Below are 69169 nucleotides of genomic sequence, written 5' to 3'. Positions count from 1 at the left end.
TGATACGAATGGGTATGGTTTGTCCGTACGAACATACATATAATAAAAGAAATACGAAAAATATTAACTTTTAAACATTAAGTCCTACTTATTTTATAATTAGATGCTTTTGTTTTACAAATGTTAAATAAAAAAACGCTGATAAAATATATTCTTATTATAATTATTAAATAATAATAATAATAATTAAATTAATAAAAAATATGAAAAATAGTATTTAAATTTATAAATAAAATCTGGAAATTAAAATATTAAACATAAAATTAAATAATAAATTATTTTTGATACTAAAAATTTTAAAATTGCGCTTGTTTCTACAAAATTAAATTGTAATAAAAAGCACGTTTCCCATTATTATTATTTTGTTTTTTTTTGTAGGAGAAACTGCAATGTAACATGCAGCAGTTAGACCCAAAATCGTGTTGACCGATACCATAACTGAATTTTAAATTTTTGGTTCCAACGAATACGTCTTTAATCCCAAAATAAAATATTGAAAATCTAATTAATAGCCAAATTTCTTAAATTAAAATATTCTGTTACTAAATAATATAATTTAGACATGGCGTTAAAATTGTCCGTATAATAAGTGACGTACTTCCTCGTCCTCCAACCATATGTGTACACATCCGTGCAAACATGTAAATAAATATCTAAATTAAGATACATATACATGCATATGTACATATGTATGTAAATACCTCCACTCGTATGTCTGCCATTTGTTATGGTGTATTTGTTCCTTACAATATGTCGAGAACGACAAACAAACAACAGGCAAATACAAAAGGATGGAAATGAGAAATATTTTGGCAACACTTCAAAAGCCGCAAACTAGTTACACATGTATGTGTGTGTGTGTAGTTGTATGCATATACATATAGTGCAAACGTGTATTGTTAAATGAAATTACGTACGCGTCGCTTTCTACCTTTCTTTGTAGTTTAAGCGGCTAATCGAAAACCGCCGTACATCCAACATTTTCATGAAACATCCTGCACGGCACGTGTTGAAGGGATCATCGCTAGTTGTTTTCGACTGGCGATTGGCATTGTTTACGCATGATTTCTTAAGTGTTTTCGGTCGCATTGCTTTCTGTGCTCACCTTCAAGGACATCGTAACAATATAAGAAACTATTTGTTGTTTACCGAGGTGTACCGAACCGCTTGTTTACTTTGTTAAATTTTGGAAAAACAAATAACAAATAACAAACGTTGAATTACTTTCAGTAAATACATATTACGTAAATTTAGTATATTTTCTTAACTCTTATGGTAACAAAATTAATTAATATGCAAATAAGCATTGGGCAAAATTGTTTAGGTTTTGCGGTTTTTACGTAATAAAGGAAAAGCGAAATTTTTACGTAAATTTATTAATAAATACTGTTGTGGCTTTGAACTTATACGATTATATAAGTGAATATATGTATAAGCTCAGATATGTCGATTCCATTGGTAAAATTCAAACATTTTCGCTAGTTGATAGGAAGATCTGGAAATAATTGAAACTGGCAGTTTTTTTTCGAGAAAACTCAGGCATAGAACTCCATTAAAAAAAAATGTTTAATCTTTCTTAGTAGACCAAAAAGCCTTTAAATATTGAAAAAAGTGAAAAAATTCCACATTAGGAAATGAAATATAAAATAATCAAAACTTAAAGGAAAACTAATTCAAGCGCAATCTGAAGCTGGGAACAGAAAGGGGAACGATATTGCATTTTTAAAGGTTAAGAACAGTATTTCTCGATTTCTGGCAGAACTACGAATGAACCTATAAAAAGCATTTTTCATATAGGAAAAAGGAAAAATAATTTAAGGGCAAGCAGGAGGCGGAAAGAGAAAAAGGAGGGAAGTAGTTGAATTTTTAAGAGTTAAAAATGGCTTACCTCGATTTTCGAAAGAAATTCGAATACAATACAAAAAAGTTATATAGCAAAGTTATTGGTAATGAAAGTATCTACAACATTTGTAGTAGCAACTTTTCAATATAACCTCAAAATTTTTGGATTTTTTATTTTTAACTGATGCAAAAAAAATCTTTCACGAAATTTAAACTTAACCTATCTTCTTAGGTATTTTTTATTTAAAATATTAAGAAGGAAACCTTTCTTCGACATAAAAATGAAAAAATCGATCATCTTCAATCAAAAATTCTCACGTCAAAACATAAATTTTTTAGTATTTTTTATTTACTGAAATCACTACTCTCTGATGACGTAAAAATATATACATAATTGGGGTACTCACAACGTGTCATAAAGCATCGTAAAATCATAAAATCATAAATTTTTATACCAGTTTAAAAAATTTGTTGTTGGATTGCATACGAAAATAAGTTTACGCTAATACAACTCTGAACGCTATGTTTTTGGATCGTTATAACTTATAACATTATGAGCCTATGCGAAACCCCCAAATATGTATTTATATTATATATGTACATTACATATTATATAAAAAAAAATGTACTATAGATTTTTGTTACTATGTTACGCCAACTAAGACTCTGGAGCTTATTCCTGACATCCTACCATGCCATATGAGGCAATGCTTACGAGCAGCCGACTCATGATCTTAGTTCATTGGAGTAAGAAAATAGTAAACACAACGTTTTCATACTCCTCTAGAGAAGAATGAACCAATAGTTTTCTGATCGACAGTTCCAACGGCAAAATCTACTTATTTATATATTCACTGATTGAACTAAAGGTGAAATAGTAATAGAAGCGGGCTTCTTCTTTTGCCGAGGGGTCACCAGATATGGCATCGCAATGTCCGAGTTTATAATATTTTTTCCCAAAAATTTCAGAATTTCTTTGCTAATAGTGTATGTTTGTAACAATAAAAAATTCTAATAAAATATTTATTTTTTTATATGAGAAAAAAATTGTTGAAATAAGCTGTTTTTTACCTGAGGAAACCCATGTAACCCCTTAAAAGAGAACCAAATGAACTATTTTCCTGGCTGGAGAAGTTTAATGAAATGAAAATGCAAGTACGTTTCAAAAAAGTGTTGAATTACGAACTTTGTTTATTACTGAGAAGTATTCACGCATTAAACATATAATTTCTTAACCGAAAATTCTAATATTTATGACTTTATTTTAAGTACCCATTATTCAATATATTTTCTAGGCTGAACAAAAATTCTTTCAAACATTTAATTTAATTTTTAATATAAAAAAAATCATCAATATAAGAATATACACATTTTTCACATAAATATCGTCTATTTGCGCGCATGTTAATTAAAAAATATAAAAATAAATTAACTAAAAAAAAAAATAAATGAAATAATGTGTAGGTATGTAAATAATAATCACTTGAGCATCAACAGATCTGACGATCTATATTCGACGATTTCACAAAATCAGCGCCAGCGTTATTCATTCACTCATTGAACTTAGCACGTCAAATGCTTATCAATATATTTTTAAACTAAATTTGTAGCAAACTGACAAAGGTCAAGTAATCCAAAAGCTCAATCTACACACACGTGCGATTGAGCACAAGAAAAGAAGAACTTAAGATGGCTGCCCTCAACAGCGTGCTTTTGCAACTATGTAGTAAGCGAATAGCATTTTATATGAGTTATAAAGTCTGCGCACTTAGTATTTCCAGCCACGCCTCATGCTTAAACTGTTCTTTAATAAGCTACAATATTTACATGCGAAGGCGGAAATTTCATTTCATGAGACCGAAAAAGTCATTTTCGCATAGACACAGCGAGCATTGAAATACTAGAAATAAAATCATGTCAATATAATGAAATATTGCATATCGTTTTATGTCGCCAGACAGATATTTTAGCATGCCAGTTTACAGATGTACATACATATATGTATAGTAAATATATATAATTTATAACTTTCGATTTTACGATTTTACGACTTTTCCACTTTTATGCATGTTTATATGAAAATATGGTTTTACGTAACTTGACCACTTGACATTTTTTCATGGCCCAGTGACGCCACCAATGAGCCTCTCAGACAAAGAGTAGAAACTTTTTACGACTTTTCACTAAGAAATTTCTAAAATTTTTACAATTGACTAGCAAGTGCACCCACATGATGCCAATACATCACTGTATGTGCAGTAGAAGTGTGTTTTCATACATACTCACATTAAATGCTACCGCATCCTTGCATACATTTTTCGCCTATAAACTATAAAAATTACTTTCTCACACTTTTTCACAGTTTTTGGTGACTTTTCGTTTAGCGCTTTGCCTACGCTTCGTCTTTTTCGGGTTTAAACTCGTGTTACGCTTGAATATCCTTGACGCAGCGGTCGCGCTGCCTGCCCACTGTTGGCGACTTGGAAACGTTGTATGTAATTCAATGCCTCATAATATTTTATGCGTTTTTGATGAGCGTAAGAATTTTACGAAATGGAAATGTTTCTATGTATGCAAAGGAATGCTAGACGAACGTGTGTACGAAGCGTTTTAACTATTTGGATATTTGTGTGTTTTCGATTTCCATAATTAATTTTCTGCTACTTAATGCTTAAAATGAAATTAAATGAATTTTCAACGATCTCATTTGTAGTGCGGAGGCATGTAATTTTGCTAATGGCTGCAGCAAATTTGAAACTAATTGCAGCAGTCAATTAATTATTTTGTTTCACACGCGCATTTATAGTTTATTTGCATGAAAATTTTAGCGAAAATACTCAACTCAACTTAAAATCTCAGGAATAATCCTACCGAAGAAATAAGATTTTGTTAATAATTTCCATTTTTTATGCCACGCTGAAGTGTAAGTTTTTCACATATAACGATTTTTTGTTTGAGAATAAGCGATTTTGTCAAAAACCAAAATTCTGACTACTCTTGCCATCCTTATGAACCAGCGTAGAAGCCTTTGAAAATGGTAAAAAGTGAAAGACATTCGTAATTGGTTGAAACCTACTGGAAATCAAAGATAATATATTAAGTGTTAAGGGAAAAATATTTTACGCGCGATCTGCGGTCGGGAAGAGAATGGGGAGGAACATGGTTGAATTGATAAGACGAAAAGCAGGTTTGCTTCGTTTTTCAGCTGTTCAGTGGGGTCTTTTTTCGCATTCTCTGAAAATACTTAACATATTAACGCATATATTTTTTATACCGACAAAAAGTAGAGATTACAACAAACATAAATTCCACTGACTTTTAAGAAGTTATATACTAACTGTATAATGTAGACCGATAAAAAGCGAATTTTCTAGAATTTTTTCTTAGAAAAGTTTTAATGTTATTGTTCCAAAACTTGTACACATACTGTGGTACCTTCTAACTGTATTTTAAGACTTAGTATTAGCAAAAGTATTTATTTGGAAAGGAGCTACAGCTGAACTCCTTTTAAAAAAGGCATTTTGCGGTGACCACTATATCTCTAAACTGGAACATTTGAAATTATAAAACCAAACAGATTTCGTTGAAGTAATGTTGAATCTAGTCATTAATCGAAGAAATTAGTAAAATAAATTTTTTTTACAAAATGGTGGTTTCTGAAATAAATCGATTTTTCGCCAAAATTTCGGCTTTAAATTTAAAAGAAAAAATATTTTTCCGTGAGAAACAATCTTCGATTAATTTCTAAAAAGTATATTTAAGAAGCTCGTGTTAAAATTTGAGACTAATTGGTTTAGCCGTTTCCGAGTAATGTTAGTCACCGACTCTGAAAACACCAGTTTGAGAAAATCGCGTTTAAAGTTTACAGTGCACTTCCCAGCACTCTGAAAAGCCTTTTCTAATTTGCGTGTAACTTTGAAAATATTCAACGGAACGTTTTTTACTTGATTTTAACTTATTATTAGGTGTCTTTTCGATTTTAAGTCGAAATAAGATTTCTTCCTGAATATTTTAAACCGAAAAATTCAGCATGTTTGGGATATAGGTACGTAAGTTTATTCAAAATTACATCAAAGAGAATTTTTTTGTACTCGACAAAAATAAAAAGCGCAAAAACTTGCATATTTGAATCTTTCACATTCATTTTCAGGTTATGTGGAAAAGATGTTAATACCAAAGTTGTAGATATTTTTATTACCAGCAACTTTCTCATATAACTTACTTCTATACGACACTTAATTTTGCCGGAAATTGAGTTTGACCGTTTTAACACTTAAAAATTCAAGCACAGTCCGCCCCTTCCTCTTCTCAATGAGTTTCATACCACTATGATGTACATCTTTGTCTACATCTACATCTACATCTTTATTAATAATTTTCTTTTGTTTCCGATTTCAAATAATTTTAATCAGAAACATCTTTCCCACCTCCAGGCAGTTTTTTCAGAAGTACTTCTGGAACAAGGGAATCCAAAAGTTTTAAAAATGCAAAAATACATAAAATACTGTAAATCCACATTTTTATTTAAGTATAAAATAAAATGACTTTTCAAAAAAATATCATTAAAAAAATTGTTTCTTACTTGCAATTTTATATGACTCCTTATGCATTCACCACATATGTATATACAAGTACATTTATATTCATATATAGTAAAATACCATACAAATCAACATTTTGCTTAACATATACGAAGCATATATCTCTTACATATTTACAGCTTTACTATAAACATATGTATGTAAATCCACTTGTCCTCTCCAAACAATAACTGTTTTCACTTCAAATGATTGAATGCGCGAGAAAATTGTTATCAAAAATCTTAAACCAGTAGAGTTAATTGGCTAATTTACTACTTGATAACGATGCTGATAATAGTATTTATGAATACTTACATTCAATCATCTCGGCTATTAGTGAGAAGGCGTCAAACCGCAGGCCCTTGAGCTACGACTAGTACTTAAATGCATATGGAAATAACGGCATAGTTGCAGCATATTAATGTTGAATGAAAAGGATTTCTGAGTGCTTGAAGTGTTGCCAAGCATACTTGAACGCGAATTGATAAGAAAATACAGAGAGACATAAATTTACTTACAGAAAGCAAGTCCATAATTATAAATTGAAACGATAACATACATACATACGTGTAAGTGTATTGTATGTACATTTATGCCACCAGACATAATCGGACATCTACATAAGTGGTTACATATATGACTCATTTCTTATCCTCTGTGTACAAAAAATATAATATCATATAAGATGAAAGACAGAAAGTCGAGTTTGCCTCCTTTTCGACTATCGCACCTAGTAGAAGAGTATGCCTCCGAGCAAGGTTGCGAATTTTCTAATTTTTTTCTTCAATGAAAAGGATTGAGAAAGATTTATATATTTCTCACTGGAGCGCTATAATTCATCGTGTGGGTCACGGCTTGGCAACTGGGCAAGTTTCTCGACCCTGTATCTGCTCAAAGAGGTGCGAACTTTCTCTTCCTGGTAATACTTTGCATACGATTCTGAGGAATTGGGATTTATATCTGTCATTGTTAATGAAACAGATAGAGTAGAAGCTCCCTGAAAATAAAACTAAATATGGAAGTAAACGATTTAAAAAAACGGACTGAAATATCAGTCCAAAATATAGCAGCCACTTCTCCCCCCTACGAACACAGTGAGCCTACTTTCTTTGTCACCATCGGTTATAACTCTAATGTGAAGGGAGCAATTTTCAGTGGTTATAGTGCTACTGCCAAACCCGCTTTACAACGTGGATGTGTCATGAGTGTGTCATGAGCAAATTAAATGCTAACACGATCGGGGGAATACCAAGAGTGCTGACTTGGCGAGTTCTATATACCATATATATACTATAGCTATACTAATACTAGGTTTAGACAAAACCCAGCAACGAGATGTTGAAGCTGAAAGCGAAAAATGTTTATGCGGCGTTCATAGTCCACGAAGGAAACGAAACGTAGGAAGAAGAGGAAAGGTTTACTATGCATGCAACTGCAACTCCTATCCACGGTTCCGCGATTCGCCCGGATGGAGCAGAGGATTGTGGTTAAAAGGCAGTTGTCCGCAAAAGTAAAATAGAGGGCCGCATAACCGATCGAAACGAAAGGAATACCGAGTTCGATGAAGAGAAACTCTTAATGTTTACGGCAACATCGGTGATCAACCGTTCTCAGGAGTCGAGTCAAACTAACCGGATCGGACCCGGATTGTTATCCACCTAAAGACGATGAACTCGGTACCATTCCTCGAAATTACTTCAAGAATATTTTCTGCCTCTACACCAACAGCAACAAATTAGCGACCAACGAGTAAGCCAAGAACCACCTAATCATCTTCAGTGCTCATTAATCGTAGCAGCAACTGGGCAGATCACACTGAAGTGGTAATCTGTAGAACTGAAGCCGCTGAAAGCAAAATTTGATTGAGACCCAGGCACCTATGCCAACATTCGATGTTGCTTTGGATAAAGAAAGCGGCTGAGGAGTTTCAGGACTTATGCAAGAGGGCTATCCTGAAGGGGACCGGCGCTGCATCTCAACAATTCCGATAACACCATCAGATGCACTGCGACTCAATTGCCTTTTAAATGCATTAATTGCAATCTGGTATCTCCAAACAAAGACAACCCCAACTATATCATGTCCTTGTTGCGATGTTTCGGCTTTTTTAAAAATCGCATTCTCCCAATATTGATTTGCCTGATACTCTTGAATCCCTTGTTGCATCATTATTAGTTCTGTTAACCAGTTCTTCTAAGGGTTTTGTGGTCATTTCTTGTAGTGTGGAAAGTTCCTTGGTTTCCTTGCTCCCTTCGAGTTTGCAGCTACGGCTATTGTATCTGCCTCGGATTCGTCTAGAGAGGCTCCTGACTTAGATTACTCGTCTGCCTTTTCGTTGTCGAAAATGTTTCTATGACAGGAAGCTCAATTTATTGTATTGATCTGCCAGTGAGCTTAAAGCTGTTCTTGTTTTGTTTACTACATTGGAGTTGATCGACGGCGACGACATAATTAATTTCACAATCCAAATTTATGTCTATCATTTAACAGAGAGCTTCGTATATATTTTCTCTGATATATCATTCCTAAGTACCGTTTCTAATGTAAGTACCGTGCATTTCACGTTCTTCATATGGCACTACGAATTTTTAACCGCATGTTTGCGGCTAATGTCCTTGTACAATATAAATATAATCTCATTTGAAACCACAGGTTTTCAATTCTTTGTCCATTCGCACGGCATTAACCCATAATTTCAGTTTCGTTTGAAAAACCTCAATATAAAATTTTTAGCTCTTCATAAAATAATAAATACAAGTATTTATTTGAGGCTCATTTTTTGTTTTACTGGCGTTTACATTTGCAATCTAAAACCAAAATTCCAATATGTACTAAATACAATCACAGGAAAACGCATAAATACGTCAACGTGACATGAGATATGAGCAAGCGTTTAAGCACATCGCCAATGACACTTTACAGCTCGTCCTCGTTGTCCAAAGGAGCTGACGCTGCACGCAAGTGTATAAGTGCGCACAAGTGCAGATATTATGTAATATAAGTATATATGTATACATGTACCCGTATAATGATACTTCAGAATTAGGGTAGTGCGGATTTTCGGAAGTGAAATTCAAAAGAGAACAAAACTATAGCAGAGTGATGAACAAGCGGCGCGACATGGATACATATTTTGCTCGAACCGAAATCTAAAATTGTAGTATATTTGTGCAATGGTTTTAAAATGACTCGCAGCTGGCTTATACTTGTATGAGTACAAGCTGTAAGGAATATAGATACTCGTAATAAAATATAATATAATATTGGGTAGTCGAAAAAGTCTTTTCCTATTTTGCCAATAGATGTCGTTACAGTTGTTTATCTCCAGTGCTACTAATCACATTGTGTCATACCATATTGTGTTGGAAAGGTGAGAGTTTAAGCCAAAAAAAAACTAAATTGAGGGAAGTTGAAAAAAAGTTACAGCTGTTCAAAAATGAGTGCAAATAATGAAGAAATTCGCTATACTTTGAGATTTTTGTATAAAAAAGGAAAGAATGCCACGCAAGCCATCAATGAAATTTGTGAAGTTAACGGAGACGATGCTGTATCAGTTCGTGTAGCACAACAATGTTTCGCTCCTTTCCATCCTGGAAATTTCGATGTGAAAGATGCACCTCGCTCTGGTCGACCAATCGTTGAAAAAAGTCGATAAAATTGCGGAAAAAATTGACCAGGACCGTCACATAAGCAGCCATGATATCGCTAAGGAACTTATTATTTATCATCAAACGGTTTTGAAGCATTTAAAAAAGGCTGGCTACAAAAATAAGCTCGATGTTTGGGTACCACATGAATTGTCTATGAAAAATTTAATGGATCGAATTAAGATCTGCGATTCTTTGCTGAAACGAAATGAAATCGAAACATTTCTGAAGCAAATGGTAACGGGAGACGAAAAGTGGATCAAATACGAGAATAATGTGCAAAAAAGATCATGGTCCAAACGTGGTCAAGTTCAACAAATGGTCGCAAAGCCAGAATTGACGCCTCGAAAGGTTATGATGAGTGTTTGGTGGGATTGCTTAGGAATCATCCACTATGAGCTGCTTCAACCTGGTCGAACAATTGATTCTACATTTTATTGTCTACAACTGATGAGATTGAAGCAAGTAATCAAAAAAACGGCGAGAGCTGATCAACAGAAAGGGCTTCGTCTTACAACAGGACAACGCTAGACTACACACATCTTTGATGACTGGGCAAAAACTGGGAGAGCTTGGCTGAGAAGTTTTGATGCATCCACTATATAGCCTTGATCTTGCACCATCGGCCTACCATTTGTTTCAGTCATTGCAGAACTCCCTTAATGGAGTAAAGTTGGCTTCAAGAGAAGCCATGTCGCAGTTTTTCGCCGAGAAACCAGACAATTTTTACACTCATGGAATAATGTGTTTAGCGAAAAAATGGCAAAAAGTGGTCGTCCAAAATGGTACATATTTGGTTTGCTATACAATTACTACCGAATATTATTGATATATGTATGTACTTAGTAAAGAATATACTTACTTCATCTACATAAAAAGGCAGACCCTAACATATGATCAAGTGCATGTATAAGTATAGTTCTTAGACAATTAGAAGCGGTATGTATGTATGAATGTATGTTTGTATGTATATGCGTGCGCATACATGTTCCTAGACTCATCAAGTGTCTTTCTACGAGGCGTTAACGCCCGGCTTCAGCCATAAATATGTCAAAACATATATCCTCTTACTGAACTGCAGTAAGATTTTGCTAGACGAGCAAAAGTTAAAAAATCACAGTTCATATATGAGCACGCACATCAGCACATGAATGTGTATAAGTATGTATGCATATGTACACATAACATATTAAATGTGGCACACTCTGGGGACATATAAAAATCTTCAGTTGATTTAAAAATGCAGCATAAAAAACGATTTGTATTACATAATTAAAGCAAAGTCGTTAAAATGTAAATTAAAAAACTGTATTCTCAGTAGAAGAATTTTCACATATGTAAATATGTAGATACAAGTATACAACTTACCTATTGAGGTACACACAGCTGTATTTGCATATCAACACTTTGTGGTCTAGATTTTCATACTGCAAATACATTACTTATAGTACACAGATGTTTGTTGTTTGTGTATATATATATATATCTAAAACTCATCATATGCATATATCATATGTATATAATTATTCCATCGTGTGACCATGTGACCATGTGACCACTGCCATGCTTCAGCAATAATCTCAGCTCAAGTGTGAAGTTCAACAATTAACCTAACCAAACAAACAACTAATCCAACGACAACAAATCCACAACAAACAACCAACAGCAGCACATTATCCTTTCGTATAATAAATCAAACGATTGACTGGCAAACATGCACCAATGCAATGCACCTCTCGAGAGAGTAATCTGCGTCTGCGCATGCGCATACATTTACATGGACATAATACAAATGTTCTTGAGTATCCTGCTGCAGTTGACACTTTAACATGCGTCATTGATGATTTATTGTGCGCGCTTTAAAAATATATTTTTTGCTATTCACACTTTCTCCTACAAAAAATCAAAAAATTTTACTCGCAATTAGAAAAATATTATATTATTGCGTTTAGTAAGTTGGCCACTGAACGTGGAACAGCTAGCAAGAAGTAGCGGAGACCCCAAAAATTAAATAAATATAAACCTAAATGAACGCTCTACAAGCTGAGTCGATTGAGTCATGAACGTCCGTAGATATGCCAAAGATGAGATGCCAAACTGAAGTTTCGCACACGTTCTTTTCTCCTCAAGAAGCTGCTCATTTTGTCAAAACTATCGATTTCAAATCATAATAAATGCTATAATCTCCGATAATATTTTCTTAAATCGGACCACTCTAGCATATAGCCGTCATAGAAATTAATCGGTCGAAATCGACTGTTTATGGAGAATATTCTTTATTTGACAAGATATCTTCACGAAATTTGGCACGGATTATTTTTCAAGACCATGCTATAATCTCCTATAATATTTTTTAGATCAGACCACTTTAGCATATAGCCGTCATAGAAACTGATCGGTCGAAATCGAGTGCTTGTATAGAATCTTCTTTGTTTGACAAGATATCTTCACGAAATTTGGAACGGATTATTTTTCAAGACCATGCTATAACCTAGAATAATATTTTTTAAATCAAACCACTGTAGCATATAGCTGCCATAGAAATTAATCGGTCGAAATCGAGTGCTTATATAGAAACATTTTTTATTTGACAAGATATCTTTACGAAATTTGGCACAATTTATTGTCCAAAAAATTTTTACGAGTCCTGAATATATTATTCAGATCGGACCACTATAGCATATAGCTGTCATACAAATTGTCTGCTCCAAATGAATATAAAAACTTTTTCATACCCTTTTATGCAAAAAAAAATGCACCTCTAAAGGTAAGTATAGCTTCGGTGTAGCCGAAATTATAGATTTTTTTTTTTTTAATTTATTTTTTGTTTTTTTTTTTCTTTTCGTTTTAAATTTTGCTACAATTTTTCGAAATTCATGCCGCCTTCCAAACTATAAACCTTCACAACATCAAAAACCACAAGAAACAAACATACACACATGGTTACGTATAAGTATTAAAACATTCCATATAAAATTAGCGCATACGGTAAAGGTCATTTACCGTTTTGACTACGTTCTCATTACATAAATAAACGTGTTTACATATGTATATCCAAGCTGATAAAGTTCTATTCGCATTCAAAGCGCACACTTAAATACACTATGTATTTGCGTATATATGTACATAGATATGCCATCTAACTGCCTTTACATTATGTATGCTTATCTGCCTAGAAGTAGGCAAGCATGAAGCACTTGCCTGTGCGCATTCGTTGTAAACATTTCAAAAGGCGCGTCCCATTGACTTTAAAATGCCCGTAAGTCGATTAGTTCGGACAGGTATTGTCTCAGTTAACCATTGCCGGCACTTTATATGCTTTTTGGTAATTGAAGTCATGGCTGTTGAACAAAGTGGCGCACCATTGGGTGGCCCCACAGAATGGTGAGAAAAATACTTTGCAAGTGTGCAGTCTTATATATAGAGTATTAAAAACTTTGTTTGTGGGACATTAAATTCTAATTATGCTGGATTTTTATACTGGTCGGAAGGTACTTATGTATGTCGGCAACTTTTATTGACTGTGGGTCAGCAAAATTAATATACTTGCTTGCAGCACTCAATTACAAGCTGTAGATTTTTATTTGTTTTCTTAAGCATAATAAATTAGAACCAGCTGTGAATTTGAAAAAAGCAAGTTTTTTTGCATATACTTATATCGAATGTACACATATTTGAGAATATTCTCCAAATTTGAAGTTGATATGACAAAAAGTTTCCGACCGTGGACGTATTTATAACAATTTTTAAATTTAGTGCTATCAGTTGCCAAAGCTTTGAAAGCGTTTTTCCACGTTTCAGAACCGGCGAGGAAGATTTAACCGATCAACTTGAAATTTTCACACAATCGTCTTTTATATTTTTGTCTGATATTGAACGAAAAGCAGAATTTTTGAGTTGAATTCAAGTCATACTTAACACTTTCACCAAAAAATTACTGTTTTTTTTGGTAGCCACCATTATATAGTATCAAAAACCAAAATATTGACTATTCATTCGATCAATACATACATATACATATATACATGGTTTTTTTTTGTTTTTGGGTTTAACATAATTTTAAGCAAAAAGTCTCTTCAAATTTATATTCCTTTCTCCGGAGATCTTCCTCTAGATTGGCTACCAGATCAAGGGAATCCGAAATTTTTCTCAATTCCTCATCGCTTATTTAAGTACAATCAATTTTGTAAATGTGCAATATTTTTAATTTATTTCTCTTCAAAAACATTCACCAAAACATGCGTGTTTTCTAACTCACAGGTGTATATAAGTTCTTAAATCTGTATATCATGATATATATTTATTAAATTGCTCACATTAAACTTATTGAGCCAAATCTGTTGGTTAATGGAGAATATCGAACAAGCCCCACTAATATTTTACTTTCTATTCCACTTTGAAGTAAAGGGGTTACATGCGTTTCACGGCTTAAAAAACTTATAGTCTTTATTTAATTCTATAACATCTCCAGAATATTGTCATGAATGCTCAAGTTGATTCAAGCACTACTTTTGAAGACATAGCCTTGAAAATCTTAAAACTTTAGAAGAAGTTTTCTCGAAACTGTGTTTTGAAAGTCGATTGTCAAGATTTCTCGCGAAGTACTTAGCTGGTCTTAATGAAATTTTACACTATACCTCAAAAGTTTACAAGGTCTCGAACGAAGGATTTTTGTGGTGAAATACATACAGCTATCGAGTTTTCCAATAGCGCAGATATGATTTCTAAGTGTCGGCCATTTTTAATATGCCATGGTCTATAATTTTCCTTGTTGTATTCAGTAATGTTTACAATTTAATTTCATGGAAAGATATACACAAGAACAACGTCTACAAATTATTAAATTTTATTAAAAAAATAGTAACAAATAATGAAGAAAATCAGCTTCTTCGATGAGGCTCACTTTCAAAAAAAAAAAAAAACTGTCGATTCTGGTGCGAAGAAACCAAAATGTCAAATCAATTTTTACTTTTTTGTTTTTCCTTCGTCCAAAACCATGTTTATGGTCTTAACAAAAACCTATATTATTTCTCTTTACTTCAGATAACTCTCCAAGAAGTTCTGCTGTCAACGTGGAGGAACAATTTTTTGAATATTTTCCTTTTTTCGCAAAATCGTTTTGAAATATTTCTCTTTTGGAAGTTTAAATAAAATATTTAATTTTTTAAATGAAAAAATATTGAAAATAAGCCGTTTTTTATCTCGAGGAAACTACCTACCGCCTTAACCGTTTTTATGTTTTTTAAAAATATATGATCCGTTTCATTAGTATATAACAGGTAGCTTTGCGCTGAAGAATTTTTTAATATAAATTTTTTCGTAGGAATGTTATATTTAAAATCCCTTAACTGTTAACCAAATTCATTATACTTGAAAATGTAGTAAAGTTTTTGGTGTTGCTTAATATAAAATTTGTTTCTTTAACAAAAATTCCTTTGTCACTGATTTATACAAGAATCGCGCTTATGTATATAATGGACAGCAAGTTCTCACAGCGAACCCTATTAACCTACATCTACAAATATTGTACTCGTATATATTTTTTTGTCAAACCGACTTATTGTCTTTGAAATGTACACGCAGTTAGAAAATATTCCTCTTGGTGTGTAGTAATAACAATAATATATTAAATAGCCACTTCAAAACGTTCGTAGTTACAATAAATTCTGAGTGCATTGCTAATGATCTTAAATTAAATGTGGCCACAAAGCTTTATAAATCATATACCCTACGCATTCTTAGTTGATAGAGGAAAAAATCCAAGCATGCCTTAGAAAATCCATAGTACAATATAATAAGAAAGCAATTTATTTTTTTATCGAAAAATTTTAATATTATACAGTCATTATATCAACTAACTGAGAACTAAAACGCCGTTGGTGTAATATTTTTCATAGCAACTTATTTGCCATAAACCACAATACGCCTTGGTGCATATACATATGTAGATATTATATTTAAATATGAAAGTTAATATTTTTATTTATAACATTTGTTCAGTGCCATAATGGCATGGAAAACTTGTAAATAATAACGCATAAGACGGTCACAATACCGCAAGGCATTAACCACACATACCATATACATACACGCTTTTACATATGTATTTACAATATGTAGCTTTACAACGGTCAGTGCACAGCAACAAGTCAACCAAATGCCCAATCATACATATTTGCATGTACTTTGAAAAATATGCTATATGCATAAATATGACGTATACATATACATATGCATAATTATAATAAAAAAAATATTCCTCTCAACCGACTATGGAACTGATCCCGATAAAAGTATTTAAGGGGTTACATTGGTTTCCTCGGGTAAAAAACAGTATTTTTTCAACAATTTTTTTTACTTATAAAAAATTTAATATTTTACTAGAATTTTTTACTGTTACAAACATACATTATTAACAAAGAAATTCTCAAATTTTTGGAAAAAAATATTTTAAACCATGCCATTTCCGGTGACCGCTCTGAAAAAATATACACCCGCGTTGGCAGCATAACTCCTTACTGGATCATCTAAAGTGAAAAAATACGTGTTTTAGTTAAAACCTTAACTAAGAACTTGGACGAAGGAAAAACAAAACAGAAAACTGGATTTTTGGTAGACATTTTTACGAAAATATGAAAATTACAGTATATTTTTTACACATATTTTTTTAAATAGTTGTAATCGATAAAAAAATTTCATAAAAATCGGTTGAGTAGTTCTCGATAAATCTTGCCTACCGACTTCAAAAACACTGTTTCGAGGAAACGGATTTAAAGACGGCGCTAGCCTCTAGCGGACAAGTTCTCAAGGCTGTAACTCCGAAACTTTTACTCGGATCAACTAGAAAATTTAGGACAATATTCTAAAGGTGTTGTAGAATTTAATAGCATAATAAAAAAAAATCGATTTTTGAAACCCGTAAACGCATGTAACCCCTTAATTCCAAGCCCATGGATTTTTAGGAATAATTTTCGGTATTTCGGTAATCAATGTTCATGCTTTTATCTATATTTTACGTATTATTCGACTTCCTAGTGGTCCTAGAGAGGAATTCGCAGCACCTATTCCTTTCGTCTACGTCACTGCCACCATACATATAAATAGTCTAGTAAGTTTAAGTGCACTACATATGTAAATGCAGCTGTAGGTATATGTGTGTATAGACACACATAATATAATACACGCAATATAATAATTGCTGGCCGCAAGTTTCAGCTTATCACCACAAAGTGTATAAATACAGTATTTCTTAAAGAATCATAGCCGTCCAGGCTTTAGTGAAGCTTGAGTGATTCGCCTTTTTGCTTCGGTTGGGTTTGGAAAACAAAAGAAATTGTAACATTGCGCTTGCCACTAGCGCTGTATATGTATACCCGCAAGCAAACACAGAGTTATGTATGTACATTGCTATATTTGTATGTATACATATACATATGTACGTACACACACTTAAAGGCGCTTGCTTTCGTATTAAACTTATTTGTCGGGCGATTTCCTGTCAAAGTTCAACAAAAACAATTGCCTTTAAATACACAAGCAAACAGAATTACTTGAAAAAATATATTCATATTTAATAAAACATGAATATGTATTTTATATTTCATTTTAATACCCACATTTAGTTGCTTGAAATGAACTGTACTGAACTGTAAGCGTTTTAAAAAGCCGAGCTGCGCAGAGGCAGGCAACAGGCGACTGGCTGTTGCAAAACAAAGTGATTTATAATATAACATTATTTTTTTAAGAATTTTTTTCACGCAAATAAGAATTTATTTCAATTATTCACTTGAAAACAGCATATAAGCAAGAAATACTTTTAAATAATGTGTATGTACATGTGTGTACATATATAATATAGTATATTTTTCCATTTCTTAAAATGGCGACGCCATAATGTACATATAATCGAAAAAGTAGTTCTATTCTGAATATAAGTTATATGTACATATGTATGTACATATGTAAATACTACTATGAGCAAAAGTAGTAAGACTTTGTTCATATTTTTAAAATTCTTAATTTAGGTTCAAAATCTATGTCGTATCCTCAAAGTAATCCCCCTTGACCCTAATACATTCGATGCAACGTTTTTTCTAAGGCTCATCGTCAGTAATAATAGTTCCATGACATTTTGGTATTCGGAAAACATTTTTTGACTGACGTTAACGTAACGCTGCTTTTCGAAAAAATTTGGTGATTTTGGAACCAATCGTGTTTTTACTGTTTCTAGACCCAAATGAACTTTCAAAATGGTTTTCACTGTTCCTTCCGATATTCCAACCACGCCACTAGAATAAGATTGCTAATCGTCGATTCTCAAGCCCCAATTTCTTTGTTTTATTGTCGTGTTGATCAGCAGTTGACGTTGATGACCGTAATGGACGTGGTTCGTCGTCAACGCGTTCTCGACCGTCTTTGAGTAATTTATGTATATCAATCAAAAGCACCGTAGGTCTTTTCCAACATTATGTAATACGCGCCATTACACATACTCGTATGAAAATTAGGATTTAATCGAACAAAAATTATATTCAGCAGTGGTGACTCATGCAGTACGTGTGGATTGCTGCCTGACCAATAACGCATGTTTTGCTTATTGACGAAGCCATTCAGCCAGAAACGAGCCTCATCATAAATTGGCCGATTTCGATCAGTTTGCCTTACAAAAGGCAAAAGACAGCATAAATAAAACTTATTTTTCTTAATTTGAAAAATAACTGTATCAATTGCTTTCAATTTTTAAAGGTATATCTATAAATATTTTGAGTTAAATGTAGTAAAATTTTTGAAGAAAGAAATTAAATATTTTTCGAGTGCGCATAAAACAAAGCTCCTCTACTGCGTCAGTGATTTCGGTCGTGGATAAAACCGAAACCTTTCCAGAAGATACATATTGTTGGTACAATGACAAACAGTGGAAAAACTTAATCTGACAATATGGTGACGTCTAAAACAGAATTCTATGCAAATGGCCGTTTGAACAACGTTCGAAAAACTGATGGATTTAATTGAAAAGCATTTAAAGACTAAACTTATGGATCTGACTGGAATGAGCGGTTTCACCCTAGCTATTTGAGATATCGGCTTATCATTTAAGGTTCTTTCTCAATATCTGGTTAGCAGCCATCTGTCGGTTAAGTTCTGGTTACAAAAAAAAAGTTTCTTACCGAAAGAAGGAGTCTTGGTTTCATTAACCCTTAAGGGGTTACATAGGTCTCCTCGGGTAAAAACAACCTTTTTTTCAACATTTTTTCCTCACATAAAGAATGAAATATTTTATTTGAATTAAAATCTTAACTTAGAACTTAAACGAAGGGAAAAATTGAATTATATCTCAAAGACCTGTGCAAAATTTCATGAAGATCGGTTGAATACTTCTCTAGAAATCTTGCCAACTGACTTCAAAAACATAGTTTCAAGAAAAACGCGTTTAAAGACGGCGCACTTAGTCAAGCTAGCCTCGAGCGCACAAGTTCTCAAGGCTGTATCTCCGAAACTATTCCTCGGATCAACTTCTCAATTTAGCACAATATTCTAGAGGTAATGAGATAATAAAAAAGTTGATTTTTTAAACCCGTAAACCCATGTAACCCCTTAACCGATAGATGGCTTCTAACCAGACATAATAAACATAATACACTTTTACAGAATTTACTTTAATAATCTTTCATTTATTTTTAAAAATAAAATTGCGTTTCCTTCATTTATACCATATTTTGGAATCCTTGTTTCCGTAGCCCTTCTATAGTACTAAAAAAGTTATCTGAGGGTACAAAGACTTTTTTCTTAAAATTATCTAAAAACCAAAAAGAAATGTATTATTATAGTAAACTAATACTGACAATGCTCGAAGAATTTGATAAAATTTTGATTTTTTTTGTATTTGCCGTTTTTTGTGAAAAGATTATTTCTTCGAATTTACATCTATCGATCGATTCAGCCCTTTTCGGTGAAAATTTTCTCACCGACTCTAAAACCAGCGTAGGCAGAAGAACGCGTTTATAAATTTTGGAGCCGATTTTACTGATCGGTTTCGCTGAATTGAAAAATTCTTACGAATGCGCTCATATCTTCGAAACACTTTAAAGAATCTACTTAAAATTTTCGTGGAACATGTACACGATACAAATAGAATAATCGATTTCTTGAAGTCCAGAAGTGAGTATAAAGCCTTAAGCAGTACCAATGCTAATTGAAAATTCTGAAAATGGTGTCTAAGAATATTTATTAAGAACTCCCTATTTCATACGAATAAATAGTACGCCTACGTTTCAATATATGTACATATATCCACTTAACACGAAAATAAATTATGGGAAATTAGTCATGAAAATCAGAACTGGGCTTTAATAGTGCAACTCACAAATTCCAAGATCATGATTCATATGAACACTTTGTACACACTTCCTCACAAAACAGTCACAAACTATTTCCGTACCAAAAGCAATGACTTTACGGCAAATCCTTTATAATTAACAACAATTTGGGGTTTTATTAGCTACTGACTTTTCAATGAGATGAAATACTAGTTAGGTCATTGCATTCAACCAAGCCTTCACCACTTAATTTCTGCCGTTTATTACTTGTTTCCTGCATTTGCCACAAGCAGGTCCCTTACATGCAAAAAAAAGGACACTGCTTTTGTTGTCTTGTTTAAGTAATAACAACAAACAACGCATTGCAAGACACAAACGTCAATTAACTATGACGGGGCGAACGTTTAGTGAGCAAACACAGTGACGGCCAGACAAATAGATAGGCACAAGTGACGGAGGACAAATGAAATGGAAAGCGAACCTGACATATCCTGGCAAATAAGCGATAAACATGGTTAATGACCACAGGTAGAGGCGACACGTGCAGGCGTCGCACTCGATACTCGTTGAGCCAATGCGCAGGCGTACGTGAGTTCATAAGTATGCGTCCGCTATGTGCTAATTATTGTGGTTGTTGGGGTTACTTCAGCAATGTTCCTAAAAATTCTTCGTATAAAATGTTCAAGTGCTTAGTTATCCCTATGTACATATGTATGTATGTATTCGTATACATGACACTAGATACATACATATAAGCGTGTAAGCATGCGCACTTGGTAAATGAATATATACGAAATTAGTAAACATGCCTATAGATATTTAGGTGTGTTCACTTATACATAAGTATACATACGTATATATGGATGAATACACATAAGTGGTGGTTGATACTAGGATACGTTTGTTGCGGCAACTCACAGTTTGTAGGAAAGACTGCGAAAGATATGTCGTCAAATAAAAACGTTTTTCATATAAGGACTTCATCGGCCAGCTTGTATGGCAGCTATATGTTATAGTGATCCGATTTCAGTGATTCCGACAAATAAGCAGCTTCTTAGGCATAAAGTAACGTGTGCAAAATTTCAGATCCACAACTCAATAATTAAGGGACTAGTTTGCGCATATTCGGACATAGCTAAATCGGCTGAGCTTGTCACCCTATATTTTATACAGATTCTTCGACATTACCTTCTGTAATCTTCGTCGAAAATTTAAGGGGTTACATAGGTTTAAAGATTTCAATAAATCGATTTTTTTTATTATCTTATTAAATTCTACAACACCGCAAGAATATTGTCCTAAATTTTAAAGTTGATGCGAGTAAAAGTTTCGGTGATACAGCCTTGAGAACTTGTGCGTTTGAGGCTAGCTAGGCTAATTGCGCCGTTTTTAAACGCTTTTTTCTCGAAACCGTTGGTACACAACAAGTCGGTTGGCACGATTTCTCGTTAACTACTCCACCCATCTTCATGAAATTTTACACAGGTCTTTGAGATACAATTCTTAAAGATTTGGACGAAGGATTTTTTTCGATTACAACTGTTTGAAATTTTTCGCTGAAATTTTGGTTTTTTTAAATGTCTGCCAAAAGTCCAATTTTTAGGTTTTTTTTTTTGCTTCGTACAAATTCTAAGTTAAGGTTTTAATGACGTATTTTTTTCACTTTAGATGATCCTGTAAAGAGTTATGCTGCCAACGCGGGAGCATCTTTTTTCCGAGGGGTCACCGGAAATGGCATCCCAATGGCCGAGTTTAAAATATTTTTTTCCAAAAATTTCAGAATTCCTTTACTAATAGTGTAAGTTTGTAACAACAAAAAATTCTCACAAAATATTCAATTTTTTATATGAGAAAAAAATTGTTGAAAAAAGGCATTTTTTTACCCGAGGAAACTCATGTAACCCCTTAATATATGTATGTTACCCTGTTCAGGATACAAAAACAGAAATCTTCTAGAAAATGAAGTATAGGAAAACAGGAAAGATACTTTTGAGTTACGTAATATAAAGCGTAGAAAATTTTCAGAAATGTTTGGAGAATGCATGCAAAAAATCGCTCGTATAAACACAATGCCAATGTGCAACAGTAGAAGAGAAGTTCCCGATAAACACTTTGTGTGTGAACACAGCCTAGCATGCTTATGAACACATTCCTTCTTTTGTGGAACTTCACTTACAATTAATTCGTTTATTTGGTTTGGTTTGCTCTTGTTTGCCTTGGTGTTGTTGCGATTCTTGTTTTGTTTTTTTTTTTTTATTTTCTTTGACGAACACCCTCGAGTCGTATCCACACAAAATAGTTGGAGCGTGTGTGTACCTCATGTTGTGATTCATTAATTTACTTTTACTCAGCTATTTGTATGCTATTTTTCGGCTTTATTTTCTGTTTTATTTAAACATTTTTGTTTTTGCGGTATATGTTTTTGATTTCTGCTGCATTGTTATATGTACAATATTTTCACATCTTTTGTTTTATTAAATGCGGACGAGAAGACTTTTGTTTTATGTTTTCGCTTAGTCACTATGTCCTTCATATTTGTTGTTTTACTTTCATGCCAGTTTCTTTGTAGTTGTGTTGTTCCTTACATTTAGCATATTACACCATATGGTACATAAACACTATTTGGAGTGCTTTTCTTAAACAACGCCATGCTTCCGTTGTTGTTCAAGGTCAAAATATACATAAACATATATACACACATACATAGATATAAAGGAAAATGTAATTAATTCTATTTTAATGAACTTTGGTAATGCAGAGATCAGATAATCCAGATCCAAATCAGAGCCAAAGAAAATATTCAACCTGCTAAAAATATTAATATCTACATAATATGTATTGGTCTCTAGAATACATATTAAGTTTATCCACTTTTTGATCCGGCAAATAGTTTTCGAGATATGAGTGAGTTTTTAAGAGCTTTTTAACTTAGTGTAATCGGCTGCCAAAACTTTAAACGCTGTTTTCTGATTCAGTGAAAACAATTTCTCGAAAGGGCTAGAAAGATAGACTAGAAATATTCTCATGAGCATCTTCGATATTGGCAAAATTTTCAGGTAATGATGGAAAGAATAAGATTTTGACAATATTTTTCGATTTTTTAAGGGGTTACATGGGTTCACGGGGTTCAAAAAATCGACTTTCTTTTATTATCTTATTAAAATTACAAAAACACCTCTAGAATATTGTCCTAAATTTTCAAGTCGATCCGATTAATATGTAGTTTCAGAGATACAGCCTTGAGAACTTGTGCGCTCGGGGCTAACTACTATGCCTAGCTTTAAACGCGTTTTTCTCGTCTTTAAAAGCGTTTTTCTCAAAACTGTGTTTTTGAAGTCGGTTGGCATGATTTTTTGAGAACCATTCAACCGATCTTCATGAAATTTTACAGAGGTCTATTTAAAAATAAATTTCGAGAAATTTTAATTTTTTGTAAAAATGTTTGCCAAAAATCCAATTTTCAGTTTTTTTCTTCATCCAAGTTTTAAGTTAAGGGCTTAACACGTATTTTTTCACTTTAGATGATCCTGTTAGGGGTCACCCGAAATGGCGTCGCAATGGCCGAGATTAAAGGTTTTCCAAAAATTTCAGAATTTCTTTGTTAATATAAAAATCTAATAAAATATTTAATTTTTATGAGAGAAAAAAATTATTAAAAAAAAACTTATTTTTACCCGAGGAAACCCATGTAACTCCTTAAGCTACTCTGGTATGTGCATAAGGAGAGGTCGCTAGAGTTGAGGCACATTTCATAAGAATAAATAAGTACGCTTTTTTAAGGATGGGTTAAAGTTAGGAGAGAATGTTAGAGAGGGAGTTTTTCTGTAAGATGCTCTCCGACAATCTTAGCTTTAGGGTGCCTGTAGAGTGACCACTTAAAGCCGAGCCGAGCGCATTTACCCATTTACGCAATACCCGCAATAATTTTGTCAAAAATCAAAATTTTGACTAACCCTTTGATCATTCTACCTGTATTAATCTATTGTAATAATAATTTGTTCCGTGTTTAAATGGGCATAATTTGAAGCAGAAAAATCTTCCTCTTCTCAGTCACTTTTTTCCAAGGTGCTAGTGGAGATCGACTACAGGATCAAAGGGAATCCAAAATCTTTCGAAGTAAATTACTGATTCTTAAAGTACATTAATTTCAATCTGAATTTTATTTCAGTCTAACAATCATTTGTCTATACATATATAAATCTTAGACGGAATTTCCGACAAGTTCAGGGTCTTGACAAATTAATTTATATATTTATACATATACTATGTATGTACCTATATATAATTTTTCTTCAAATGATGAAAAATTATCTTACCGCCGACATCAAAAGGATGACTTTTTTTTGTGAAACACATAACTCACCACTCTAAACTATTCTAAATCAATGTGCATAATTGATGTAGCATTTCATTATTTTTTTTTGTAATGCCGAAAATTTATTTTAAAATTTTCAACCAAGATATTATATTGAAAAAAAAATGTCAATTCTAAATTTATAATTAGAAGTAATATAAAAAAATAGTTTTTGAATTTGAATTTTTGAACTGCGTGTTCTACCCCATATATTCAATACTTTATGTTGTCAATTTTTAATTCGGATTTTGAAATTAAAAATTACTTTTTTTAACTCTAGCAGGTTTGCAAATTGTTTAATTAAAAAATGTTGTTGTTTCAACTTGATTTAAATTTTTAAACAATTTTTTTATTAAAAAATTCGCTACCCTGCTGAGAAGCTTGGAAAAAGCTGAAACCACTGCTTAAAATCGCTTCAAAATTCACAAGTTTAAGTTCGAGTGAACTTATGTTTACACACTACAATATCAATATGTACATACAGAGGTGCATACTTTATTATATACATATGTATGCATGTATGTATGTATGACATATTTATATGCATTAAATCAAAACATTTACACATAATTCTCCGTTTTTCACAATAATTGGGGGCGTCTGCGGGTAATTTTGTGGCTTGAGCACCACCACATGTCGACACAACAATTCCGAAGTAATTGCATTTCAGTGGGCATCTGGAGACTCAAAGCAGAAAACCGAACAACTGTGGCACCAAGTAACGTAGCAAAAAAATATTTCACGTGTACACTTTTAAAAGTGCTTAAATACAATACTAGCCGCTTTAAATATACACATACGCATATGTACATATGTATGTATGTATATACATACATACATACATACATACATACTCACATTTTTTTTCATTTCTACATTTATGTAAACGCATTTAGAAGGCGTACACGGTGTTTATTGGCAATAATTGTCAACTCACTTCGTTGCGTATCGTCAGTATATTCGACTTGGCTGCCGTATTGGCATTTCCCCACAGCTGTGTTGGTACAACCTAACCACGTGAACGTGTGCCTCATAAAGAGTTAAAGTTAGAGTTAGCGTTAGCCGCCACTGAATTCCAATACACCGCGTTACGTGCAACGCAAAATGAAACATAACTTCACACACATACAACTACATATGCAACGCCTCGAAGTATCAAGGTATACAACATACATATGTGTGCAGATATGTACATAAGTGCTTTGATATATTCGCATGAATATGCAAACATGAGCCCAAAGGCGTTTTCCACGTCACACCCACAAATTAGGTTCGGTTTTACAGCATCACGCCCAACCAGCCGCATTCACACCCCGGTGTGCTCGATAATCATGCGGCTAACCGGGATTAAACACTCACGAATTCCCACTCGAAATCAGTAACACATATGCCAACAGCACGAGGATATGTAGCTGGCTGCAGCATACGCAACAACAACTTAAATCTTCACACACGCGATTGGTCTGCTTAAACGGAATCACCGACGAGTACGAGCGCATGCAAATGCAAGTTAAATTATTTGGTAGTACGGCGCGACGCTACCCACTTTGCTTACTGTACGCCAACGACTAACAGCAAACACTTATGACCGCCTACCACCCGGGAAAAGAATCTATAAAAAACGAGCACGTTTTCATTTTTATCATCCATACAAACAACTAACTAAGTGACGATGGAGCGCACACAACATAACGAATTGAAATAAAATAACTAATACAAATTCCAATGTTAAAACCGCAGTGCTCAATTCCTGATTAAAACTTATCACAAAAGTTCATATCACCTTTAAAAAGTAAATAAATATGTATTTATACATACATACATACATACTTGCTATAGCCAATAACAAACTAACATTGGCTGACACTTCACAGCCCTATCATCCGTTCAGCCGATAGTGGTTGGCCTATTGACTGATCGGCCATTGGAAGATATCAGTTGCCGGAAGCCCTATTGCCGGCTCATCGTCTTGTTATGTGTGCATGCCCAGACAACGCGTCGCGTCAAAACGCAGCGATAAATGCTCTGGACTACGCTGGGATTGCACTAATTTCAGCCGACTTCAACAAAAAACCACTATAATCTACCATATGTTCGCCTCGCTCGACGCCTTCGTTCGTCATCAGTGTCCGATGTCGTATCAATTGACTTCGCGCGACTATCCCTATCTTCACGGTATCCTTATCAGAGCATTGGCGCTTATATTGGCTACACGCTTACACACATACTGTGGGCTTGCAATCAAATTGTGACTCAAGTTGGGGGTATGGTACGTGATGCTTGACGCCGAAACCTGATTACCACTATCAGAGCTTGTTCATGTCGAAACTCATTGCTGGACTCAGTCTTATTTAGTAGCCGAACCTTTAGTAGTCAGTCTAAATGCTTATTAATGGAAACGTTATTGCAATTTGATTTTGACTTACTTAATTTGGACAATCAAATCTTGAGTTTAGCTTTATATCTGAAGGACTCACTTGCTATTACTTCTACCATTACGACACCAAGGGAAGACGATGCTAAGAATGGAATAAGTTTTCTTCTTCTTTGTTTGCGATGCTTATTGTTTGCTCTTTGATTTCCAACAAGAAAAAAAAACAATTGAAAAACGAGTTTGTCTGAAAGTTTATTTTTCCGATAGAATTACGGCTATGAAATCGTTGAAAATGTTCCAGAAGTGTTTTGAGGAGACCATTGATCATGTCAACACATCAATTCCGAAGTAATTGCATTTTAGTGGGCATCTGGAGACTCAAAGAAAAAGGAAGAGACCATCCATAATTGTTAATGACGATGAATCCGTAAAAGTTAAGGAAATAGCGCTTGAAAATCGTTGTGTTGGCACCAGAGAGTTAGCAGAGGATCTCAATATCTACTATGGATCCACTCAACACAACGCAAGAGATTTACTGAACTACTTGCCCTTAGCAGAGTTCAACTTGCCGTAATTGTGGGAATTCTTAGGGTAAGGCTTAGTAGGTTGTTGTTGTTGTAACGGCGGAAATCTGTCGAGATGACAGTCGTTGCCCAGATAAATATAAGAGTCCATTTCGTTTACGACTGTCGTGGGATTAATATCTTGTCGGACGCTAGTTGTTGAAGCTGTATGGAGTAGGATAGAGATAGATAGAGATCTCCAGTCACTTTCTCCTCCATTGTCCAGCTTTTGCAAGACTGAGATTTAAACATCTCGACAATCTTCCCTTCAGCGAACCAGAAGACATAGCCAAAACTGATATATATTAGCCGTCTCAACAAATTTTTGAAAGGCTCGAAGCGATTTAAGGATCTGTAAGAGTCTTATATTTCCAGTTTATTGGAGTTTGTAACTACCAAACAGGACCGACGTTCTAAGCTGTCCAAGTGAGATCCTTCTTAAGATCAATGTTTTAACCCAATCCAACACATATCACATTCCTTAATGTGTTTGCCATGGTCATCATCAAAAGGCGGGTCTCTCAACCGAGGTGATTTTTACTGTTCATTGGGGAAGTTTTTTACGAGGCGGGTACCAAACCCAGCGCACAACCCTGTGGAGGGGATGTTTCGCCTTCTCACTTTAGCTCGCCTTCAAACGGATGTTCTTTGGCAACCCAGAGGATACTTGGTCTAGGATCGAAAATCGTGAGCTGCTTGAGCCATATGCATAAGAATCGTTTCTGGCCACTCCCAAGTGAATGGTGAATGCCAATCAGAGAACTTTCCTCACTTGCGTGAATTTCTACACATGACTCCATCATTCAGTTTTCGAGAGAAAGGTTCTGAAGATTTATGGTCCTTTGAGCATTGGCCGTGGCGAATACCGCATTCGATGGAATGATAAGTTGTATGAGATATACGACGACATTGACATAGTTCAGCGAAGTAAAAGACAGCGGCCACGCTAGCTAGGTCATTCCGACGCAGTACCCGCGGAGGAAGCAGCGGAAGAGGAAGACATCCACTCCGTTGGAAAGACCAGGTAGAGAAGGACCTGGCTTTGCTTGTAATCTCCAATTGCTGCAACATAGCGAAAAGGAAAAACGACTGGCATGCTGTTGTTAAGTCGACTATAACCGCGTAAGCGATGTCTACGCCAGTAAAGAGAAGAACACATTTTGATTAATGACTTGGGTATGCTTTGAAAAACTGCGTTGAGGTGCTTGAAAAACCTGTAGAATACCCTAAACCCTTTGTTAAACCCATCGGTATTTCGTTGATTTTATGGATATGACGTCGAGCTGTCCAATAATATTGTTATTGGTGGCCAAAAAAGTTCTTTGAGTACTGTGGTGTGGTTGTTAGCTGTTTACAGACGTCTACTTGAAGTAATTCGTCGTAAATAACCAAATTTGTGGGCAGATAATTCATTGATTTTTCACCAACACCGCCGCACATCCTGGCATGATTGTGATCGTTTTTTTGCTAAAAAGGAAATGAGGGTCATAGCTCAGGCAGCGCATTCGACGCGCGTCATGAGTCCATTGACGTCATAAAAAGTCATTCACTGAAGGTAATTCCAGCCGAGGCTTATAACAAGTGTACGGAAAATGAATTAAGTATTGTCAGGCGTGTATTGGTTCAAATTTGTTGTATATATTGTATACTTAGCTAATTTAAAGCCATGTTGGCATACCGACGGCCGGCAACATAGTATAATATATGAATAGAAAAACATTTTAAATAAAGTTGCTGGAAAATTTTTAGATTCGGATTTTTTAATTCCATACGCTTGTCAAGTTAACGTCAAATACCGTGTAGAGTAAAAATATTTCTATTAATATTAATTAGCTTATTTATACATTACTTTGAATTAATCACATAAATCTCAAGGCGTACAATTGTGTGTAACTCCTCTTCGTAGGAGAAACGCTTAAACAATTTATACTTATTTAAATTACACATATGTGCATATGTATGTATCTACATATGTATTTATTTATATACAGCGGATACGTGTGTGTACTCAGTATATATTATTTTTATTGCTTCACATGAGCTAAATTTTTATTTATGCCATAAAATATTGCTTGTTTTCCACATAAAAAAAATCAAAGCAAACGAGCAACTAAAAAACAGCATCCATTTTATATTTATTTTTTGCCTTTGTCGATTTTATTTGGGGCGTTGGAGTCAAGCTTCAAATAACAACGCAGAAATATGAGCTCGTTTATGAGTAGAGAATGTAAAACCAACGAAAAGTATGCAGTAAGCACTAAAACCTCAAACCAAAAACAAATATTGCTACAAAGCAAACATGCACACATTTTATTATACCCTAAACAGGGTGCATATGTATAAAAATGAACGAGTGACGAGCTCGTACGTTTTAGCTATGTCCGCCTCTACGTCTGTCCGTCTATATCTACGCGAACTAATCATCCAGTTTTTTGTGATAGCTGTCTGACACTTTGCACAAGTTTTTTTTTTTTAATTTCAAGGAGCTACTCATTTGTTGGAATTGTGGATATCGGACTAGTAAAGCATTTAGCTGTCATGCAAATTAACCGATCCAGTCCGGGTACTTGATAAGATATATTGACAAAATTTGGTGTGGAATATTTTCCAAAACATTGCTATTATATTTGAAAAAAATTTCGAGATCGGAGCATTATAGCATATAGCTGCCATACAAATTGATCGATGAATCTTAAGTCCTTATATGGAAAACTTTTTTATTGGACAATATATCTTCACAAAATTTGGCGTAGAATATTTTCAAAGTTAACGCTATAATCGAATAATTTGATCAGATTGGATTGCTATAGCATATTGCTGCCATACAAACTGACCGATCCAGTTCAGGTACTAGTATGGAAAACTTTTTTATTTGACAAGATATTTTAGCCAAATTCAGCCTTGAATATTTTCCAAGTCAACGCTACAATCTCCGAATATATTGTTCAGTTTGAACCACTATAGCTTATACATAGCTGCCATACAAACTGACCGATCAAAATCGAAACTTTTATACACGTTTATGAAGGGTATTAAATCTTTGTTGCCGTTGAGTTAGTATTTTTTTCTTGTTTTTAGAAATAGTTTGCTAGATCCGTATTTTTATTATATGACGGCATTAAATAGAGGATGCTTTGAAAAAAATTAATAAGTATTTGTTTTCGTACACCTTACTCAATGGCATATTGTGCTGAAAAGTTGAGCATTTGCGTGCAAAACCACAATTTTAAATTATACAATTATGCCAATTCTAATTTTTTCCGATCTCTCGATTCCTAAAAAAAAATTAAAAAATTAAAAAATCGAATTTTTTCGAACTTTCGAATTTGATAAAAAAATATATATAAATAAATAAATATACATAAAATGTAAATGTATATACATATATGTATATAAAAAGCAGCCGATTACTAAAAAAAGTAAAAATAAAACACCATTTGCATTTCCCTCTTTGGTTTGCATTCTATCACACATACATATGTACATACATATTGCCATATCTTCGACTTTAGATAACAGCAGCAACACACAGTAAAACTCAACAGCCAAAAAAACTCCTTCCAAAAATTTTTCAAAACATAAGTCATCGCCGGTAGGAATCCCCTGCCGTCAACACAAACAAAAACGTTCACTGATCGGATATCAGTGACGACCTTCAGCGACTGATAAAAATATGAGAGCCACGTACTACATACATACACACATACATACATATGTACGTAGATACTTACAACGGACGATTTTTCATTCATTCAGACGGTTGTTCGTGTCTTTCCGTCAATCCTCCGCCATTCACAAAAAAGTGCCAATATGTCTGCGACAACGTGCAAAAGATTCAAAAAAAATAAATAAATAAATACAGTACTTCATGAAATAACAACTGTAACACTAAAACAATAACAAAACAATAATAAAAAAATAAAGAAAATAGAAGACGGTGTGATAACCATATTATAAAGCGATAAACTTGTCTAATCTACAGACGTGATGTTGTTGTTGGCGCGACAAGCCTTATTGTTCCTTCTTTTATCGCTTCAGTTTACTTAATGAAATTCCGTCTACTATCAACGGTTGTCACACATTTTTTGCAAACATACATACATACATTCATCCATATGTATGCGCATGACTTTGCGATTATTTGTGACGTCACGCGGCGAGATAAAGTGCAATCGTTTGATAAAAATATTTAAAAAACTAGCAACAAGCAATTGTTTCGGCAGCAATGAAGCTTTGCGTACCCTACCAAAAAAAATTCAGACTGTAGGGGGTTGAAGCTGAATATGGAGGTATGCTTTAAGCAGCCTCTGAGACAAAAGATTGAAAATTAAAAAAATTGTGTTGCCATATTATTAAATTTTTTTCACAGTCCTTTGACTCAAAATCCCTCTTTGTAGTTGGTATACATATCACTCGTTTTCGATGGCCGATTTGTAGTTTGGCGTCGCCTTAAACTCTACAGTATTGTGCTCAGTGTTTAGCATACTCAAAGGGCGCAGCATTTGCGGGCTGCAAAGTAATAGACTAAACAATGCTAGCCAGTGAAAAAAATATTTAATTAACAACAGAGGATTAAGAACCATACTTATCGCTAGAAAAGTTTGTCCTATCAGTGCACACACGCCTCCAGTTAGAGGAAAAAGTGACTGCATCAGCATAACAAACAGGAGTCAAAAGCAATCAACCGAGGTGACATTGCACATTGAATTACGCACATATATTGTATGTATGATATGAAGGAATGTAAGTAAGTAAACATTGCACTCCTGCCAGTACAGGCCGTTAGCGATAACTCACTTACATAGACATATGTGCATACATATGTATGCGCCTAAATATTCGTGTGTAAGAGAGTATTGAACATTTTTTTTCAAATGAATACACCCAATCTCCATTGTATGGAGTACATATAAAGGGTTTCCTAAGTGCCCTCTACAACAACCACAACCAGAAGGGTTGAAGAAATGCAGTAATCTTGTAGATAAACTGCCCCCATTTTCCGGTGGCCAACGTCTGTATAAAGAAAATGAGCTGGCATAGAAGGAGCAGGCGCTTGGATGAAAGCATACAGCGAGCAGCGGTTGATTTTCGTTGGTTCTACAAGGCAATTACTGCCACTGATGCAGTCATAATACCGTTACGTGGACTGTACATACATGCAGGGCTCCAAATATAGCAAACGTCGGCTCTGTTATGTTTTGCTGTTATCAGTAAAAATGTTTTTTGTTTGCTTGTGCGGCTGATGACTGGTGACTGGTGGTTGGTGGCCTGTGGCTTGCATGCGGCGCACTGGCGCGACATACAAATAAGTAACACTGTGACCAGGCGTTCAAGTGATAACAATAAATAATATAAATAGGCGTTTAAAATGCACACATACAGCATAAAAATATATTTATTGAAAAATAAAATATGTAGAAAATAATGAAAAAAGCAGAAGTATGAATAAATAATGTATGTATGTACATATATATGCACTGAACAGCTTATGTGTCGAATCTGAAAGAAATAATAAGCGCAAAAGTTGATAAGAAGGCATCAAAACTCACACTGCAGCCACTGGACTGCTGCTTGTATAGCGGAATATATTGAAAGATTGCTCGATTGGGTGGCAAGCGCAGCAACAAGGCAAGTGCAAGTGTATAAGAATGTAGTGTAGGTTACAAGGAAACACTATATTAGGATGTAATGACATGTTTCTATAGCAGGGAAATCAAAAAAGATATATATTATATTATATATATATTATATGTTATATATATTACTATATGTTATGTTAATTCTATTTTTTTCGAGATGTTTTAACCTTAATCTGCCGAAAGCTGGGCAGTGGAGAAGGTAGTGTCTAGATTTATCCACTACATCTCTATCTATGCAACCTTGATAAGTGCAAAATACTTAGACTCACCGCGAGAGCGATAATAGGACAGTGAATACCTATTAGATACGGACACCGACTATCACTGTGGCGATATGAAACTTGGAATTTATCTTCTGAGGCAGAAAAATTTCGCCAGCGTACAAATGCTGCTGACTAAGCTCGCTTGTAGTCCATAGATCTAGCGGCACCACGGAAGAGGCCAAAAGAATACCGGCTCGTTCTACACTTTGTAGAGATTCCACTGCGATCACGCAAATCTGATATGGAAGTAGTTTGATACTACTGCTAATGAGGTATTGCATTCCTTGAACAACTCTGGGCGCACCGAACACGCAACCGTTAAACTGTTCACTATGCCACTTCTTCCTCTGCGAATGGCAGGCACCTTGTCGTGGTGCAGGGGCTTAAGCTGTAAGCTTAACGGCATTTCCCAACCAACATGGCACCACACCTGTGCGTTGTCAGAAGCCGCATGCGTGCAACAACCAAGAGCTGTCACCTCCTAAACCAGGGTGCTATGTGACTCCCATGCCCATTGGATGATTTGCAGCCAGGAGGTGAATTCGGGTGTATTCGAACGGACCCCAAGACCGTTTCATGGGGCTCTGGTGTCGCGAACTTTCTAGTTCCCCTACAACAGCGTAGAGCCGACCACTCACCACGTTGAGCCAAGGGTCGTAAGACAAAGACGACAAACAACAAACCAACAGCAGCCCAAAAAAGTAAACCAAGGCAACGGACACTAGAAACGACAAAGGACGACGATATGGACTACAACATCAGCACCGCTGCATGTAAGAGGTGTGCAGGAAGTTTTGCTTCCTAGATGCCCTCTCGGCAGAGGAGAGGGCGCTGTTTGATGAGCATGCCAAAGAGCAGAGGCGGGCGAAGTCAAATTCGGCTGCTGCGAAGGTAGCAAGCACCACCAAGGCTCCCTTCAGCAGGCTCAGCTGCTCAGATTCGGGGGAGTCACTTCTCGCGGATATCGAAGGTGCTCGCGGAAGGATGAAGAAAAGTAAAAAGGGTGGCCATTTGCCCCTCTACCACCAGCCGGAAATTCACACGGGCACGATGGCCCTCTAATCTAAAGTGGTACCTGAGGCACCTCCGAGAGGGTAAGATTCCTAAGGTGACGGAGGCACTAGCTAAGGACAGGGTCAGAGGAAGTAGTACCTCCCCTGCAACAAAGCAAATCCACGTACCATCGCAGGCGAGGCAGTGGGACGCGGATCCGCTGGCCGGTTAGCGCTACCCCAACAGCCAGGCGAGGTAGCAAAAAGGCAGCGCATTTGACTGCCCAAACCTAAACCGCGAAACGGAATAGCGGCCAATTACGCCACAAGCTCCAAATGGTTGAAGCGCAGCAGTGTACAAGTTGTCGTAGGCCAACCCTCCGCACCAAATTCCCACCGGGTGGAGGAGGGACGGCGCAGATATGCGGATGCTCTTAAAGTCATCCAGATGACAGTGCTGCCTCTTAACTACCCGGCGTCCTTCCATGGCGTCCACTTCAGATGAGGCATGCTGCAGGTGGACTGCAAGGAGGAGAGGTCCGAAGAGCAAGCCTTCTTAACAATTCTTTGCCTAAGAACAAAGCACAACTGCCAGTATAAGGAATCCACATGCCTTATGGGTATAAATCTAGTCAGTTATGACATTTTACTAAAGACCACGACAGCAACTTGTTGGTCTTGTTAAAGAACTGAATTCTTTGCAATTTCTGATCTTTCAACAAAATCACTTATATAGGATGTACAAATATATAAGTATGTATACATAGGTATGTATGTATATAAAGGCATAAGGGCTAATATGTAGTCAGCACGTCAACAACGGAGCAGTGAATTATAGAGATAAGGCAAGTACACTTTAACGGCATAAATGGAAAATTATGTTATTTCTCAGTTATTTTTAATGCTTTGTACAAGTCATTGGCACATGCGTATGAGCATATACATATGTACATACACACATGTATAAATATGAATAAATATGTATGTATGTACATAAATGGATGTTTGCATGTAGCGTTTAATACTCTTATTATTGACAGTGAGACATAAATGTTCTGCCATAAAAACAAAAACAGAAAATAAGTTGGCTTGCTGGTGAAAAGGTCACTTATGTTTACTGACAGCCAACCAACGAGTACGCGGTGGATGCGATAAGCAACAAAGTGTACTCGATGCCTACATAAAATATGTTATACATATTTACATACATACATTATATACTTAGGTATTTATAACGTAACCCTATTACACCTCTGCCTTCGTCTTTGGTGGCAGCGATAAGAAAATAAGAATACATACATACACACTTATTTATTTCACTTTGTTTCTTGAAAAGATTTAATTTCCATTCCAAAAATCTGAATTATGCTGCCATAATGACTTAGTTAAAGTAACAAATCAGTGTTCAAAAACATACACACACACATAACGGTGCATAGTGTACATATTAGATGAAATGATATTGCACTTTGAGGCATAACTTTTGAATATTGTTCCAAAACACCGAATTCAAATCACACAACCGTTTTTCAAAAGATTTTCAATTTGAGATGTGATGAAGAATATGTGGAGACAAAAATTTCAAGGTTTTCTAAAGAAAGCTCTTAAAACAGAAATTAATAAAATGCACGAAGCAGCATTAGGATAGAAATGTTTTGCCCATCCTATATCAAACTAATATTATACTACTGTGGGCAAAAAATAGTAAGACTTTTTATTTCAATTTCGCGCGAAAACTCATTAGTCGAAATTTTTTTTTTAGGTTTGAATGACTGTCAGTGACACCTGTGCCAAATGTTACATCAAAATAATCATCAGTGTCTAGTATACGATTTCCTCTCTGAAGTACATAAAGTACATTCGACGATTTTTACGATGAGTGAAACTATTCACCGACGAAGTTGCATTAAATTTTGTGAGCGGAATCAAATTTCTGGTGCCGAAACGTTCAGAACGTTCGAAAAGGCCTTCGGTGATAATTATTTGTCACAAGCAAGTGTTGTTGATTGGTACAAATCATTCAAAGAGGGTCAAGAATGCGTTGAAGGCGAACCACGTCCAGAATGGCCATCAACATCAACTGATGATCAACACGTCAATAAAATATTTGGTGCTTGAGAAACGATGATTAACAGTCTGAGATCTTACTGGCATCGTTGGAATATCGGAAGGATCAGTGAAAAACATTTGAAAGATCATTTGGGCATAAAGAAAGTAAAAGCACGATTGGTTCCAAAATCACTTAATTTTTTCGAAAAAAAAGCGTCGTATTAACGTCTGCGAAACAATGCTTTCCGACTACCACGATGTCATGAAACGTATTATTACTGACTATGGGTCTTAAATGCATGCTTACAATCCGGAAATACACGATCAACCTGTCGATTATCGTGATAAGATGAGCCGAAGCCGAAAAAACACGTCAACATAGGTCAATAATTAAGAGTGTGTTGACAGTTTTCTTCGATTATCGAGGTGTGGTGAACTCCGAATTCTTTTCGACCGACCAAACTGTATTCGGAATTATGGGCCGAAAACTCTTGGTTTTTGCATCATCGGATACTGCATTGATTCCTCGTGAGTTTTTCGCCAAATTTTCAATCAATATCGTGCCGCAACCACCGTATTCCCCTGATTTAGCTCCGGGTGACTTTTGGCTATTCAGCGAACTAAACGACCGCTCCGGGGAAATCGTTTGGAGTCAATTGAAGACAATGAACGTGAATCGCATTGAAGGCTATTCCGGAAATTGACTTTAACAACTGTCTCGAGATCTGGAAAAAAAGTTGGCGCAAGTTTATTGGGGCCAAGAGAGATTACTTTGAGGGGGATAACATAGATTTTGAAGAATAAATTAAGAATTTTAAAATTATCAACAAAGTCGTACTATTTTTTGCTCATAGTACGCTACTGCGAGTTCCCGCGACAGTCGAGTCTACGTAACCGGCCAAGGACTGTGAAGCCGGCAGCATTCCTCCAGAATACTTTAAGAATGTTTTATTCAGCTACAACAACAAAAACTATCATTCTACATCTTTTTTACTATACGTAATACATAAGTATGAACCACAAACAACAATAATTTTTTCACTCAAACATGTCCATTTTTGTACCTGAATTTTGTACCCTCAGCCGAAAGTCATAGCGTTTTGGTGGAAGTTTATGAGAAGCATGCTCTAGATGAGCTAATGTGCCAAAAGTGGTTTGCATGATTTTAAAATGGTTATTTTGCCGCTGCTGACGATTTGTTTCGGCCGATGCAGAGCTCCCTCACTGGAATACGGTTCTAACGAGATATCAAAATTGGCTTTATTAATTCTTGGCCGCCAAGCCAGCGCAGTTCTTTTGGTATCGCATTCACAAATTGACAGAGAGTTGGCAAAATTGTTATTTTTGACTTAGTCGTTTTCATTCTAATTTTTAAAATAACCGAAAAAATGTTTGGCATGGCAACCCTAAATTTGCTTTAATGACCATTCTAATGATAACATGTCAGTTTGACTAAATTTTCCTGATAAGCGAATCTTTAGAAAACAGCGAGCTGAGTAATTTGCAAAATAGAGTATTATTTTTAATCCTAAATTAAAAACATCAGTAATTAATTCATAGAAAAAGCGATGGCGTCTAAACCAATATTCACCTTTAGACGTGCAAAAATCGACGATATCGGCGCGGTACGTGAAATGATACAGGTGAGTGAAAAAGAATAATAATCAGACATATATTTGATTATAAATCGGATTCGAATATTGAATTGCATGTAGGCTTGGCAATTTAGTGATGTGTCTCTTTTTTTCCCCCTAGGAGTTGGCTGATTTCGAAAAGATGAGCGATGGTCCGAAACTAACAGAGAAAGGTAAGTATATTTAACTTACATTTAAACTTGATCATAAGCATACATACATATCTGCATTTGTAACACATGTATTTTCTTTGCAGATTTAATACGCGACGCAGGACTCGACGGTGGACAGGAATTTTGTCATATATATGTGCTCGACCAGCAAAGTGCAGAACAACCCACGCCGTAAGTAATTTGCCGTCAAGACTTGCCGGAAATTTTTGCCGGTGAATAGATATTCAAATTTATAGTTGTTATTGTTGTTGCGGCGAGTTCAAACTTATTCTTAATGAATATGCTCACAGCTTATTTCATCATTAATGCTATGTAGCATTTATATACATACTTATGTACGATTGCATTTTCTATAAAACAATAGCTATTGCAAACCGAAACCATTATGAGCGCTCCTCAAATAAATCACAAATCAGAATATACGTAGACACCGAAATATTTATGTATATATGTATGTATTTATACACTGCTTACATTGTTTACACATAAGAACCCATCAAAAAGGTTGACATAGACAAATACCCGCTGACATAGTCCACCTTAAATATTTGCCATTAGACACCGATAAGCTGGAACAAAATGTATCAATTTGAAAAGCAAATCACCCATACATGCACGTGCGGATATATGTATATACATTTGTACATGCATACATAAAAGTTATATGTCTACATTTCTGCATACTTTTCTCCATTCACCTCTGTTTGTCTACTGATAAGTTCGGCACACATTTCAACCATTCTCAACAAATCACAATTTACACACAACAATACAAATCCAATTGGCAATACCTATGTATACTCTCACCATACATAGCTTTAATAACTTAGTCCTTAATTCTTTCTTTCTTATTCGCCCTTAACAGCGTCACCATCGGCTATAGCATTTGCTTCTACGCCTACTCAACATGGCAAGGGAAATCCTATTTTCTTGAAGACATTTACGTGCGTCCCGCATATCGTAAGCTGGGTGCCGGCGCTTACATGTTCAGTGCTGTTGCGGCAAAAGCGAAGGAATATGGCTGTCAACGCCTGGATTTTCATGTGCTTGGCTGGAATCCAGCGCGAAAATTCTATAATCGTATGGGTGCCGAGGATTTGACCGAGAGTGAGGAGTGGCATTTTTATCGGTTGCATCGTGAACAAATCGAGAAATTGTCCAATGAATTATAGTGTTTTTACAATAAAAGAGGTTTTCTAGAAAAATTCAATATACAACTTTTATGCACAATAATTCTTGAATATGAATTCTGTATGGTAAAAGATAGATAAAACCATATACATACATACATATATATATTTTTGAGAAATGCAAGTTTATTAGTTATAATATATGTAATATTAATTTGTATAAGCCACCCTTCACTGAAATATATAATAGAAAAATCCAAAACGAAAGATCACTAAGAGGGCAAAGACCATTAACATATGAGCCCAATCAAACATTTTAACTGTTTTAGAAACATGTCATCAAATTATAAAAGTGCCTGGGCGAACTTTCCACATTACAGTAAGAGTATGCAATTTCAGTACATCTATAATTTTAGCAAAAAATTACAATGCGATGAGTCATTAGCATTTCCTTACAAGTAAACTATTAAACAAACTAATTTTTTTTTTGAATACAAACACTATTTTTTCCAAAATATTGCAACAATAATACTTTCACAGATTGCCTTTGAATAAAATAACTATAGTTAATTGGTAAATATTCATTCTTTTTCATTTTCCATTTAACTCTATTGTTCACCATTGCTGCTGGCTATAACGTGTATCTGCATGCTTTTGGTGCTATTGTATACTTGTCCTTGCGGAAATGGGGTCACCTTGGAGTGTGTGTCAGTTTTGTTTTTGCCACCGGCTGTATAACGTGACAAGCGTATATTCGGCATGGGTAGGAAACCCGTGCTCAATGGCATCACATCCAAGGAGATTGAGTGACTATTCACATCTTTCATTGAAACGACGCCTGTAACGGTAAAAAATTCATATAAGCATCTTATATTTTATGAGAGTGTGAATGAAAATTATAAATCTAATATGTTTTCTATATAAAACGAAAAGGTTACTCACCGCATACTTTTCGTAAAAGTTAAATTAAAATAAAGAAAAGTTGTTACTATACATGAAGAATTTAAAAAACTTAATGTATATACGTACATACATACATACATATATAAAGATAATGGCAAAGTAAAGAATTCGTTGACTTATGCTACGCACCGATTGCGGCAAATAAATTTATGCAAAAACAAAATGTTAACTTCGTTTGCAACGAAGCTAGAATACCCCCGCAAATAAATAGTTTCCATACAAAGTCTTTATTTTGATCTTACAGTTTGTATGGCAGCTATATGCTGCAGTGGTCCGATCTGAACAATTTGTTCGGAGTTGGTACGGTTGGCTTGAACAATAATTTATGCCAAATATCGTTAAGATATCTCAACAAATAAAAAAGTTTTCCATACAAGTGTCGTTCAAGGATCGTTCAGTTTATATGGTAGCTATATGCTATAGTTATCCGAATCAAAAAAATTTCTTCAGATTTTGTAGCGTTCTTTCAGTTAATAATTTATGCCAAATTTCGTGAAGATAACTTATCAAATAAAAATGTTTTTCATACAACTACTTGCTGTTGAACGTTCATTTTGTATGGCAGCTATATGCTATAGTGGTCCGATATCGGCGGTTCCGACAAATGAGCAGCTTTTTGGAAATTAAAGCACGTATGCAAAATTTCAGCGCGATATCTCAAAAATTCAGCGATTTGCGTATATACAGACATCCAGAAAGACATGAAAAAATGGACTTGGCTCGTTAAGCCAATTATCTCTACCAATATAATATTTAATAAGGTCTCCAGCATTACCTTCCCTTTGTTACAAACTTCATGGCAAACTTAACATACCCCGTTCAAGGTACAAAAATGGTGCTTTTCCCAATCGGATGGAATTCTCTTTATACATAATAATAACCAAATTATATTTTACTCCAAACAAATTACTTCACTTTTACCATTTCAAATAAAATCTAAAAATATAAACGTATATATCAAATATGACCAACCTGCGGAACGCCCACAAACGGCCCATAAATTCTGATCACTCAGCACCTCGTACATAAGATCCACGTAGGGATTTTCATGCACCTTGGTTATTTTCAAATTCAAATTACACACTGAGCGTAAACGACACAGCTCGTTCGGCTCAAGTTGAGTCTGCACCTTGAAAAGTGTTGTATAATCCACCAAATCGAAAGCGCAGCCGTAGTTGCGTAACAATTGTGGATTTTCAACAGTTGAGTATTTTGTTATAAAGTGCACCTTGATGACCGCAGGCAGCTCTATCTCCGCCTTTAGAGGCTCCACTTGAATTTCATAAAGATAAGATACCGTCAGACCTTTATAGATTTGCTAAATAAAAAAGAAGCTATTAATTTCAACTAGTAAAATTAAATATGCATAACGCTAGTAAGATGCCTACAACACATGACTGCGTTGGTGGATTCAGATCCATTAAACGCACACCCGCCACATCACATTTCACCTTGGCTTCGGTTAGGTATAAATTCGCCTCGAGCCCCTTCATGACGACATGCAAAAACTTTTGCGTGCCACACGTATGCAGTCGACATTGAGCCTCAAGCGCCGGTTGAAAATCAATCGCAATCTGCAGCTCATTGCGTGACCAGGGGCATGTCAGTGTAACATAATGCTCCAAATGTTTCGATATTTTGCGGCCTGGCAAATCGGTTAGCACTTCCAAAGCGATTTCACGTTCCTCAAAAGACTTGAAATTGTGCAAAGACACTTGCAGCACACTGCTAAATGTAGAATCGTCTTGCACAACGGTGTTAGATTTTGTGTCCATGGTGCTTTCTTGAAGAATGCCGTCCTTGTCACTTAGTGGCTGGCTGTTTTCCTTTGAACGCGCCATGCGTATGCGCAGATTTTTTGAGCATTTCAGTGTTATTTTGGCATCCGCTGGAAAAATGAAGCTGCCGCCTGAAACAGTTAGGCGTACCGGCTGCTCAATGCCAGCAATTAAGTTCTTGAAGTTCAGCACCGCCTCAGCCGGTTTGGTAGTGATCACAAATGGTGGTACTCTGAAAGGCAAATGCTCGGAGAAAAATTCCAATTGAGATATAGAAATGCGCATCTAAAACAAACACAAAGACATTACTTCATCAATATACTACAATGGAATTCATAATTAGCATACCTGTTTGAAATCCCAAGTGCCCACACGCGTCGCTTTCGATTTCAGTTCGATTATATTAGTGCCAGGTTGTATAGCGATGTTCTCCACGGATACGAAATTTGTAAAATCCGACTGGACACTGGGCGAAAGCTTGCGTTTGGTGCTACTCGTGCGACGCACCGGTTGTTTGACTTTGGGCAGGTCGCATGCTACCGATGCGCAATCCAGCGTGTTATCCTGTTTGTAGTCTAAACGAAGTGACATTTTCAGACGCGACTCTTTGAGTGGCGATGCCGTTGGTGCTTTAGTAAGCTTTCCACCTTTCGTGCCACTAACCACCAGCATTGAAGGTGGGGTTGTGGCCTCACCAGTCAGTGGCGCGACATGCATCTCGTAGGAGAATTGTATGCTTTCAGCGACTACTTCACGTGGATATAAGCTCTCCAGTTTTAACTGTACTAACACTATGTCATCCTGTATTATTGGTTCAGCATTGAGCACATTTATATCACAAATGCGAAAATGATCTTCCAGCACGCAGTAATTGGCATTCTCCATTGAAGGTTGTGCAGATAAAGTAGTAGTCATTGTCTTCACCGATTTGAGAAACTCATCGAAATAAAATGAGCGTACCAGCATTTCCAGCTCTTGGCAACAAGAAATGGAACTACATGTTTTCGTATAGGCCAACGAGTCCCCCATTTTGCGGTAACAGTTAGCTAGTTCCAACAATGTTTGAGAGCTTAATGTGTGCCAATTTTCAGCCTTTAATTCGCGCAATAAGTCGGTAAAGAAACCAACAGCCTTGTGTGGCTCATTGAGTGCACAATAAAAATTACCCAAGTCCAAGCCCACTAGTCGCGCTGAACGAGTTCGTGAAACGTGTTTGTATGTACTAATAGCTAATTCAGCTAATTCCAGATAAAGTTTTTCAAATGCTTGATTAGATCCTAAAGCTTCTTTCAGTTGATCTGTTGCCGATTTCTTAGGTCGACGATTAGGCGAGCGGTCGCGTCTTTGCTCTGAGATCTGCGGTGTGGGATTCAAAAACTGCGACTGCTCTAGCGGTGAATCACCAATACCCGCTGATAACTGTACGACGATGTGCAATTGTTCGGACGTAGGCGTAAAGCCGGGGAGTAAGCCACACAATTTTCCCAATTCGTATAATTTATCCTTTGCTAGATTCCAGATGGGAGCGCAATGTTGAAAACAGATAACTTCATTCGGTTCCATGGCCTGCTCACACGTTTGTAGAACTTCCAAAGCACAAACGAATTCCCAGCATGACAGAGCACCCTCCGGAGTATCTAATTTGACAAGTTCTATTTCACGTAAAGTAGAAAATAAGAAATTTAACAGTCTTCTAGCGATTTCGGGTGTTTCATTGTTTTGCTGCAAAAGATGCGCTTGACGCTCAAAAAGGTAATTTCGAAATTCCAATATGGATACTGGGCTGTTTTTAATTTTTTTGCGTATTTCAAATTTATCTCGTCGATTTAAACAGATACCATGAAAAGAACATAATGGTTGCTTGAAGTATTCCAACCATTTTTGTTTTTCGCCAAAACCCGAGTTAGTTATAAATTGCGAGAACATGGCGTCCAACTCGTCATATTGTATAAGTGCTTCGGTGTGTAATTCAAGTTTCTCAAATACAAGTGCTAAGTCTTCTTGCATAAAGAAATATTGGCGAAAGTCCCAGCCTTCATGATTTCGTTTTTCTCGTCTACTACGTATGAGTTCCTCATATTTAGCAATATTGCGATTATAACTAGCGAGCATTAAAAACCTATATATAAACACATGTGCTGAGATAATTGTAAGATAATTTATAATATATAAAAAAATAACTAACCTGATGCGTTGGACTAAACAACGGAAAGATTCAGCAGATTTTTGTTCGAATTTCGCAGGATTTAGCACCGAGATACAACGATCGTCATTCTTCGTAGCAAAATCTTGTCGTATTTTATCCAACACTGTCGTACGTGGTAATATGTTTTTTGCTTTGCGTACATCCAGGGTCTCCACTAATAATATCATCCAATCAGAAATACCAAATGCTGTCAACTGCTTTAACCAATTTTTAATTTCTTCATGCGCGTTTGCTTTATAAGTATCCAAATCCTGTAATCAAATGGATTTTATATAGGTGCAAAAGTTAAGAACTAATTTGTTTCAAAATACATTGCACTCCGTAACGAATATATGTAAAATTGGGTGCTCCAGTATACTCCATTCTCCTTTCTTATACTTTTCCAACACGTTTACGTTGAAAGGTTGTGCTTGTGCTTCTAAACGCACTTGCTTGGTGGGGCGATGAAATGTACGTCTCCATTCGCAGGTATCTAGTGGAATAGCGTTGAGAATTTGTGCTTCCAAAGAACGAAATAATGGCCCAGCTCCCGAATCTTTAAAAATAAAAGTTTGATCTTTGAAAAGCAATTGTTATTACATTTACCAACTTACATGTAATTATTGGTTTAACATTCATATTTATGCACACTTTTATTTTATAATCGAGTACAAAATTTATTAATTAAAAAGTTATGTCTACCCATCCAAATTTATTTGTAAACGCAGACAAAAATTTCTCTTTTGCTATCAGCTGTATTTGACAATAGATAAACAAATAAACAGAGAGCGAGAGTAAGAACATACCAGAGAACGTATATTTATATACGTTATATTTATATAAATATACGTTCTCTGATACCAGCCTTTGAATTAATTACCCAGTTAGAAAACAACGGGTTATTTTTTGATCTGTTGTTGTTAAAAAAATGCATTTGAGAGTACAAAATTAAATGTTTTATCGAAGACTAAGAAGTGTTTAATAATACAAAAACCATTAATTCTACTAAGTACTTTTTAATCTGAATGGTTGATATTTCCGAAATAAAACAAAATCTGTTATTTTTTCAATTGTTATTTGAAATACAAACAAGTTGAGACATAATTAAGCAGTTAACGGTAATTCTATTTAACAAATAGTGAGTAAATTTTTAATCCCACAAAAACTTTGTTGTTATTTCTCTCCTAAATTATCATGTACAAAATATTATTTTCCAACACTGTTTACCATTAATCCCATGTCAACAAAGGCACCCACAAGTGTCAAAAACTCTGTCCTATTATTATCGAGAAAAGTGAAATCATTATTTTTAAAAGATATTTGTCAATAATTAATAAAAGTGTAGGAAAAATCTAATTTATAAAATATAAGCGCCACGAGGCTTTAATTAAAAACTATGGAAAGTTTTTTCGGCCGAGGACATGATGGTTATGTTGGACGCGAAGAACATATTGTAAGCAATTTTCAGCTCTCCTTTCACATATTCAACGCTGCTTATCATATCTTTATCTTTTTATCTAAAAATTAAAATGAATCGTAATCAGAAAAAGTTGCAGACAAACTGTTCGGAAGATGACAATTTGGATGAACTGCCACCAATGATGGAAGAACTGTGTGTGATTGATGGCTTACGACCAAGTCCCGGTGGTCCGTTCTCTGCACTAACGCCATCAATGTGGCCGCAAGAGATTCTTGCGAAGCTGGGCCAACCCGAGGCAGAACCAACTGGTCCGAACGATCAACCTGATTATCGTTTTGACGAATTCGGTTTTCGGGTGGAAGAGGAGGACGGTCCAGAACAAAGTTCAAACAAACTGCTTTCCCAGCCATTCGTAGAAGATGCCCAACAACGTTTACAATGGATTGCGCACTTAGAGTTTTCACACAACAAAGAGGCTACTGAATTAACTTGGGAAAATGTAGATGTTATGCTCCCACGCACTGAAAAATTGCGTAGTATGGTTCGTGAGGGTATACCCCACTCATTACGAGCGCAAATGTGGATGCGATTATCTGGCGCATTGGCCAAAAAGCAGAAAAGCGAAACAAGTTATCACGATATTGTTAAAGGTGACAATTTGCAGCAGTGATGTTTTTGTGATTATTTATTTAATGTATTATTTATTTAGCCTCAGGGAATGATCAACTTATGACCTCAAAACAAATTGAGAAAGATCTCTTGCGTATACTACCAACAAATGCGTGCTTCAGCAACCCGCATGGCACAGGAATACCACGTCTGCGCCGGATACTACGCGGCATCGCTTGGCTTTTTCCAGATATCGGTTACTGTCAAGGTACTGGTGTAATAGCCGCTTGCTTGCTGCTTTTCATGGAGGAAGAAAATGCTTTCTGGATGATGGCGACTATAGTAGAAGATTTGTTACCCGCTTCGTACTATTCCTCAACATTATTGGGCATACAAGCTGATCAACGTGTTATGCAAACTTTGATTGCTAATTATCTAACATCGGTTGATGAAACACTGAAGAAACACGACATCGAGTTATCGCTTATAACATTACATTGGTTTCTGACACTATTCGCCAATGTAGTACATATGAAGATATTGGTGCGCATTTGGGATTGGTTTTTTTATGACGGCAGCATTGTTCTCTTCCAACTCACGTTGGGTATGCTGAAGCTGAAAGAAAAGGATTTGCAAAATCTTGAGAACTCCGCTCAGATATTCAATTCCTTATCTGACATACCTGGCGAAGTGGATGACGTTCAGGTTTGTTTGGCCATTTTTCTAAGTAATCTTAAAGTCTTAAAATGTAAACATATATATTGTAGATACTTTTCCATCAAGCCCTTGAGGTGGGTGGCTCTTTAAGTCAAACTGTCATTGACACTCATCGTCGACGGCATCTTGCCTATCTTATGGCAGACCAAGGTGGACTTGTTGGTAATCCTGAGGCGGTCCCGAATCTACCCAAACAACATTTGGCTCGCCGACAAGTGCGAAAAAGCAAATCTATCTTAGAAACGCTCCTCTTTCGTGGCGAGCCAGATTCTGTGGAACTGAAAAATAAGAATATACGACAGACCGAAATTCTGGTAGACTTACGTGAGGCAATATTGAAAGTAGCGCGCCACTTCATTACCATTGAGCCAAAATTGGCAGCACACATACAATTGACAGCAAATTATAGCACTGATTCGCATGCGAAGGATCATGAAAATTTCATTAATGTGGCGCGTCGACGGAAAAGAAGAGCGAAGGCGTTACACGACTTCGAACGACATGATGATGACGAATTGGGCTTCCGTAAAAACGACATCATCACAATAATTAGTCAAAAGGATGAACACTGTTGGGTGGGAGAACTAAATGGACTGCGCGGCTGGTTCCCTGCCAAATTCGTTGAGTTGCTAGACGAGCGCAGTAAGCTATACACTTCGGCTGGCGACGATGCGATTTCTGAAACCGTAACAGATTTGGTGCGCGGTACATTGGCGCCATCGATTAAAGCTTTTCTCGAACATGGCATGAAGAGACCCTCGTTTCTGGGTGGTCCAATACATCCATGGCTTTTCATTGAAGAGGCAGCCACTCGTGAAGTTGAGAAAGATTTCGAATCGGTTTACAGCCGCCTAGTGCTATGTAAGACATATCGCTTGGATGAAGATGGCAAAGTATTGACACCGGAAGAGCTATTGTTTCGCTGCGTGCAGGCAGTTAATCAATCACACGATGAGGCGCATGCGCAAATGGATGTCAAGTTACGCTCACTTATATGCCTTGGACTGAATGAACAGGTGCTACATTTGTGGCTGGAAGTGTTGTGTTCGTGTCAGGAAGTTGTACAGAAGTGGTATTATCCCTGGAGTTATATTGATTCGCCAGGCTGGGTGCAAATCAAATGTGAACTTCGAATACTTTCACAATTCGCTTTCAATTTGAATCCAGACTGGGAATTACCGCCTAAAAGGGGCAAAGAGTCACAACCACTGAAGGATGGTGTCCGTGACATGCTTGTAAAGCACCATTTATTCTCGTGGGATTTGTGAGTATTACAGCAGCAACGACGGAATGAAATCTAATGCATTTGTATATGAATCTAATTTCTTTTAGTAAAATTTAGTGTGCAAACTTTAATTAATAGGCGTAATAGTAAGTTTTTGTTAAGTTTTAAAGTTGCGAAAAAGTAATGGAAATGCACATTCCCTTTTAAATATCGATGTACTTAAAATAGCGTAATTCGTAACTAAGTATGCTTTCAATAACGCTGCTTATCTATAAAGTGTAAAGTGACTCTCGTAAATTGTAACAAACATTTCTTAGTCAAATTGAAATCATAGTACACGTATAGTATTTACTATATATTTACTCTATATGTATGTATGTTATATAATTCCTTTAAATAACAAGTGTATTAATCAAGTTTACTCTATTAAGACGCCAATTTATGCTTATTTCCTAAATTGCAGTTAAATTCAAATTATTTTAGAAATTCATATTTAGCTTATACTATATATGTTGTATATTAAAAAACAAAAAAAAAAAAGAAAATCGCAATATTAAAATATAAATATCTATTTAAACAGCATTTTTACTTTTTAAATTCAATTAATTTTACATGTATTTCGTACATATAAATGCATAAGCATTTGCTCACTATAGTATTTATGGTCAGACTACAAAAGAAATAAACAAAGAAATTAACTGCACACTAAACCTAAGTAATCGTCCATAAGTGTACCGATCGCGAACTGTAAACAAACTACTATTAAAACTTATTTTGTCATTATGCAATTGGTACTTACAATTCCGGTCGCGTCCACACGTGTACCAACAATTTTGAGACGTATTTTGTCCTCACCCGAAATTACCACATCTTCATCTTTTGATTTGTAACATGGTGGATTACCGTTCGGACAGAATTGCATATCAGCAGGGATGGACTGCAATAGAAGAGCCAATAAATTTTCCACTATCCAATGAAAACTAATTTAACACTTACATGGTGTGATATAAAGCAAGAGAGTGGTCCAATTTCCGCGAACATGCCAACCTGCACAAAGCCAAAATAAATAATTGAATATTGCCCACAATTTTTTATTAAATAAAATAAAATTACTTTGTTTATTTGTTTCACAACGGCATCCAATACCTCCCCTTTGAACGGCCGAAAAACGATTGCTTTGTATTTCACAGGATACACCACAAATCCCTGACCTGGCTGTATTACGCCGGAGCCAATTTGATCAATTGTGGTCACAGCTATCACGAAACCATACTTTCCTGTGCACGTACCTTCTACTTCGGTATAAAGTTTCTGCTTTACAGTCTCCAGCAATTGTGGCCCGAAATAACGCGGATGCAAAAGAATCTCATGTTCCAGTGAGATCTAGAAAATAAAAATAAAACATTTTATTAACAGCGATAATAAAATCATGCAGTAACTTACATGGTAAAACATTATAAAATTCCAGATTTTACTTATATATTTATGATTAGTACTTTAGTTTATTTAAAATATTTTGCTAAATGTTAATATGCCGCAAAATTGTTTATCTTAGCAGAAAATTGTAAATAGCGGTGGCATGAATTTCGCTGTAGTGAAATGTCAAAAGTGACAGTTGAATTACGCTTGCTAACAGTGTTGCATTTCCAAATCAGCGGAAATGAGTTTATATAAAATAATTTTAGTACTGCCAACCAAACCTATCAATAACTTAATGTGGCGGCACAAAATACCAATAAATACTGCTACTGTTGTATATTTGTATCAAAATGATGATGGCATAATAATTTTGAAGCCACAACACTGTTGCGTCTTAGCGGACCTGAGCGAATATTACAATTATATAATAAATGTAATTCATCGCTTTCTTGAAATAAAAATTAACAAATGTAATTTAAACATTTTCGAGAACAAGAACAATAAACAAATGTTTTTTTGTTTTACTTAGCTGTAACAACACCAACTGAACCAACCAAAACAGCAGAGAATTAATTTTAAAAGTAGCCGTACAAGTAAACCAATAAATGTATTGTGCACTTGTCAGGTAGGTAATAGGTTTTTTTCCCACCAATCCAAAAACAAATACATTCAACTTTTTTGAACACAAATAAAATTGCCGTGGACCAATATTTGTATACATGTGTAAGTAATTATAAATAAATGTAAATGCGGTAAGAACTTGAATCAACGGAGAAAAAGTAAAAACAAGAATGTTTTGAAACGAAATCAGGAAAGTCGTTATTGGGGTCTAAACTGGAGCTGACAGATTAGGAGCTAAATCGGAATGTATTTAAATTAATGTACTTAGTTCTGCCGCCGTAGGTGTTGTTACAAGTTCAGACGCCTATAAAAATTAAACTCAAGTAGATTTAATTTAATAATGAATATATGAAATGAATCGCTCTTTACAAAATTTTATTTGAAAAGGTTACCTTTTGTTTTCACACAAGCGCTCAAATGATTCGGTCATTGACCAATAGCAGCACGCACATACCATTTGAAAGGTATAGATGGGAATGAACTGGTTGATGAGCTCGCCCGCTCCACCTCATCTATTAACATGCTAGCGCCTGAACCTTTCATCGCGGTCCCCATACCATAAAGGAACTGCTCCGCAAGGAAGAAAGAGTAGGCAGAGAGAGATATTGGCAACAACTACAAGGCATGCGCCATGTCAAGTTGCTAATGGGGGTTTACAATCTCAGTATGGGACACTAGGGACAAATTCAGACTACTTTTCGCATTCTAAACTGGCAAGCTGAACAAGCTTATACAACATGGGCCTAGATTCTTGCCGGTTCTGCGACAGGGAACCTGAAACACTCGAAAACTTGCTAATAGTCTGTATAGCAGTCTGCAGACGTAGGTTGAAGGCCCTTGGATCTATGTTTCTAAATAGGGATCTGATCGCTTCACTAGCATCTGTCAGTATATTGCACTTTATCAATATGCTTGGGCTAGGTGAGTCTTTCGCGGTGCATTTCTCGTCTATCAATCTACATAATCTATCTACCATTTGTATTGACGACGCTGCTCGCACTAAAGTTTTTTTGAGACTCTTCAAATTTGTGTGGAGTATTTGACAGGCCAGACAGACTATGCAACTCGGCTATAATCGCGTAAGCGGTGTCTACGCCAATTAAGAAGAAGATTTGACAGGCCATGTTCTCCAACTTTGGCCACTAACTGTACTTCAAGAGATCTGGACTACCAGAAGGCCAATCATCTGTAGTTATCAAACCAGGAATATTACTTTCAAGCTACTGCTGGATGGTTTTTTCCTTGCGTGTTGGAGTTTGCTGGAAGATCCAATGTTTCCCATTGAAAAGAGTATTGCTTAATTGCTTTAGTATTTTCCAGTTTTAACCCATTTTTTTAAAGAATTGAAAATGTGTAACGCTTTTTCAAGAAACTCGCCACCAAACTTTTACAGCACCTGGATGGTGACTCACTTTTTTAACTTTTTCGAAAAACTTTTTTTACATCTTAGAAAGTTTTTGCATAGATTTTCTCGTTTTGCTTATAAAAAACTTCTTCTAGAGTGAAATTGTTTTCCATCTTTAAAAATAATACTTCCTTGTCCTTTTAAAATCTCCTTCAACAGTTTCATGGCCATTGACGGCTTATCCCTGAAGAAACCGTTTGCATCTGTTCAGCCTAATTTGCTTCAAACGCATTGTGAGACCATGTCCTATTGACCGGCGGTAGACTTTCATGTGGAGATCAACTCGATGAAGTCTTGACATTGATCTGGTCGGTATATCCATTTCCTGTGACTAAAGTTTCTGTTTTTTCGGACCATGTGAAGGCGAAACGGCACGTTTCCTGGGCCTACCTTTGGAGGACGTCGACGACAACTTATCTAACCCTTATCATCCCAACGGGGATTAGGTACCCGTTAAACAACAACAACAGCAAAAAAACAGCATTCGCGAAATATTAGATTTTTACGCAGCTCATAAATTTCCTTGAAAATAATTTTTAACTGTAGACTAGAGTTGGATGGAATAGAATATAATATTCAAGGTAATGAAAATGCCCGCTTAACCATTAGTTGTATCTTCATCTTCTTCTTCTTTATTGGCGTAGATACCGCTTACGCGGTTACAGCCGAGTTTACAATAGCGCGTCAGTCATTTAGAGATTCCAAGTGTAGCCAGGTCCTTTTCCACCAGGTCTTTCCAACGGAGTGGAGGTCTTCCTCTTCCTCCATTCAACCGACGGGTACTGTGTCGAATACTCTCAGAGCTGGAGTGTATAGAATACCGCAAATAGAAAACCGGGGTTCGGGTTGTTTGTAGTAAATTGTTGTACAAAAATTTGCTTAACACTGAAAACTCCGTGCTCGTGAGGAATTGTCCCCGAACTCACTTCCTCTCTAGGGAATAATAGACCTAAGTGCGCGGTACATTCCTCGTTTATCACTCTCTCTCTATCCTTTACTGGTTGTATGTGTGATGTGATAGAACTGATAGCTCAAAGCTATTTCAGCTCTCTAGAACAGATTATGTAAATTGTGTATTGCAAAGAGATTTAAGCCTAGCCGGTAGGAATGCTGTAGGGTTTAATTCACCGTCTAGGAAATATCAAAAATCCATCTCAACTTCGAAAACAAATCTGTGTTTGAGATTTTTCAATAGTAACACACTGTGAGAAGTTGATTTTAATCACCAAATACTGGGTGCTTGTTAAATATTGAGCTACAAACTTGTAAAGCTTTAAAACTGCTAGCCAATGATCAGAAAAAAACCGATTAACATGAATATATCACCCTTTTAAATGTATACCGATTCAAGTTCAAGAAACACGTTTTAAACTCTACTCATTAGAGCGAATTGAGATAATACGAATACGAATTGCATGTAGCCTGCGACTGAGATTATTGTAAACATGTTTCAATATAAGTACATGCGCATATATATACATATATATGTATACACTTGTATATACTTGTATGTATGTATGTACATAAGGGACAAATAGATGAGGTGTTGATTTTTAAACTTCCGAAATGTACGCAAAGTATTGAAATCAGTTTGATTTTAGCCGCTGAATCGTTGAGTGTGCCGCCCAGCGTCTGTTACTAAAAGGAATTATTATTCATATTATATACTAAGTATATACTAATACAGGTATGCCATAATTTGTGTAACATTTAATAAAAGTAAAGATAAGATAATTTATTGCTAATACGAAAGAAATATTAACGCTTTTGTTTAAAAAAGTGTTGAAAATTTTTCAAAAATACAAACGCTCAAAATTTGCTGAATGTTTGTCGAAAACAGTTACTAAAGCTAATTTTTGAAGTAATTGTGTATATTTTGCGCTTGCTTATCCATGTCGTGAGTTCAACAAATGAAATAATTTATTTTCATTGCCCATTCAAGTTATAAACTATTAACAGTTATTAGGGGAAAACCACCTATTCCGATGACATCGTTTGTCAAATCACTTGTTCACCCGCACACAATGAAAATACATATGTACATACGCATACAGATACATATGTGCATATAGCAACATTTTGCAATTAAAATTGAATACAAACTGGAGATGCGTTTGCGAGATTCTATGTAGACACTTACGATACGGCATTTGCTCTCATCTTGTTTACAAGTTTTGGCGCTAATATGTGCTGATGTACATATATATGTATGTGTGATTAAGGCACTTGCAAATATGAGCACCTTAAGGCATCATCAAGATCATCTTCAGGCTAGCGAATGCGTCAGCGAAATTGGGGTTTTTTGCGGTTTTTTGCCACCAATTCAATGAATTTGATTATGAAACAATTATTTTGGCATATCAAGTCATCTCTTAGTTGGTTGAATCTTTAATCAGTCAAGGTTTAAGCACTTCAAACCTTCATTCAAAAAAATATTTGTTTATTTCGAGGACAATTTACTCTGTTCTGACAATAATATTACATATGTACATACATATGTTTATTTAAATATATTTATACATATATGTATATATATATTTATATTAAAAAATTTGGGTCACTTATTTTTACTGATAACCCCCAAAGTGGACTGAAAGTAATTATTTCGAAACACTCTCTCTGGTCAGTTTATAATTGTATTATACGAGGTGTGTTCAAAAGACAACGAAAATTTATGTTTTTTGCAAAAATGTTAATTCATTTGTCTACCCTTATGTTGTCGCGTTCAAAATAGTTTCCATTCGTTATTATGCACTTAAGCCAGCGCTTTTTCCAATCGTCGAAATACTTCTCAAACTCTATTTTTGAGATAGGCTGCAGCTCTTTGCTTGTAAAACGGCGACTCTTTAAACTTTTTTTTAACTTTTGAAAACATAAAAAGTCAAATATACAAGAAGTTGATTTTGATCGTTCAGTTTGTATGAAAGCTATATGCTATAGTGGTCCAATCTAAACTGCGAGGGAGTGCGGGAGGCCTTGCTACTCCTGACCTTCAAGCACCACGTGGGCCTAGCAAACCAACAGCATGGCTTTCGAAAAGTGTACAGCATCGCCACAGCCTTTAGCGTCATAAACGCCCAAATAGTTCATGGCCTCAACCAAAAACGACCCTGTGAGAGGATGATCCTCGTATCGTTAGACTTGTCAAAAGCTATAGCATACTATTTCGAAGTAAAAACTCTAAATTGAGAATAATTAAACAGTAGGTTCCACAGGGTGCTGTCTTCTCCACGTTGCTGTTTAACTTCTACATCTCGATACTCCCTCAACCACCAGAGGGAATTTCTATCCTCTTGTACGCAGATAATTGCACGATAACGACGTCGGGCAATGGAATCGAGGATATGTGCTGAACATAACACTCTCTCCCACTAAATCCTTGACGAAGGAGTACAGACTTCACCTTACATTGCAGTCGATGGCGTTAAAATTGCGACTGTCAATAATCCTACGATTTTAGGTGTGACATTCGATAGCCTGTAGGCCTTCACTCCTCACATGACCGCGATTACTGCCAAAGTAAAATCCTCAAGTCACTAGCCAGCGGCGCATGGGGAAAATACAAGGAAACGTTGTTGGCAAGACAATCCGCCGGTTCTCAATTATGCCGCACTAATATGATCGCTTGGATGCAGTGAAGCGCAGATTAGAAAGCTGCAAATATGTCAGAACATTGCACTCCGGACTACAACAGGATGCCTCTTGATGTCTCCCGTCGAACACCTGCACGGTGAGGCTCGTATACTCCCAGTTAAGGAGCATGATGAACTTCTCTCCAAGCAGTTTCTGCTGGGATGATTCCACAGCTTTTGCAGAAATCATCCCTGAAGTCACCTGCTTGGAGCGAACCGCCTCTAGGAGCATCAAGGGGTTCTTCCTCAACTACGTCGACTTCGCATCAACTTATCTAATACTTGAACTTACCATCATAACGGGATTAGGTAACCGTTACAACAACAACAAATGAACAGCGTTTTGGGAAGAAATGGAAATGTGCAAAATTCAGATCGATAACTATTTTCATTAACGCATAAACATTTCATAAACTCTGGTCTGACTTTTCTGAAATCATACTTAACCATTTTCATTATTTCATTCGCAGATATGTTTCGGGGGCCATTATTACTGAGCATTGTTGCAAGCTTGCTGTTGCACAATCATGCCAGCCCGCAAAATGCTGACTTGGATAAGACCATTAAGGACATTTTTTCACAAAATCCCTCTGTGCCCACGCAAAACACAGGCACAGGTTTCGGCAGAGTTGTTACGCCCGTACCTGGTACGCAACCGCAAATAGAATTCAACTCGACAAGTGGCAAAGCACCATGTAACTGTGTACCCTATCATATGTGTGATCCAAACACGGGCACTGAAACTACACCAGTTGAAGATGGTGAATTTGATGGTTTCGGCTTAATCGACTTGCGCTTCGGCGACGATGATCCTGTGTGTGAACACTTCCTGGACGTATGTTGCGGCAGTCAAAATCAGCATCGCGACAGTCTCACACCGAAACCGCAGGAAGAACGTCCTAATCGGCCTAAAGGATGCGGCATACGCAACGTCGGTGGTATTGACTTCAATATTACTGGAGCTCTCGACAACGAAGCTGGTTTTGGTGAATTCCCTTGGACTGTGGCTTTGCTGCATGCCAATAATTACAGTTACTTCTGCAGTGGTTCACTCATACACCCACAAGTTGTACTCACCGCAGTACATTGTGTAATTGGTCGGCCAGAATCAAGCTTCCTCGTACGTGCTGGTGAGTGGGATTCACAAACAACCAAAGAACGTCTGCCCTATCAGGAACGCAACGTGCAACGGATCATTACACACCCTAATTTTAATCATCGCAATGTTGGCAATAATTTTGCATTGGTTGTACTTACTCAGGCGGTTGTATTGGCCGATCACATTAATGTCGTGTGTTTACCCAGCCAAAATGCGGCACCGCTAGCCGGCGCCCAATGCTTTGCCAATGGCTGGGGTAAGGATGTCTTCGGTGAAGCTGGACGTTTCAGCGCCATAATGAAACGTGTACCACTGCCCATTGTAGATTTCGGCAGTTGCCAAACACGTCTCCGCGGTACACGTTTGGGGCCGAAATTCGTTTTGGATCGCTCGTTCGTTTGCGCTGGCGGTAAGCGCGGTGTTGACACCTGTCAAGGTGACGGTGGCGCTCCACTTGTATGTCCAATTGGTTTGCCAGCGGAGAATCGTTACGAACAGGACGGCATTGTGTCTTGGGGTATTGGCTGTAATGATGATGTACCCGCAGTATACGCTAGCGTGTCAACGGCGCGAGACTGGATTGACCAGCAAATGTTCTCTTTGGGCTATGGCACAACATCGTATTCCGCGCCTTAAACACGTACTTTCAAATAAAACTGCGATAACTGAGATTAAATTAAAGAATTGTCTAAAATTATGAAAAAAACGACTTGTTTTATGTTTATTTTTCTCGATTATTCTTTAAGAAGTAGAAAACAACTAAAAACTGCTACGAACTAAGTATTTAAAATGAATGTCAATATACGTTTTTTACAAAATCTAAATTCTCATTTAGTCAGCTTTCAAGTGAAACTCGAACTCATTGTCTCGACCATCCTTTGTAAAAATACGAACGTATGAGTTATTAATACCATACTGCCAGATCGCCAGGAATGGCAAGTAGTGGAATATCAGTTCATTCAGCCAGACACGGAAATTGAGATAACAACGAACTATGCTATACTTGTGTAAGTAAGTCACTATGAAGAGACCATATGTGACGAGCAAACGATCATACCAGCCCAAATCGTAGTAATAAAGTTTCTGCTTCGGATCAATTGTTTCGCCGGGAAGATGGTCAAAGCTAAAGTATTCATACCCTTTTATATAGGTCAGTCGCTTGGTGAAATATAATACTGATCCCGTGGACAATGTTGAGTTAAATGGCCACAATCCTTCAACCAACGCCTTTGTCATTTTCTCAAAGTCCTCACTAGTATTTTCTAAAGCCGGCTGATATACACGTCGCATCACAATATCGAGTCGGAGCTTCGTCTCTGCCCAATCGCGACCACAAATGTTATATTCATCCTTAATGCCAAGCAGATAACCGAGTACACGCCACATGTGCGTTGTACTTTCCAAATACTCTTCGTCGTATAACTGTACACGCGCTGCGCCTAAAGTGGCATAGCCGATAAAACCGAACTGTGTCAATGCGAGGTCCTTTTGCGTAATTTGTCCGGCGCCAAGTTTACTGCACGCGCGACTCGACTTGGAATGCGCTTTGCGTACAGCGCGTAAACTAATCCAAAATTTTGAGTTTGCTGACGCTGGATGTTCGTACCATGCGTTCGTGTGCAAAATTGTACGCATATAGCGTCGGAAAGCGGTTAAACAGGTGGATGATTGACGTGTACACATGAGCACGCGCAGTATGGACGGGATCGCGAGAACTGCCACCAGACCGTAAAACATGCCAGCGGTGATGAGGAAACGATATTTGGACATAAACGATTGACCCCTGAATTAGAAAGAAAAGTGCTATAGAAAAAGTAATATTTATTATTTTTTTAATATTTCTTCTCCATATATATACATATATGCACATATTTACATACATACAGTTATGCTGTTCAAATAACACGAAGCAAATTAAATAATAAAAGGGCTGAACATGCGAGCCGCGCATCCACTTCTGTTAATGTCATAAGCACGAGGTTGGCTTTAGAGAGATGGTAGAGGATTTCAACACCTCTTGTGGATTGAGCCAACAGGTTTTGGGTATGAAGCGTGTCCATGCTAGGCTCGCGCCATAAAAACTGAACCAACCTGCAAAAACGACGTTGGATAGTGGTCACAAAAGAGCTGCTTGGCAACGTGGCTGAGAAACCCATATCAATCAAGCTCATGATCATCGCAGGTGACGAGATGGGTTTATGACTAGACGTCGAAACTATACAACAATCTAGAGAAAGGCGTTCCAAAAAATGAAAAAAACCACGTCAAAATCGGTTGAAAATCACGCTGATGCACATGGCTTTCTTTGATCACTGTGGCCTGGTGCAAGATTAATTCCTTCCACAGCGTCAAACTACTTGGCGGTTTTGTGGGTCTACGTGAAGCCATTCGTTTGTGGGCAGAAAATTCGTGGATTTTTTACCACGATAAGGCGCCGTCATATACTCACTGGATTGTACTGACTTTTAGGCCAAACACGATACGAAAGCCATCGCTCAGCCACCGTATTCGCCCGATTTGGCGGCATGTGACTTTTTTCTGTTTTCGCAACTGAAAAATCTGCTTCGTTTAACGCACCATGTGTTCATTGAAACTATTTAAAGCCATCCGCTGAAGTCACTGAAAGTTATCCCAGCCGAGGCTTATGAAAAGTCTAAGGGAAACTAAATTAAGCGTTGACATGCTTATATTGGCTGAGGAATGAAGTAAAATTTGTAATAAACTACGTGAAAATGTTATATTTCTCTCAGTCTTTGGGTATGTTATCTTATATAATATATGTAGATTTCTAAATTATGGGATATAATTTTAAAGGTTCAAATATTTTCAGGGATAAACTTCCAAATGCGCCCTTGCTTCATTTTTCCAGAATACCTTTTCTAGAAGTTCCTAAGCAATGTCCAAAGGTTCAATTTTGACGTCTTGAAAAAATAACCTACAAATAATTTTTTGGGTCGATTTTTTCGATTCGTTTTTTTTGTGTTTGAAATGCTAATTAACATTCAAAACGTGTTATAAAAATTAGAAAAGTTGTTAAAAAATATTTAGTCAACCGTTTTCATAATATTTTCGATTCAAAAGAACTATGGACACCACGGTGTCGAACCGAATAGGGTAATTTTTTTAAGGGGTTATGTACAGTTAGAATTTCCAAAAAAAAACTTTTTTTTATTTTATTTTCTTAATGTACATACATTCCGGTAAATATTTTCGAAGTTACGCGCAACTTTGGAAAGACGTTTCAGAGTGTTTAGAAGGGCATTCCAAACTATAAACGCGTTTTTCACAAAATGGTGTTTTCAAATTCGGTGGCCAACATTATTCGATAACGGCTAAACCGATTAGTCTCAAATTTTAACACGAGTTTCTTAAATATATTTTTTAGTAATTCATCGAAAATGTTTTCTCACTGATAAATATTTTTTTATAAACAATTTAGGGTCGATATTTTTATTTGAGAAACCGCCATTTTGTCAAAAAAAATTATTTTGCTTGTTCCTTCTGTTTATTATTAGATTTAACATTATTTTAACGAAATTTGTTTTTTTTTTTGGTTTTTTAATTTCAGAAGTTCCAATTCAGAGATATACTGGTCACCGCAAAACGCCTTTTTTGAGAGAAGCGCCCGAAGATCAGCTTTTCAAACAAATATTTTTTCTAATACTAAGTTTTAAAATACAGTTAAAAGACACCAAAATATGTGTATAAATTGTTGGATCAATAAATTTAAAACTTTTCTAAGAAAAAACTTTGGAAAATATCCAGTGTTATATAATAATTTTTTAACATACTTTCTAAAATATGATTTTAAATAAAATTTTTCTTTAACTTATTTTTTAAATTTTTTATTTATTTTATTTTTTTTAAATTTATTTTTGAATTTTATTTTGATTAAATTTTTTTTTAATTTTTGTCTTTTCATTTTGTACCATTGTCCCTGTACATATATGTTAAGCCGAAAAGTTTTGGATTATTATTTCAGATATGCCAGTAAAAATATTTAAGATTTATAATTAAACTGCTAACAATTGATTTATGGTTTTTTTATCCAAAATTTTAATTTTTATATGATACATTTTTTTAAATGTTTTTATTTATTTTAATATTTTTTTGAATTAAATATTTTTTTTGGTCGAAAATATTCAGTGTTAGATGTGTTACATATTTTATATGTTTATATTTAACATATTTTCTCATATAATTTTATATAAAACTTTTTTTAATTTATTTTTTTAAATTTTTGATTTATTTTATTTTTTTTAAATTTATTTTTGAAATTTTTTTGATTAAAACTTTTTTTTTAATTTTTGTCTTTAAAAATGTTTTTCCGAGCTTGACAAAAAAAAATATTCCGAGAAAAAATTTCTTCAATTTTGGCAAAATAATGGCATCGGGTTTTTGAGTGTTTAATCGTCATTTTGGCCGGCCGTGGGATTTAAGTTCGGGCTCCACGCCGCTAGATGACCAAAGCATTGCAATTTATTCGCACGCACACACAGCGCCTTATCGCACTCGATCTCAATTGAATAAGTATTTGCGCGTCGTTTTCATTTAATGTTGTTAACGAACATAAATGAATTATAAAATGCAACAAAATATGTGAGCTTTTTGCTGACTCATTCAAAACATTTATTTACATTTATGTGACTGCTGGTAGCAGATTGTAACTGAGAGCTGAATAAACGGATATATGTATAATATGGCAGATAAAAATGCTCATAAATATGTAATGAATAATTGTGGTTGTTTAGGATCCAGCAGTACCATCTTTTACTCCAAATAAAAGAATATACTTTATTAAAAGTTTAGTAATGATGCTAAAGTTTAAGGCGATACTTGTTTTTGGTCTCCCTGCTACTTGAAAATCTGACACTTTATAAAAAACTAAAAATTATGTCGCACGGTAAAAGGTTTTATGTGCATTAGCGGCTTAGCTTTTTCAAAACTTCAATTTTCCATATAAAAATAGTAGAAATATTTTTTCGTGTGCTTTAGCGGTGTTTTACAATTAAAGGGAGCCACCAAAGCACGAAAACTATTTTTAACTTCATTTTATTTAAACAGCGTAAGTATCGAAGAGCTTTTAAGCGGCGGAGATTTCGAATTAACAACAAAGTCTGCTTGTTCAAAAATTAAGTCAAGCGTGAAAAATGTTACAGTGAAATCATCAATATGTAAAAATACGTATGTATGTATGTAAATCAAGATATATGTATGTAAATTCAAAAACGTATCACACAACAAGTGATAGGCTGAAAACCATCGCAATAAAAGAACGGGGAAACTTGAAATTTTCTATTTATCCATTAATTTACATATGATTAACAAAGTTACCGTTGTGAAATGTTCACACATACATACATACATACATATGTACATATGAATTTCCAAAGCGGCATAATTTACATTTTCAAATTTGAAGTTTTAGTGTCAAAAAGAAATATTCGCACAAATATTTTCATGTATGTACATATGTATGTATAAACATATGCATATACATTTGTATTATCACATAAAATTATATAATATACCTACATACATATGAATAGTTACATAGTCACATCTACTTACTTCCTGAACAGCGCTTCGTCATACCACGGCGGCATTTCCATTGGCGCGCCACTATCTCCTTCCAATGCACCATTCTGCAGCAAATGCTCTAGATACGCCTGAGCTGCAGGATTTTCCGACCCTTCACTTTCGCCCTTTTTAGCACTACTCACTGTTTCACTACACTTATCCTCGTTAGCACCAATCATTGCTTCCACTTTGGCTATAAAAATCAAAATGATTTAAAATATTCACATGAAAACTGATTTGTAAGCACTCGAAAAGCGTGCAGTTGATTGCCGAGTGGTTAGAAGCTAGTAATGGCACTTGTTCACAACTATCATTGCTCAACTGTTGAACTATGCCCTTTGCATTGCGAATTTGTTAATTGATTATAATCAATAATTATGATAAAAAAATTTATGAAAAACAAAATACTTTGCATGTAAACAAAAGTCACTTGCCGGCAAACGTGTTGCCATGAAACGCCGAACAAGTCTAGAGTTGTATGCACAAAATTTCGTTAAAAGCGCTAAACGAATAAACTGGCACATAGCGACGCAACTCCGTTCAACTCAGCTGCACGAATTCTCTTGGAGAAAGTGCGATGGCAGTCAGCTGTTGGCCAACACAATATTCAAACACACATACCATACCCACCAACATTAGCCAGATCTTACAGCGGCTTCAAATCGATGGTGCTTTTTGTTGACATACCTGCATATAATCACAGCCACAGAAAACTCAGCAAAGACGTTATGTTAATAGCCTATTTAAGGTCATCAAAATGGTTCATTAAACTCTTCTCATCACTTTGGGTATAAAACCCGTTTGTTTTTTCCATGTAAAGAACTGTAAAACTCATAAAAAATTGAAACAACTTTTATTGCAAATTATACAATTATTTTAAATCAACATGTTCGCTGTTACAACATTGAATATGCTTTCTGACTGAGGACGCTTCACACGACTTGAGTTCTCTGTCCACATTTGCGTGGTTTTAACAGTGAAACTACTCGAAATTATCTCGTAAGCTAAATATAATATTTGCTGTTAGTCGTTTTTTTGTCTCCAGCACTCTCTGAGCATGCGCGTGAGCTTTCGGCAGAGCACAAATGTTTATATTTGTACCGCGTTACAGCTACATACATATGTACTATTTTATAAGAAGACAACTAGCGTTTATGCGCTCTCAGCATTTGTCAGCTGTTTGCGACAACATTACAGTGCTGATAAAAATATATGCACACGTACGTTTGATTATTTCAAATATGTAATTAGTTAGCATATAATATATATTTAGACGTTGTATTTGTTGACAATACTTTTTTTTACTTTGTTGGCTCTAGGAAGTGAGCTCTGTTGTGTAAAGCAACGACCGGCTCTGTTGTGTAAAGCAACAAATAGAACCGGCTTATATAATCTATAAACTTATATTTATAAGCACGGTTTAAAGAACTTGGTTAAAATATTTGTAAGAATTTGTCAAATGAAAGTTAAAGAAAAAAAATATAGTGTCTATCTGACAAATCACCTTTAGGAGGCTCTCTGTGAAACTACCGGGACTCTTATCCTGTACAGATCTTTTCATTCGCATAAATGATGTTTTATAGTCTTCTCTTCTTCTACCTAATGAGAGTTTTTACAATAGTCATTTCATGGTGTTCCTAGGCTGCATGTCTGCCAATTGGAGAGTGATCTGTTAGCACTCCTACTAGAGTTTTCATGTCATTCCTTTTGAATTTTAATAGTCGGTATGTGCAACCCACACTCCATTCATGCCACTTTTGTGGGGTTAGTTATTGATTGAAACCGGGTCTGCTTCACAGTTACCAGGGATATCAGTCAGTCCTGGAACCCATTGCAGATTTATTGTGAAATAGGGTGTTAGATCCACTAAGAGATCAAGATCATTATACTTAGCAAGTATCGGCTTTGTCCTCTTCAAAGTAATTCTCGTCCGATAGAACACACTTTTGACACAGGTTTTTCCAGTCCTCGAAACAGTTAAAATACAGTAGTATAGTCTGCAGCACCTTCTTCGATTCAGTTTTATCTCCTCAATCGTATCAAAACGACATCGCAGTCAAATTAGGCGCATAGGGTGCTTGCGGACCGATTTGAGTTGAGTTTTTGGCAAACAAGTGGCGAAGAACCAATATATTATGACATGGTGCATTTCAGCGATTTTGGCATAAAACAAAGCTTGACGCGTTTGAGACACAAAGCATTCGTCAAAATGTTTAAGCTGAGCCAAATGATACTCCGGTTTGCCTTTAACGCTTTCTTGGCCAACTTTGAATTTGTTGTATAAGTTTTTTTATCCCATAATTTGATCATCAAAAGCCTTCCTCAATATTTCCAACAAATTCCATCCTATATTAGTCGTAAAGGCTCTTAAGGGGTTACATGGGTTTCCTCGGGTAAAAAACAGCCTTTTTTCAAATTTTTTTTTTCGAAAAATATGAAATATTTTCGTAGTACTTTTTATGTTATAAACATACTGTTAACAAAGAAATTTGGAGTTTTTGTGGAAAAAAAATATTCAGACTTGACCATTACGACGCCATTTCCGGTGTAGAATTTAATAAGACAATAAAAAAATTCGATTTTTTGAAACCTGTAAACCCATGTAACCCTTAACATTTGTTTGTAAACAAAGAAACATTTAATGGTGTGATTAGTAGTACCGTAAGCTGCATAGTATAAGTACAAGCGGCTAAATCAATTTTTCATAAAAATGCAGAATAAAAATTTTTCCCAAATACTTAGTAAAACGACTGCTGGAGCGCCAAGTCGATAGTACTCATAAAATTATTCTTAGGTTTTGCCAGTAGAAGCAATTACATTAATTAATTTGTTAGATTTATTTAACGTTTATTAATTTCATATTGTGTATCGCACATATTTAGTACTATATTTATTTACTATAAATATTTTGCTACATTTAATAATATGTGTATGTATATTATAAGCTCTTATTTAAAAAATTTATCAATGCTGTTCTATGGCAGACTATTTATATGGGTACAATTCCAATTACATTAATTACTGATTTACATTTTTTTGTATTCTGCTTTTGTGACCAAAAGAAAAATATTAGATACACGAAAGGTATGCAGCAATTAAAGTTAACTGCATTTTAAAGTGTATTTAATATTTAATATAAATGATTATTAATAAAAATCAAGCGCAAACGCAGTAAAATTATAATTTTTAATTAGGTGACGTTCTTGACGTTTCGCCGGAATAGAAATAGCTTAGTGAATAGATCTATTATGTATATATTAATCACTAATTTTAAAACGACAAAAAAAAGTGTGTACAAATGCAAGCTCTTAATATTTATTTAAAGTAAATCCATATTTAATGTCAGTATTTAATGGTAAAAGAAGTGTAATTTATCTATGAGTTTTACAAAATAGTGCAGAAGTTTTCAATAGAAGCAGTGGCCAACGTAAGTTGCTTGTGCTATTTAAGCTTTCTAATTTTGTTACATAAATATTGTTTAATAAAAATATTGCTTTGGGAATTTTTAAACTCTGTTACGGCAGCAATATTAAAAATCTTCAAAAATTGGTGCAAATATTCTGAGAGATATTTTGGAGAGCAGCGAATCGAACAAGCTACATATACTGTTCAAACAAACGATCAGCATTTGCGCTACAAACCTGCACTAACATGGCTTCTGACGCATGCTCAGTTGTGTAGCGTTCCTGTTTAATAGAGCAATTCTCCATTCCGCGTCAACAAGGATTTTAGTGTCTCCTTAGTTCTGTTTTCTATGAACAATTACAATTTATTTAGTCTTACGTTATTGAAAATCCAAAAAAAAAGAATCTTTCATTTTTCATTTTGGAGAATAATTTGTAATTGATGTCATTGAAGATAGCGGTTATAGCACTTTAATGAAGTATCCGCATACTTTCTTGTACGAACAAAAAATCGATAACTTTGTTACTGCTTTTAATTTAATTTTTATAACAAGAGTTTCTCTCTTCGTGTGCAGATATCGCGCATAGAAATGGCGAATCGAAGACAGCTAGTATTTTAAAGACTTACTACTATGAACAAAAAATAGTAAAACTTTGTTCATAATTTTAGAATTCTTAATTTATCCATTAAAATGTATGTCGCCCCCTCAAGGTAGTCCACCTTGGCCCCAATACACTTGTGCCAATGTTTTTTCCAATCCTCGAAGGAGTTCTAAAAGTCAATTTCCGGAATAGCCTTTAGCATTATCGTGGTGCAAAACCAAAAGTTGTCGGCCAATAATTCCAGACTCTTTATGCGAATCGCTTCGCGCTAAGAACGCATAATACTCAAATAGTATTTCAATATTTCATTCAAACTGTCAGCGTTTGGTCGGTCGGCAGGAACTCGGAGTGCACCACACCTCGATAAACGAAGAAAACTGTCACCATAACTTTGATTTTTGACTTGCTTTGACTTGGTTTTATCTGCTTCGGCTCACTTTTGCCCCGATATTCTGGCGATTGATCGTATGATTTCGGGTCGTAAGCATAGACCCAAAAGTCATCGTCAGTAATAATACTTTTCATGACACCCTGGTAGTCGGAAAGTATTGTTTCACAGACGTTAACGCCACTTTGATTTTCAAAAAAATTGAATTGAATTGTTTTCACTGAACCTTCCGATATTCGAACGATGGCAGTAGGACCTCCGACTCTTATTTGCCAATTTCCAAACACCAAATTCTTTTATTTTATTGACGTGTTTATCATCAATTGATGGCCATCGTGGACGTGCTTCGTCGTCAACGCGTTCTCGATCCTCTTTGTAATTCGTACCAATCAAAAACACTTGAGATATCACTAACAGTCATACCAAACTAGAAAAAGAATATTTAGACAAATAGGTTTTCGCACAAAATTTAAATTAAAAAGTCTTACTATCTATTGCCCACAGTTGTATATATCGCTTTAAAGATCATAATTACGAATTATTGCGTTAAATTTTTTGATTTTGTTGTTAAAGTAAGAAATAATGTAGAATTATCATTATATTGGCTTACATAAATCATATAAAAATAGATAAATGCAAAAAAGTAATTTATATATATAAATATGTATATATGTATGTATGTACATTATATAGTTGTTAGTTTACAAGTTCATGAATGCATTTGCTTGCATTGATTTTCTACACTAATTACAAGCTCAAATCGGATTTTTTTCTTTGAGTTTTGCGGTAAATGCTTAAGCTTGAGTGGTACTTGTCGAGTAAGTGAGCTTAATGCATATAAGCTTATGCCTTTAACATATTTAATATATTTGAATTTATTATTTTTTTTGGTAAATTTGTTGCGTCTTATTATTTGTTTCTAACTTAAAATATTATATTTATTTATTTGTTTACTATTTGTAACATTAACAATACCATTAGTCAATGCCAAACAGCTAGCCAGTCATATACATATGTATTTATGCAGTTAAGTTGCAAGCATTTAATTTACAATTAGTTTAGTTTGTGGCAATATCTGTTGCTTAATTATAATGTTAATCTAATAAAACAGTCTTATTAAAAAATAAAACAAAAACTATGATTTATACATTTGCAGTTATACGTATATACATACACATGCACATATAAGACATTAATTTTTATTTTTATATTTATTTGAAATTTTTATTATTCACTTAACATCACTTGCATTGGCTGCATTGGCTATTTCAACGGTTTTAATAATAAATTTCGAAAATAAATATTTCAATAGCCAGTTTATAAGCCCGATATGAGCGACTCGTATTATTAAATTTTAAATAATTTTCGTTAATTTAAATATTTTTTTGTTTATATAAATTTACAAATTTTTATGTTATTTATTGTGTTAAATATAAAAAAACACTGGGTATACATGAAAACTCGAATGTTGTCATTAGCTTATGGCGTATGTAGTATGTGTATTGAATATGTTTAGCATTCACGGCGTATTTTGACGACGCTAATTGTGATAGTGTCTGCATATTTTTTTAATCTATTCATACATATACATATATACATATGTATGTGTCTAGTAAATTGTCTCTAGTTTCCAAAATTGTTGTTTTTTCCAAACACCCCACTGAAATTCCAATTTTTGTTCTAAAAAGGATATTATCATTTTAAACCGCGTCTAAATAATATTTCTTTACTCACATATTTAACATGTGATTTTTTGATATTTTGCATTAGACAAGTAAACCCACAACCGTAAAAGGTAGTAGAAGACTCGTCACTCTACAAAAAAGTTCCCAATGGTTTTTCCCATAAAGCCAACTCTTTAAAAGTTATGCGCAGTTAAAGTTATGTATCAAATGCACTGAGGCTCAGTAGTTCATGAAGTACCATGGCGTATGAGCAACACAAAATTTATAAGGCGCTTGTCTGAATGCTCAGTACATTTGATGAATAACTTTAATTGCCTATAACTTCTAAAAAAATGTTTTTATAAAAAAATCACTCACACCTTTTTTGTAAAGCGAGGAATTTTGAATTTGAAAATCATCTTCTCGAAGTTGTAGGTTTTTTGCTTAGCAGATAAAAATGTATTACAAAAGATCAAAACAACCCATATTAAATATATGGGAAAAGTAAAATGCTTGACAAAATAAAGTCAACTTGAAAAGACACATATGTATGTATGATTAATATGTGTGGCAATGACATGACATGCAATGCCGTGATCGTTGTTTGGTTAAGGGGTTACATGGGTTTACGGGTTTCAAAAAATCGATTTTTTTATTGTCTTATTAAATTCTACAAAACCTCAAGAATATTGCTAAATTTTCGAGTTTATCAGTGTAATAGTTTCGGAGATACAGCCTTGAGAACTTGTTCGCTGAAGGGCTAAGTGCGCCGTCTTTAAACGCGTTTTTCTCGAGTACACAAACAAGTCGGTTGGCAAGATTTCTGACTTGGAAATTTTCATTTGTTTTGTAAAAATGTCTGTTAGAAACTAAATTTTCAGTTTTTTACCTTCGTCCAAGT

At 35.4% G+C, this 69169-nt stretch overlaps 6 protein-coding genes across 10 annotated transcripts; 3 read left to right on the top strand and 3 right to left on the bottom strand.

Annotated features, from left to right (window-relative positions):
- Window positions 1-38056: 38056 nt before the first annotated feature.
- Window positions 38057-39659, top strand: LOC120774241 (thialysine N-epsilon-acetyltransferase). Its single transcript, XM_040103706.1, has 4 exons — window positions 38057-38262; window positions 38375-38426; window positions 38510-38597; window positions 39292-39659. Exons 1-4 carry the CDS (start codon window positions 38188-38190, stop codon window positions 39596-39598), a joined length of 522 nt encoding a protein of 173 aa, XP_039959640.1. The 5' UTR covers window positions 38057-38187; the 3' UTR covers window positions 39599-39659.
- A 78-nt stretch (window positions 39660-39737) lies between these two features.
- On the bottom strand, window positions 39738-45221 carry LOC120774226 (trafficking protein particle complex subunit 10). 2 transcript variants are annotated; one of them, XM_040103687.1, is made up of 8 exons: window positions 45097-45221; window positions 44815-45038; window positions 44483-44754; window positions 42646-44416; window positions 41908-42582; window positions 41492-41837; window positions 40499-40504; window positions 39738-40394 (listed from the first exon to the last, which is right to left on the bottom strand). In XM_040103687.1, the coding sequence occupies exons 1-8, from the start codon at window positions 45119-45121 to the stop codon at window positions 40165-40167; spliced, it is 3549 nt and encodes a 1182-aa protein (XP_039959621.1). In that variant the 5' UTR covers window positions 45122-45221; the 3' UTR covers window positions 39738-40164. The 2 variants fall into 2 exon arrangements, with proteins under 2 accessions (XP_039959621.1, XP_039959629.1); XM_040103695.1 differs by lacking the exon at window positions 40499-40504.
- Window positions 45222-45725: 504 nt separating this feature from the next.
- LOC120782400 (small G protein signaling modulator 3 homolog) lies at window positions 45726-48750 on the top strand. 2 transcript variants are annotated; one of them, XM_040114646.1, is made up of 4 exons: window positions 45726-45935; window positions 46039-46552; window positions 46612-47216; window positions 47279-48750. In XM_040114646.1, the coding sequence occupies exons 1-4, from the start codon at window positions 45879-45881 to the stop codon at window positions 48494-48496; spliced, it is 2394 nt and encodes a 797-aa protein (XP_039970580.1). In that variant the 5' UTR covers window positions 45726-45878; the 3' UTR covers window positions 48497-48750. The 2 variants fall into 2 exon arrangements, with proteins under 2 accessions (XP_039970580.1, XP_039970579.1); XM_040114645.1 differs by having other exon boundaries at window positions 45727-45935; window positions 46027-46552.
- A 293-nt stretch (window positions 48751-49043) lies between these two features.
- LOC120779623 (DNA-directed RNA polymerase II subunit RPB7) lies at window positions 49044-50041 on the bottom strand. Its single transcript, XM_040111971.1, has 5 exons — window positions 49897-50041; window positions 49567-49836; window positions 49450-49500; window positions 49253-49390; window positions 49044-49198 (listed from the first exon to the last, which is right to left on the bottom strand). Exons 1-5 carry the CDS (start codon window positions 49906-49908, stop codon window positions 49148-49150), a joined length of 522 nt encoding a protein of 173 aa, XP_039967905.1. The 5' UTR covers window positions 49909-50041; the 3' UTR covers window positions 49044-49147.
- A 3460-nt stretch (window positions 50042-53501) lies between these two features.
- LOC120771180 (phenoloxidase-activating factor 2) lies at window positions 53502-57338 on the top strand. Its single transcript, XM_040099074.1, has 2 exons — window positions 53502-53585; window positions 56001-57338. Exon 2 carries the CDS (start codon window positions 56003-56005, stop codon window positions 57263-57265), a length of 1263 nt encoding a protein of 420 aa, XP_039955008.1. The 5' UTR covers window positions 53502-53585; window positions 56001-56002; the 3' UTR covers window positions 57266-57338.
- LOC120771188 lies at window positions 57319-63181 on the bottom strand. Of its 3 annotated transcripts, none has more exons than XM_040099095.1 (3): window positions 62897-63181; window positions 62201-62402; window positions 57319-58412 (listed from the first exon to the last, which is right to left on the bottom strand). In XM_040099095.1, the coding sequence occupies exons 2-3, from the start codon at window positions 62386-62388 to the stop codon at window positions 57461-57463; spliced, it is 1140 nt and encodes a 379-aa protein (XP_039955029.1). In that variant the 5' UTR covers window positions 62389-62402; window positions 62897-63181; the 3' UTR covers window positions 57319-57460. The 3 variants fall into 3 exon arrangements, with proteins under 3 accessions (XP_039955029.1, XP_039955037.1, XP_039955020.1); XM_040099103.1 differs by lacking the exon at window positions 62897-63181 and adding an exon at window positions 62831-62876; XM_040099086.1 differs by lacking the exon at window positions 62897-63181 and adding an exon at window positions 62640-62796.
- Window positions 63182-69169: the final 5988 nt, after the last annotated feature.

This window comes from Bactrocera tryoni, chromosome 1, assembly GCF_016617805.1.
Source record: "Bactrocera tryoni isolate S06 chromosome 1, CSIRO_BtryS06_freeze2, whole genome shotgun sequence".
Classification (NCBI taxonomy): Eukaryota; Metazoa; Arthropoda; class Insecta; order Diptera; family Tephritidae; genus Bactrocera; species Bactrocera tryoni.
This window is presented reverse-complemented; position numbering and strand designations above follow the sequence as displayed.

Bases quoted from the DNA above. Each gene is read 5' to 3' on its own strand.
- LOC120774241 (XM_040103706.1), top strand. From the start codon at position 38,188: ATGGCGTCTAAACCAATATTCACCTTTAGACGTGCAAAAATCGACGAT. The intron at 38,263-38,374 runs GTGAGTGAAAAA...TTTTCCCCCTAG, and splicing joins CGGTACGTGAAATGATACAG to GAGTTGGCTGATTTCGAAAA. The intron at 38,598-39,291 runs GTAAGTAATTTG...CGCCCTTAACAG, and splicing joins AGTGCAGAACAACCCACGCC to CGTCACCATCGGCTATAGCA.
- LOC120774226 (XM_040103687.1), bottom strand. From the start codon at position 45,121: ATGAATGTTAAACCAATAATTACAT. The intron at 44,417-44,482 runs GTTAGTTATTTT...GTTTATATATAG, and splicing joins TGTTTAGTCCAACGCATCAG to GTTTTTAATGCTCGCTAGTT. The intron at 42,583-42,645 runs GTATGCTAATTA...TGTTTGTTTTAG, and splicing joins GCACTTGGGATTTCAAACAG to ATGCGCATTTCTATATCTCA.
- LOC120782400 (XM_040114645.1), top strand. From the start codon at position 45,879: ATGGAAAGTTTTTTCGGCCGAGGACATGATGGTTATGTTGGACGCGAA. The intron at 45,936-46,026 runs GTAAGCAATTTT...AATCGTAATCAG, and splicing joins TTGGACGCGAAGAACATATT to AAAAAGTTGCAGACAAACTG. The intron at 46,553-46,611 runs GTGACAATTTGC...TTATTTATTTAG, and splicing joins TTATCACGATATTGTTAAAG to CCTCAGGGAATGATCAACTT.
- LOC120779623 (XM_040111971.1), bottom strand. The intron at 49,391-49,449 runs GTAAGTGTTAAA...CTTCTATTGCAG, and splicing joins CTTGCTTTATATCACACCAT to TCCATCCCTGCTGATATGCA. The intron at 49,199-49,252 runs GTAAGTACCAAT...GTTTGTTTACAG, and splicing joins GTGTGGACGCGACCGGAATT to TTCGCGATCGGTACACTTAT.
- LOC120771180 (XM_040099074.1), top strand. From the start codon at position 56,003: ATGTTTCGGGGGCCATTATTACTGAGCATTGTTGCAAGCTTGCTGTTG.
- LOC120771188 (XM_040099086.1), bottom strand. From the start codon at position 62,733: ATGTGCCAGTTTATTCGTTTAGCGCTTTTAACGAAATTTTGTGCATAC. The intron at 62,403-62,639 runs GTGACTTTTGTT...TGATTTTTATAG, and splicing joins GGCAACACGTTTGCCGGCAA to CCAAAGTGGAAGCAATGATT. The intron at 58,413-62,200 runs GTAAGTAGATGT...TTTCTAATTCAG, and splicing joins GACGAAGCGCTGTTCAGGAA to GGGTCAATCGTTTATGTCCA.